The 60,948-nt window shown below is 42.0% G+C and overlaps 2 protein-coding genes across 3 annotated transcripts in view; both read right to left on the bottom strand.

Annotated features, from left to right (window-relative positions):
* Positions 1-2,984: 2,984 nt before the first annotated feature.
* On the bottom strand, positions 2,985-36,640 carry LOC133639632 (calpain-2 catalytic subunit-like). The gene is made up of 21 exons (XM_062033111.1): positions 36,282-36,640; positions 36,067-36,136; positions 11,743-11,861; positions 11,547-11,680; positions 11,313-11,481; positions 11,161-11,244; positions 11,007-11,092; positions 10,881-10,946; positions 10,575-10,735; positions 7,599-7,768; positions 7,519-7,530; positions 7,242-7,453; positions 7,143-7,179; positions 7,014-7,079; positions 6,861-6,918; positions 6,731-6,795; positions 5,593-5,661; positions 5,448-5,526; positions 3,801-3,917; positions 3,157-3,215; positions 2,985-3,085 (listed from the first exon to the last, which is right to left on the bottom strand). The coding sequence occupies exons 1-21, from the start codon at positions 36,516-36,518 to the stop codon at positions 3,062-3,064; spliced, it is 2,094 nt and encodes a 697-aa protein (XP_061889095.1). The 5' UTR covers positions 36,519-36,640; the 3' UTR covers positions 2,985-3,061.
* Positions 36,641-46,963: 10,323 nt separating this feature from the next.
* Positions 46,964-60,948, bottom strand: part of aars2 (alanyl-tRNA synthetase 2, mitochondrial (putative)) — a 30,730-nt gene continuing 16,745 nt past the window's right edge. The window contains exons 10-22 of one of the 2 annotated variants that reach the window (XM_062033103.1): positions 53,084-53,211; positions 52,885-53,020; positions 52,646-52,815; positions 52,470-52,583; positions 52,274-52,414; positions 52,059-52,196; positions 51,886-51,989; positions 51,705-51,813; positions 50,407-50,532; positions 50,238-50,348; positions 47,689-47,772; positions 47,494-47,607; positions 46,965-47,423 (exon numbers count right to left, since the gene is read on the bottom strand). In XM_062033103.1, coding sequence (XP_061889087.1) covers positions 47,190-47,423; positions 47,494-47,607; positions 47,689-47,772; positions 50,238-50,348; positions 50,407-50,532; positions 51,705-51,813; positions 51,886-51,989; positions 52,059-52,196; positions 52,274-52,414; positions 52,470-52,583; positions 52,646-52,815; positions 52,885-53,020; positions 53,084-53,211 — 1,709 coding nt within the window. In that variant the 3' untranslated portion in view covers positions 46,965-47,189. Of the gene's footprint in view, positions 47,424-47,493; positions 47,608-47,688; positions 47,773-50,237; positions 50,349-50,406; positions 50,533-51,704; positions 51,814-51,885; positions 51,990-52,058; positions 52,197-52,273; positions 52,415-52,469; positions 52,584-52,645; positions 52,816-52,884; positions 53,212-60,948 lie in introns of both variants that reach the window. The other variant, XM_062033102.1, reaches the window with a different exon arrangement.

Here is a 60,948-nt window from a genome sequence, read left to right as displayed (position 1 = left end):
CATCAATGATGTTATTTTGAGAGGTGATCATTGAAGTCATCACTGAAGGCCTCACAGTGATATACATATATATCAGTGGCGTGCGGTGCACTTTTTGGCTTCTTGTTAAGTGACTTTTTTTGGGTGGATTCGGTCTTGCACGTGGAGGGTTTGGGTGTGGGCTTTGGTTGGTGTGGCGCTCCCGTCGGGGGGTTCTGCGGCGGGGATGCATTAACCAGCACAAGGAGGCGGGGTTACTGCGAGCCTCACTCAGTGCGTCTTCGCAGCCGTTTCTTCTGCAGCTAAGTTAGCATGTAGCTCGTAGACATGTTAGACACTTCTCCAGCTAAGTTAGCATGTAGCTCGTAGACATGTTAGACACTTCTCCTGCTAAGTTAGCATGTAGCTCGTAGACATGTTAGACACTTCTCCTGCTAAGTTAGGATGTAGCTCGTAGACATGTTAGACACTTCTCCTGCTAAGTTAGCATGTAGCTCGTAGACATGTTAGACACTTCTCCTGCTAAGTTAGCATGTAGCTCGTAGACATGTTAGACACTTCTCCTGCTAAGTTAGCATGTAGCTCGTAGACATGTTAGACACTTCACCTGCTAAGTTAGCATGTAGCTCGTAGACATGTTAGACACTTCTCCTGCTAAGTTAGCATGTAGCTCGTAGACATGTTAGACACTTCTCCTGCTAAGTTAGCATGTAGCTCGTAGACATGTTAGACACTTCTCCTGTTAAGTTAGCATGTAGCTCGTAGACATGTTAGACACTTCGGCAGCTAAGTTAGCATGTAGCTCGTAGACATGTTAGACACTTCTCCTGCTAAGTTAGCATGTAGCTCGTAGACATGTTAGACACTTCTCCTGCTAAGTTAGCATGTAGCTCGTAGACATGTTAGACACTTCTCCAGCTAAGTTAGCATGTAGCTCGTAGACATGTTAGACACTTCTCCTGCTAAGTTAGCATGTAGCTCGTAGACATGTTAGACACTTCTCCTGCTAAGTTAGCATGTAGCTCGTAGACATGTTAGACACTTCTCCTACTAAGTTACCATGTAGCTCGTAGACATGTTAGACACTTCTCCTGCTAAGTTAGCATGTAGCTCGTAGACATGTTTAGACACTTCTCCAGCTAAGTTAGCATGTAGCTCATAGACATGTTAGACACTTCTGCAGCTAAGTTAGCATGTACCTCGTAGACATGTTAGACACTTCTGCAGCTAAGTTAGCATGTAGCTCGTAGACATGTTAGACACGTCTCCTGCTAAGTTAGCATGTAGCTCGTAGACATGTTAGACACTTCTCCAGCTAAGTTAGCATGTAGCTCGTAGACATGTTAAACACTTCTCCTGCTAAGTTAGCATGTAGCTCGTAGACATGTTAGACACTTCTCCTGCTAAGTTAGCATGTAGCTCGTAGACATGTTAGACACTTCTCCTGCTAAGTTAGCATGTAGCTCGTAGACATGTTAGACACTTCTCCTGCTAAGTTAGCATGTAGCTCGTAGACATGTTAGACACTTCTCCAGCTAAGTTAGCATGTAGCTCGTAGACATGTTAGACACTTCTGCAGCTAAGTTAGCATGTAGCTAGTAGACATGTTAAGACACTTCTCCTGCTAAGTTAGCATGTAGCTTGTAGACATGTTAGACACTTCTCCTGCTAAGTTAGCATGTAGCTCGTAGACATGTTAGACACTTCTCCTGCTAAGTTAGCATGTAGCTCGTAGACATGTTAGACACTTCTCCTGCTAAGTTAGCATGTAGCTCGTAGACATGTTAGACACTTCTCCAGCTAAGTTAGCATGTAGCTCGTAGACATGTTAGACACTTCTGCAGCTAAGTTAGCATGTAGCTAGTAGACATGTTAAGACACTTCTCCTGCTAAGTTAGCATGTAGCTCGTAGACATGTTAGACACTTCCCTGACAAATAAAACCCAGACTTAAACTTTTTTTAAAAGACAACATTGGGACTGGAAGCTAGGCGGCTAAGGCGAGCTAACTTGCTAGCTGAGGAGGAATAATGAATGTGAGTCAAACTCCAGGCTAAGAACAGAAAGATGGCAGGAAAGATGATCAGTTTGAAAAGTAATGGATCGACTCACTGCCATTGATCCTTTTAGCAAAGTGTCATTAATGGAATCTTTCTACATCTTCATGCTAACACCTGTGTCACTTTGCTCTCTGAATACACAACCACTCACTTGTTCAAGGCCTGGTTGGCAGCCCAAGTCCTGGTCTTGGTCCCCGTTTGGTCCTGGACTTTGTTCACACTCCACCAAATGAACAGTTAGCACAAGAAATGCACCCGAGTTCCTTTTAGCAAACAAGTTCTTCTCCAAACCGGTGGATGACATCACTCCAAGATGGCCGACAAGTGAGTCGTCGGGGCTAAGCCAGGCTAAATGTTAAAAGGGAGACTTAAATGCTAAAAGGGAGGCTAAATGCTAAAAGGGAGACTTAAATGCTAAAAGGGAGGCTAAATGCTAAAAGGGAGACTTAAATGCTAAAAGCGAGGCTAAACGCTAGAAGCGAGGCAAAACGCTAACGGCAAGGCTAAACGCTAACAGCGAGGCTAAACGCTAAAAACAAGGCTAAATGCTAAAGGCAAGGCTAAATGCTAACAGCGAAGCTAAATGCTAACAGGGAAATTAAAAGCTAAAAGTGAGGCTAAATGCTAAAAGTGAGGCTAAATGCTAACAGGGAAATTAAAAGCTAAAAGTGAGGCTAAATGCAAGGCTAAAAGCAAGGCTAAATGCTAAAAGGTACATTAAAAGCCAAAAGGGAGGCTAAATGCTAAAAGCCAGGCTAAATTCTAAAAGCGAAGCTAAATGCTAAAAGGGAGGCTAAATGCTAAAAGGGAGGCTAAATGCTAAAAGACAGGCTCAATTCTAAAAGCTAAATGCTAAAAGTGAGACTATATGCTAAAAGAGAGGCTAAATGCTAAAAGTGAGACTAAACGCTAACAACGAGGCCAAATGCTAGCAGACATGCTAAGTGTAGTTTGAAATGTATTTTTATTTAAATGGTTGGTGAGAAACAGGAAGTGGAGTCAGGTGACAAACAGGAAGTGGAGTCACAGCATGGAGAAGGTCAACCACTGCAGGAAGACAAAGATCAGGAAGTTGAAACAGGAAGTAGATGAGATGAGACTTGGAAAGAACTTGGTACCTGGTTGAAGTCGAGGTCGATGGAACCGCTCTCGTTAGGATCCAACTTCTTGAAGATCCCTGACAAATAGTAGCAAACACTTTGTTAGCACATGCTAACAAGACAAATAGTAGCAAACACTTTGTTAGCACATGCTAACAAGACAAATAGTAGCAAACACTTTGTTAGCACATGCTAACAAGACAAATAGTAGCAAACACTTTGTTAGCACATGCTAACAAGACAAATACAGCAAACACTTTGTTAGCACATGCTAACAAGACAAATAGTAGCAAACACTTTGTTAGCACATGCTAACAAGACAAATAGTAGCAAACACTTTGTTAGCACATGCTAACAAGACAAATAGTAGCAAACACTTTGTTAGCACATGCTAACAAGACAAATAGTAGCAAACACTTTGTTAGCACATGCTAACAAGACAAATAGTAGCAAACACTTTGTTAGCACATGCTAACAAGACAAATAGTAGCAAACACTTTGTTAGCACATGCTAACAAGACAAATAGTAGCAAACACTTTGTTAGCACATGCTAACAAGACAAATAGTAGCAAACACTTTGTTAGCACATGCTAACAAGACAAATACAGCAAACACTTTGTTAGCACATGCTAACAGCTGCTTGGACTAAGAGCTAGCTTACGGAACATGATCTCCAGACGCATCAAACAGCCCACAAAGTTGTCAAAGTCCAAGGTCAAGTCGGGCTCGGCGTAGCGAGCGACCAGCAGCTGGTAGATAGCGTTGTTGAGCGTGAAACCTGCAGGGGCACACGCTAGCATGTCAACGTTAGCATTGAGCTAAGGTTTGTGTGTGTTGCTAGCTAGCGTTAGCATTGAGCTAAGGTTTGTGTGCATAGCTATGGTTAGTATTGAGCTAAGGTTTGTGTGTGTTGCTAGCGTTAGCACTGAGCTAAGGTTTGTGTGCGTAGCTATGGTTAGCATTGAGCTAATGTTTGTGTGTGTAGCTATGGTTAGCATTGAGCTAATGTTTGTGTGTGTAGCTATGGTTAGCACTGAGCTAAGGTTTGTGTTTGTTGCTAGCATTAGCACTGAGCTAAGGTTTGTGTGCATAGCTAAGGTTAGCACTGAGCTAAGGTTTGTGTGCGTTATTAGCGTTAGCACTGAGCTAAGGTTTGTGTGTGTAGCTATGGTTAGCACTGAGCTAAGGTTTGTGTGCGTCGCTAGTGTTAGCACTGAGCTAAGGTTTGTGTGTGTAGCTGGCGTTAGCACTGAGCTAAGGTTTGTGTGTGTAGCTATGGTTAGCATTGAGCTAATGTTTGTGTGTGTAGCTATGGTTAGCATTGAGCTAATGTTTGTGTGTGTAGCTATGGTTAGCACTGAGCTAAGGTTTGTGTGCGTTGCTAGCATTAGCACTGAGCTAAGGTTTGTGTGTGTAACTATGGTTAGCACTGAGCTAAGGTTTGTGTGCGTCGCTAGCGTTAGCACTGAGCTAAGGTTTGTGTGTGTAGCTATGGTTAGCATTGAGCTAAGGTTTGTGTGTGTAGCTATGGTTAGCATTGAGCTAAGGTTTGGGTGTGTTGCTAGCGTTAGCACTGAGCTAAGGTTTGTATGCGTAGCTATGGTTAGCATTGAGCTAATTTTTGTGTGTGTAGCTATGGTTAGCATTGAGCTAATGTTTGTGTGTGTAGCTATGGTTAGCACTGAGCTAAGGTTTGTGTTTGTTGCTCGCATTAGCACTGAGCTAAGGTTTGTGTGCGTAGCTAAGGTTAGCACTGAGCTAAGGTTTGTGTGCGTTGCTTGCGTTAGCACTGAGCTAAGGTTTGTGTGTGTAGCTATGGTTAGCACTGAGCTAAGGTTTGTGTGCGTCGCTAGCGTTAGCACTGAGCTAAGGTTTGTGTGTGTAGCTGGCGTTAGCACTGAGCTAAGGTTTGTGTGTGTAGCTATGGTTAGCATTGAGCTAATGTTTGTGTGTGTAGCTATGGTTAGCATTGAGCTAATGTTTGTGTGTGTAGCTATGGTTAGCACTGAGCTAAGGTTTGTGTGCGTTGCTAGCGTTAGCACTGAGCTAAGGTTTGTGTGTAGCTATGGTTAGCACTGAGCTAAGGTTTGTATGCGTCGCTAGCGTTAGCACTGAGGTAAGGTTTGTGTGTGTAGCTATGGTTAGCATTGAGCTAAGGTTTGTGTGTGTAGCTATGGTTAGCATTGAGCTAAGGTTTGTGTGTGTAGCTAGCGTTAGCACTGAGCTAAGGTTTGTGTGTGTAGCTATGGTTAGAACTGAGCTAAGGTTTGTGTGTGTAGCTATGGTTAGCATTGAGCTAAGGCTTGACCTGCGTCTTTGAAGGCCACTCTCATTTCAGGCGTGCTCATGGTGCCCGAGTTGTCCACGTCGTTCTTCTTGTAGAGGGACTGTGAGGCGACACAAGGACTCGGTCACATGCAGTAGGGATCAAAGGGTGAAAGGTCATGTCCTACCAGGTAGCGCTGGACTTTCTTCCACAAGGTGGCGAACTCGGACAGACCTAACTTGCCGTTGCCGCTGTCCTGGCGTCGAGTCAAGGAGCGTGTTAGCACTTTGAAAAGCTTTCTACTGTCATCTTCACGCTAACACCTGTGTCACTTTGCTCTCCAAATACACAACCATTCACTTGTTCAACCGTAGTCCTGGTCTTGGTCCCCGTTTGGTCCTGGACTTTGTTCACACTCCACCAAATGAACAGTCAGCACAACAAATGCGCCCAAGTTCCTTTTAGCAAACAACTTCTTCTCCAAACAGGTGAATGACATCACTCCAAGATGGCCGACAAGTGAGACGTCAGGGCTGAGCAAGGCTAAATGCTAAAAGCGAGGCTAAATGCTAAAAGCCAGGCTAAATGCTAAAAGCAAGGCTAAATGCTAAAAGTGAGGCTAAATGCTAAAAGCGAGGCTAAATGCTAAAAGCGAGGCTAAATGCTAAAAGCCAGGCTAGAGGCTAAAAGCGAGGCTAAAGGCTAAAAGCGAGGCTAAATGCTAAAAGCGAGGCTAAAGGCTAAAAGCGAGGCTAAAGGCTAAAAGCCAGGCTAGAGGCTAAAAGCGAGGCTAAAGGCTAAAAGCGAGGCTAAATGCTAAAAGCAAGGCTAAATGCTAAAAGCAAGGCTAAAGGCTAAAAGCGAGGCTAAATGCTAAAAGCGAGGCTAGAGGCTAAAAGCGAGGCTAAATGCTAAAAGCCAGGCTAAATGCTAAAAGCGAGGCTAAATGCTAAAAGCCCGGCTAAATGCTAAAAGCCAGGCTAAATGCTGAAAGCGAGGCTAAATGCTAAAAGCCAGGCTAGAGGCTAAAAGCGAGGCTAAATTCTAAAAGCGAGGCTAAATGCTAAAAGCGAGGCTAAAGGCTAAAAGCAAGGCTAAAGGCTAAAAGCGAGGCTAAATGCTAAAAGCGAGGCTAAATGCTAAAAGCGAGGCTAAATGCTAACATGGAAGCTAAAGGCTAACAGCAAGGCTAAATGCAAAAAGCCAGGCTAAATACTAAAAGGGAGGTTAAATGCTAAAAGCGAGGCTAAAGGCTAAAAGTGAGGCTAAAGGCTAACAGCGAGGCAAAATGCTAGCAGACAAGGCAGCTGCTATGACTTGGATACGTCCATGAGGTTGACCATGACTCGGCAGGTCTCCATGCTGAAGCCGTCCGTCTTGATGTCACTTCCTGTCAGCGGCAGACCACAGCTAGTTTAGCGCCGCGTTAGCGTGGGTGAGCAAAGACGGACTCACGTTTAGCCACGATCTTGTTCATGATGGTCCTCAACTCCGCCGCCGAGATCTCCATGTCCTGCAGTAAATGTGTTAGCATGTGTGCTAACGCTGCTAGCGGCTATTTCCCCTCCCATAACATGTTAGCACAGAGATTAGCGTGATGCTACATACGCCTCCTGCTAGCTTGGCGAAGAGTCCCCGGAACCCGGCATCCACTTCCTGCTCCGACACCATTTCCTGCGGGAATAAGGCTTTGTTAGCATAGCATTGCTAACGCTAACGCTGTGGCGTTTGACTCACGTCGTCCAGATCTGCGCTGACCGGGTCGTCAAAGGGTCTGAACACAGTTAGCACAGTTAGACTTCCTGTGGGACTACGGGGAGGCCGACGCCCACTTACACGGTCTGCGAGCCCTTCTCGGAGAAGACGCGGATGCAGAAGTCGCCGTTGAGGTGCGGCTCGAAGGTGGAGGGCACCACCAGGTACTCGCCAGGTGGCAGCTTGAAGCGGGTGCTGACCTCGCGCAGGTTGATGAAGGTCTCGGACTTGGCGGTCTGAGCGTGCGTCAGGAAGAAGTTCTTGTCCAGGTGCACCTGCTGCTGGCCGTGGAACTGAGGCGGGAAAAGAGCCAGCGATCAGCGTGGGCCGGCCCCTTGACCGTGACCTTTCACCCCACCTGCTTGGGAACCTGCCGGAGAAGAGGGGTGGAATCAGCCTATGACCTTTTATGGTCCTCCCTGAAGAAGCTCCTCCCACCTCGTAGATGGCGAAGCCGATGGTGTGCATGTCCTCGCCTTGTTTGCGGAGCTTCCTGCGGTTCTTCTGGATCAGACCCAGGACCAAACTGCAGCCCGCCTCGCCGTCCTCGGGGTCGTCGTCCTCCTCGTCCAGCTTGACCACGAACTGAGGGTTCATCCAGAACGTATCTGCACACACATCACACTTCAACTACTCCTACCTCACCGTCAATTACAAATATTACCTTGCATAGTTACTATAAATATGTTACCTTGCATAGTTACTGTAAATATGTTACCTTGCATAGTTACTGTAAATATGTTACCTCACAGTTACTGTAAATATGTTACCTTGCATTGTTACTGTAGATACGTTACCTTGCATAGTTACTATAAATATGTTACCTTGCACTTACTGTAAATATGTTACCTCACATAGTTACTATAAATATGTTACCTTGCATTGTTACTGTAGATACGTTACCTTGCATAGTTACTATAAATATGTTACCTTGCATAGTTACTGTAAATATGTTACCCCACATAGTTACTATAAATATGTTACCTTGCATAGTTACTGTAAATATGTTACCTCACATAGTTACTGTAAATATGTTACCTTGCATTGTTACTGTAGATACATCGCCTTGCACAGTTACTATAAAAATGTTACCTTGCATAGTTACTGTAAATATGTTACCTCACATAGTTACTATAAATATGGTACCTTGCATTGTTACTGTAGATACGTTACCTTGCATAGTTACTGTAAATATGTTACCTTGCATAGTTACTGTAAATATGTTACCTTGCATAGTTACTGTAAATATGTTACCTCACATAGTTACTGTAAATATGTTACCTTGCATTGTTACTGTAGATACATTACCTTGCATAGTTACTATAAATATGTTACCTTGCATAGTTACTGTAAATATGTTACCTCACATAGTTACTGTAGATATGTTACCTCGCATAGTTACTGTAAATATGTTACCTTGCATAGTTACTGTAAATATGTTACCTCGCATAGTTACTGTAAATATATGTTACCTTGCATAGTTACTGTAAATATGTTACCTTGCATAGTTACTGTAAATATGTTACCTCGCATAGTTACTGTAAATGTTACCTTGCATGGTTACTGTAAATATGTTACCTCGCATAGTTACTGTAAATATGTTACCTTGCATGGTTACTGTAAATATGTTACCTCGCATAGTTACTGTAAATGTTACCTCGCATAGTTACTTTGAATATGTTACCTTGCATAGTTACTGTAAATATGCTACCTTGCATAGTTACTGTAAATATGTTACCTTGCATAGTTACTGTAAATATGTTACCTCGCATAGTTACTGTAAATGTTACCTTGCATAGTTACTGTAAATATGTTACCTCGCATAGTTACTGTAAATGTTACCTCACATAGTTACTGTAAATATGTTACCTTGCATGGTTACTGTAAATATGTTACCTCGCATAGTTACTGTAAATGTTACCTTGCATAGTTACTGTAAATATATGTTACCTTGCATAGTTACTGTAAATATGTTACCTCGCATAGTTACTGTAAATATGTTACCTTGCATAGTTACTGTAAATATGTTTCCTCGCATAGTTACTGTAAATGTTACCTCACATAGTTACTGTAAATATGTTACCTTGCATAGTTACTGTAAATATATGTTACCTTGCATAGTTACTGTAAATATATGTTACCTCGCATAGTTACTGTAAATATGTTACCTTGCATAGTTACTGTAAATATATGTTACCTCGCATAGTTACTGTAAATGTTACCTTGCATAGTTACTGTAAATATATGTTACCTCGCATAGTTACTGTAAATATGTTACCTTGCATAGTTACTGTAAATATGAGGTAGCATATTAAATATGGTACAATACATCCATCCATCCATCCATTTCTACCGCTTGTCCCTTTTGGGGTCGCTGGAGCCTATCTCAGCTACAATGGGGCGGAAGGCGGGGTACACCCTGGACAAGTCGCCACCTCATCACAGGGCCAACACAGATAGACAGACAACATTCACACACTAGGGACCATCTAGTGTTGCCAATCAACCTATCCCCAGGTGCATGTCTTTGGAGGAGGGAGGGGCCTATCCCCAGGTGCATGTCTTTGGAGGAGGGAGGGGCCTATCCCCAGGTGCATGTCTTTGGAGGTGGGAGGGGCCTATCCCCAGGTGCATGTCTTTGGAGGTGGGTGGGGCCTATCCCCAGGTGCATGTCTTTGGAGGAGGGAGGGGCCTATCCCCAGGTGCATGTCTTTGGAGGAGGGAGGGGCCTATCCCCAGGTGCATGTCTTTGGAGGTGGGAGGGGCCTATCCCCAGGTGCATGTCTTTGGAGGTGGGTGGGGCCTATCCCCAGGTGCATGTCTTTGGAGGTGGGAGGGGCCTATCCCCAGGTGCATGTCTTTGGAGGTGGGTGGGGCCTATCCCCAGGTGCATGTCTTTGGAGGTGGGAGGGGCCTATCCCCAGGTGCATGTCTTTGGAGGAGGGAGGGGCCTATCCCCAGGTGCATGTCTTTGGAGGTGGGTGGGGCCTATCCCCAGGTGCATGTCTTTGGAGGTGGGAGGGGCCTATCCCCAGGTGCATGTCTTTGGAGGTGGGAGGGGCCTATCCCCAGGTGCATGTCTTTGGAGGTGGGAGGGGCCTATCCCCAGGTGCATGTCTTTGGAGGTGGGTGGGGCCTATCCCCAGGTGCATGTCTTTGGAGGTGGGAGGGGCCTATCCCCAGGTGCATGTCTTTGGAGGTGGGAGGAAGCCGGAGTAGAACCCACACAGTCATGGGGAGAACATGCAAACTCCACACAGAAAGATCCAATACATATTTACAGTAAATAAATACGCCCGAATGCAGCTGGGATAGGCTCCAGCACCCCCCGCGCCCCCGAAAGGGACAAATGGATGGATGTATGTTCCAGATGACAAAAGGGCTAGGAAGGTGCTGAACTAAGGAGGCGCTCACAGGGATGGTTCCTGCAGCCGCCAGCAGTGGAACCGCGACGCCAGGCGCCATCGAACTTGTTGACGCTCCAGTGCTTGACCGAGTCGTCCAAGATGGTGTCCGGGGTCAGAGTGCACACCTCGATGCGGGAGTAGTGGCGCAGGAATTCTCTGTAGGACATCCTGTCAATCAAATAGTTAGTGGCGCAGGAATTCTCTGTAGGACATCCTGTCAATCAAATAGTTAGTGGCGCAGGAATTGTCTGTAGGACATCCTGTCAATCAGATGGTTAGCATGCAGCTAGCACAGTTAGCAGCGGGAACCTACCAGAACTCTCCATCCTCGGCGTTGGCGTGAGGACACGGACCCTCCACCGAGTTCCACTCTGGCGAGCTGAAGACAGAGCAGCTAGCACCACGCTAACACTACAGCTGGTGTGTTTGTGTTCAATACCCGTCACTCCAGGCGCCGGTCCACTCCACCTGACCCCACGGGTTCCTCACACGCACCAACTTCTCCCGACCTCCTCTGTAGTTGACCTGTGCACAGAGGTCACACGGAGGTCAGCGCCTCTTTGCGGTCTCACCTGCACCAGGTGACCTCTGACCTCCACGGCCCCCGTCAGCGAGTAGGCGTGGCCTTTGACCAACTTCTGGCGCGTGACCGCCTCCGAGTCGGCGGCGCTGGTGATCTGTGGAGACACGCCCACTGGTGAGGCTCAGGTGTGAGGCGTGCACACCTGCGGGGGAGGAGACTGACGTCGATGGAGCAGCCCAGCAGTGACCCCGCCTCCAAGGCCTTGACCAGGATGTGGAAGAGGTTGCTGGGGGGGCGCTGAAGGTCAAAGTTCTCAGCGATGCCCCCTGTGAAGTCCTCAAAGCCCTCCGTGGTGGAGCCCCCCGACAAGGCCTCGTAGCAGCCGCACACCCTGCACGCACAACATGCTAACTCACATGCTAACTCACATGCTAACTCATGACTGTGCTAGCTTACTTGGCGTAGGCCTTCTCCAGCAGGGCGCTCCAGAACTCCCGCCCCTCAGCCGAGTGGACGAATAGCAGCTCTCCGTCTTTGACTGGCAGCCTGTCGTCAATCACCACGTCCACCCACTCGCCAAACTGCCACAGCTACACACACACACACACAGGTGGGGTGTGGCAGCACAACAGGAAGTAGGACAAGATCTAACCTGGAAGTGGAAGATTCCGGCGTAGTTGTCATCAAAGTCCTGGTCTGAAGGAACAACACGAGCCATCACGAACTCATTCAAGGTCAGCGAGGCGATGGCCGCCAACAGCCAGCAGTCACCTGCACAGTCATGTGACCACACTCATGTCATGTGACCATATTCATGTTATGTGACAATACTCACGTCATGTGACCATATTCATGTTATGTGACAATACTCACGTCATGTGACCATATTCATGTTATGTGACAATACTCACGTCATGTGACCATATTCATGTTATGTGACAATACTCACGTCATGTGACCACACTCATGTCATGTGACCACACTCATGTTATGTGACAATACTCACGTCATGTGACCATACTCATGTCATGTGACCACACTCATGTTATGTGACCACACTCATATAATGTGACAATACTCACATCATGTGACCACACTCGTGTCATGTGACCACACTCATGTTATGTGACAATACTCATGTCATGTGACCACACTCATGTCATGTGACCATACTCATGTCACCTGTACAGTCATGTGACCACACTCATGTCATGTGACCACACTCATATCATGTGACCATACTCATGTCATGTGACCACACTCATGTCATGTGACCATACTCATGTCATGTGACCACACTCATGTCATGTGACCACACTCATGTCATGTGACCACACTCATGTCACCTGTCACCACCTGTGTGTGTGTGTTTAATCATGTCACCTTTACACCAACTAATATCTACATGTTCTAGAAGGTTGATCCCAGGGTGTGTTCCTACTAACATCTACATGTTCTAGAAGGTTGATCCCAGGATGTGTTCCTACTAACATCTACATGTTCTAGAAGGTTGATCCCAGGGTGTGTTCCTACTAACATCTACATGTTCTAGAAGGTTGATCCCAGGGTGTGTTCCTACTAACATCTACATGTTCTAGAAGGTTGATCCCAGGGTGTGTTCCTACTAACATCTACATGTTCTAGAAGGTTGATCCCAGGGTGTGTTCCTACTAACATCTACATGTTCTAGAAGGTTGATCCCAGGGTGTGTTCCTACTAACATCTACACGTTCTAGAAGGTTGATCCCAGGGTGTGTTCCTACTAACATCTACATGTTCTAGAAGGTTGATCCCAGGGTGTGTTCCTACTAACATCTACATGTTCTAGAAGGTTGATCCCAGGGTGTGTTCCTACTAACATCTACACGTTCTAGAAGGTTGATCCCAGGATGTGTTCCCACTAACATCTACATGTTCTAGAAGGTTGATCCCAGGGTGTGTTCCTACTAACATCTACACGTTCTAGAAGGTTGATCCCAGGGTGTGTTCCTACTAACATCTACATGTTCTAGAAGGTTGATCCCAGGGTGTGTTCCTACTAACATCTACACGTTCTAGAAGGTTGATCCCAGGGTGTGTTCCTACTAACATCTACATGTTCTAGAAGGTTGATCCCAGGGTGTGTTCCTACTAACATCTACATGTTCTAGAAGGTTGATCCCAGGGTGTGTTCCTACTAACATCTACACGTTCTAGATTAGAAGGTTGATCCCAGGGTGTGTTCCTACTAACATCTACATGTTCTAGAAGGTTGATCCCAGGGTGTGTTCCTACTAACATCTACATGTTCTAGAAGGTTGATCCCAGGGTGTGTTCCTACTAACATCTACATGTTCTAGAAGGTTGATCCCAGGGTGTGTTCCTACTAACATCTACACGTTCTAGAAGGTTGATCCCAGGGTGTGTTCCTACTAACATCTACATGTTCTAGAAGGTTGATCCCAGGGTGTGTTCCTACTAATATCTACATGTTCTAGAAGGTTGATCCCAGGGTGTGTTCCTACTAACATCTACATGTTCTAGAAGGTAGATCCCAGGGTGTGTTCCTACTAACATCTACATGTTCTAGAAGGTTGATCCCAGGATGTGTTCCTACTAACATCTACATGGTCTAGAAGGTTGATCCCAGGGTGTGTTCCTACTAACATCTACATGTTCTAGAAGGTTGATCCCAGGATGTGTTCCTACTAACATCTACACCTTCTAGAAGGTTGATCCCAGGGTGTGTTCCTACTAACATCTACATGTTCTAGAAGGTTGATCCCAGGGTGTGTTCCTACTAACATCTACACGCTCTAGAAGGTTGATCCCAGGGTGTGTTCCTACTAACATCTACATGTTCTAGAAGGTTGATCCCAGGGTGTGTTCCTACTAACATCTACACCTTCTAGAAGGTTGATCCCAGGGTGTGTTCCTACTAACATCTACATGTTCTAGAAGGTTGATCCCAGGGTGTGTTCCTACTAACATCTACACGTTCTAAAAAGTTGATCCCAGGGTGTGTTCCTACTAACATCTACATGTTCTAGAAGGTTGATCCCAGGGTGTGTTCCTACTAACATCTACATGTTCTAGAAGGTTGATCCCAGGGTGTGTTCCTACTAACATCTACATGTTCTAGAAGGTTGATCCCAGGGTGTGTTCCTACTAACATCTACATGTTCTAGAAGGTTGATCCCAGGGTGTGTTCCTACTAACATCTACATGTTCTAGAAGGTTGATCCCAGGATGTGTTCCTACTAACATCTACATGTTCTAGAAGGTTGATCCCAGGGTGTGTTCCTACTAACATCTACACGTTCTAGAAGGTTGATCCCAGGGTGTGTTCCTACTAACATCTACATGTTCTAGAAGGTTGATCCCAGGGTGTGTTCCTACTAACATCTACATGTTCTAGAAGGTTGATCCCAGGATGTGTTCCTACTAACATCTACATGTTCTAGAAGGTTGATCCCAGGGTGTGTTCCTACTAACATCTACATGTTCTAGAAGGTTGATCCCAGGGTGTGTTCCTACTAACATCTACACGTTCTAGATTAGAAGGTTGATCCCAGGGTGTGTTCTTACTAACATCTACACGTTCTAAAAGGTTGATCCCAGGGTGTGTTCCTACTAACATCTACATGTTCTAGAAGGTTGATCCCAGGGTGTGTTCCTACTAACATCTACATGTTCTAGAAGGTTGATCCCAGGGTGTGTTCCTACTAACATCTACACGTTCTAGAAGGTTGATCCCAGGGTGTGTTCGTAGTAACATCTACACGTTCTAGAAGGTTGATCCCAGGGTGTGTTCCTACTAACATCTACATGTTCTAGAAGGTTGATCACAGGGTGTGTTCCTACTAACATCTACATGTTCTAGAAGGTTGATCCCAGGGTGTGTTCCTACTAACATCTACATGTTCTAGAAGGTTGATCCCAGGGTGTGTTCCTACTAACATCTACATGTTCTAGAAGGTTGATCCCAGGGTGTGTTCCTACTAACATCTACATGTTCTAGAAGGTTGATCACAGGGTGTGTTCCTACTAACATCTACATGTTCTAGAAGGTTGATCCCAGGGTGTGTTCCTACTAACATCTACATGTTCTAGAAGGTTGATCCCAGGATGTGTTCCTACTAACATCTACATGTTCTAGAAGGTTGATCCCAGGGTGTGTTCCTACTAACATCTACACGTTCTAGAAGGTTGATCCCAGGGTGTGTTCCTACTAACATCTACATGTTCTAGAAGGTTGATCCCAGGGTGTGTTCCTACTAACATCTACATGTTCTAGAAGGTTAATCCCAGGATGTGTTCCTACTAACATCTACATGTTCTAGAAGGTTGATCCCAGGGTGTGTTCCTACTAACATCTACATGTTCTAGAAGGTTGATCCCAGGGTGTGTTCCTACTAACATCTACACGTTCTAGATTAGAAGGTTGATCCCAGGGTGTGTTCTTACTAACATCTACACGTTCTAAAAGGTTGATCCCAGGGTGTGTTCCTACTAACATCTACATGTTCTAGAAGGTTGATCCCAGGGTGTGTTCCTACTAACATCTACATGTTCTAGAAGGTTGATCCCAGGGTGTGTTCCTACTAACATCTACACGTTCTAGAAGGTTGATCCCAGGGTGTGTTCGTAGTAACATCTACACGTTCTAGAAGGTTGATCCCAGGGTGTGTTCCTACTAACATCTACATGTTCTAGAAGGTTGATCACAGGGTGTGTTCCTACTAACATCTACATGTTCTAGAAGGTTGATCCCAGGGTGTGTTCCTACTAACATCTACATGTTCTAGAAGGTTGATCCCAGGGTGTGTTCCTACTAACATCTACATGTTCTAGAAGGTTGATCCCAGGGTGTGTTCCTACTAACATCTACATGTTCTAGAAGGTTGATCACAGGGTGTGTTCCTACTAACATCTACATGTTCTAGAAGGTTGATCCCATGGTGTGTTCCTACTAACATCTACACGTTCTAGAAGGTTGATCCCAGGGTGTGTTCCTACTAACATCTACACGTTCTAGAAGGTTGATCCCAGGATGTGTTCCTACTAACATCTACACGTTCTAGAAGGTTGATCCCAGGGTGTGTTCCTACTAACATCTACATGTTCTAGAAGGTTGATCCCAGGGTGTGTTCCTACTAACATCTACATGTTCTAGAAGGTTGATCCCAGGGTGTGTTCCTACTAACATCTACATGTTCTAGAAGGTTGATCCCAGGGTGTGTTCCTACTAACATCTACATGGTCTAGAAGGTTGATCCCAGGGTGTGTTCCTACTAACATCTACATGTTCTAGAAGGTTGATCCCAGGGTGTGTTCCTACTAACATCTACACGTTCTAGAAGGTTGATCCCAGGGTGTGTTCCTACTAACATCTACACGTTCTAGAAGGTTGATCCCAGGGTGTGTTCCTACTAACATCTACATGTTCTAGAAGGTTGATCCCAAGGTGTGTTCCTACTAACATCTACACGTTCTAGAACAGGGGTCTCAAACTCAATTTACCTGGGGGCCACTGGATGCAGAAACTGGGAGGCTGGGCCGCAAGAAAAGATTTCTTTAAAAATTCTAACATGCACTTTTTAATGAATTCCCCTTCTTTGAATGGCTATCCCTTCTTAGCAACATACTTGCCAACCCTCCTGATTTCTCCGGAGACTCACGAATTTCAGTGCCCCTCCCGACAATCTCCCGGGGCGGGGTTTGGTGGTAGCGGGGGTGTATATTGTAGCCTGGAAGAGTTAGGGCTGCAAGGTGTTCTGGGTATTTGTTCTGTTGTTTTTATGTTGTGTTACGGTGCGGATGTTCTCCCGAAATGTGTTTGTCATTCTTGTTTGGTGTGGGTTCACAGTGTGCCGCATATTTGTGACAGTGTTAAAGTTGTTTATACAGCCACCCTCAGTGTGACCTGTGTGGCTGTTGAGCAAGTATGTCTTGCAGTCACTTATGTGTGTGTGCAGAAGCAAAATACAACATGTGACTGGGCCGGCACGCTGTTTGTAGAGGGCACTAAAGGCAGTGCCATCACGGCACGCCCTTAATATTGTTGTTTGGGTGAATACATTCGAGAGAATGGTTGCCCTGAAATTCGGGAGTCTCCCGGAAAAATCGGGAGGGTTGGCAAGTATGACGCTGTCAAGCGCCATTCATATAAAACTCGCGGGCCGCACTAACATTACATTTTCATTATAAGGTGCGGGCCGCAAAATAACGTCTCGCGGGCCGGAGACCCCTGCTTTACACCAATGACTGCCGTAGCATCTCACCCACCACAGCATACTTAAAAAACTCAGATGACACAGCCATTCTCACACTCCTCTCCAACAGTCAATCCATCCTGGACTATCATAACATAGTCAAAGATTTCACAGAGTCATGCACAGCCAGTTATCTAGAAATCAATGTCAATAAAACAGAAGAAATAAGGTTCAACCCCCCCCCCCCCCCACCTCAGCACTCCATCATCATAAACACACAAACAGTTAAAACAGTTGACACTTTTAAATACCTGGGCGTAACCTTGGACAATAAAGTCACCTTTGATCAGCACACCACGGACATTCAAAAAAGAAGTCAACAAAGACTGTCAGCCATCCGAAAACTTAAAGGACTATACGTTGCACCTCATCTCCTGTTATTACTTTACCAAAGCATTGTTCAACCCATCCTTATGTACTGTTCCACATCTCTTTTCACCATGCTTTCTGTAACCAACTCACACGCATTACAAACATAGCAGCTAAAATCATCGGCCTACCCACACCCAACATTTCAGATTTAAACCACAGGTCCATCATTCGACTGGCAAACACGATAGTCCAGGATATCAGTCACCCACTACACCAGGGGTCACCGACGCGGTGCCCGCGGGCACCAGGTAGCCCGTAAGGACCAGATGAGTAGCCCGCTGGCCTGTTCTAAAAATAGCTCAAATAGCAGCACTTACCAGTGAGCTGCCTCTATTTTTTAAATTGTATTTATTTACTAGCAAGCTGGTCTCGCTTTGCTCGACATTTTTAATTCTAAGAGAGACAAAACTCAAATAGAATTTTAAAATCCAAGAAAATATTTTAAAGTCTTGGTCTTCACTTGTTTAAATAAATTCATTAATTTTTTTACTTTGCTTCTTATAACTTTCAGAAAGACAATTTTAGAGAAAAAACACATACACCTTTTTACCTTTTACCTCTTCTTTCCTGACAATTTAAATCAATGCTCAAGTGAAAAAAAAATTTTTATTGTAAAGAATAATAAATAAATTTTAATTTAATTCTTCATTTTAGCTTCTGTTTTTTCGACGAAGAATATTTGTGAAATATTTCTTCAAACTTATTATGATTAAAATTAAAAAAAAATATTCTGGCAAATCTAGAAAATCTGTAGAATCAAATTTAAATCTTACTTCAAAGTCTTTTGAATTTCTTTTCAAATGTTTGTTCTGGAAAATCTAGAAGAAATAATGATTTGTCTCTGTTAGAAATATAGCTTGGTCCAATTTGTTATATATTCTAACAAAGTGTAGATTGGATTTTAACCTATTTAAAACGTGTCATCAAAATACTAAAATTAATCTTAATCAGGAAAAATTACTATTTATGTTCCATAAATTATTTGTTTAATTTTTTCAAAAAGATTCGAATTAGCTAGTTCTTCTCTTCTTTTTTTCGGTTGAATTTTGAATTTTAAAGAGTCGAAATTGAAGATAAACTATGTTTCAAAATTTAATTGTCATTTTTTCGTGTTTTCTCCTCTTTTAAACCGTTCAATTAAGTGTAAATATCATTAATTAGTAATAATAACAGAGTTAAAGGTAAATTGAGCAAATTGGCTATTTCTGGCAATTTATTTAAGTGTGTATCAAACTGGTAGCCTTTCGCATTAATCAGTACCCAAGAAGTAGCTCTTGGTTCCAAAAAGGTTGGTGACCCCTGCACTACACCAATACATAATCCCACTACCATCAGGGCGCAGGTACAGAACCATCAAATTCCGGAGGGCCCGCCTCAGGAAAAGCCTGATCCCTGCAGCTATAGCCGCCCTAAACAGCAGGCCCGAACGACCTGTCTGACAAGCCTGTAAATGTGTTGGTCATGTATGATGTCTTTTTGTTATTTTTGTTTTTGTGATGTGTAATGTCTATTGTTTAAATGTTCGGCAGTGGAAATGAATTTCCCCAACGGGGACCAATAAATCTAAATCTAAATCTAATCACTTCCACCTGGTCCCCATAACAAAGGTGGTTTGTCTGCAGGAGATGTCGGCTAATGAAATACGAAAATAAGCTGTTTAAACCAAAAGGTAAGCACATCTTTCTTATAAATGGAGGTTATTGACTATCATTTGTACAAGAACAATTTGTTCATAACCAAAAGTTTTATCAATGTTGTTTTCACAAAAAGCCTATACTATTTGTATTGTCATCTCAACTTATATATTTTACTACAAAGAGTTAAGGATACATTTTTTTGAGGGCAACACAGAGAACTTTTACCAACAGGTGCATTTAATTAAGAACATCAGCCTTGCTCCAAGAAACCTTTTGAATCACTTTGTGTTGCATTTGCTTTTCATTTGGACTGGTTTATAGTGGAAGTAGCTCTAATTTAATGCTAATTGGTTGTCTATAAAGACTTTTAAGAAGTTATATGTATAGGTATGATGGACATCAGAGATTTAGGATATTTTAAAAACCTCACATTGATTTTGTTTCACACTTTTAGATGAATGACATATATACAGTAGACCACATGGACTTGGACATAAACAGCATAACACCTGATGTCACTGGGACAGAGGAACTCTGCTCAAGTCAGGAAACAATTGACACCGTAGTTGTTTGTGCTCCCCTCAAAAAACATGGAAATAGAGTTTACAACAAAAGACATAATTGCTTGTATTGCAGTAAACCTTATGCCAAGACGGCAAGGCATCTAGAAAGTGCACACAAAAACAGACTGGAAGTAGCCACAGCTCTTAGCTTTCCAACGAGTTCCATGGAGAGAAGGAAACAGCTAGACCAGGGGTCACCAACGCGGTGCCCGCGGGCACCAGGTAGCCCGTAAGGACCAGATGAGTAGCCTGCTGGCCTGTTCTAAAAATAGCTCAAATAGCAGCACTTACCAGTGAGCTGCCTCTATTTTTTACATTTTATTTATTTACTAGCAAGCTGGTCTCGCTTTGCCCGACATTTTTAATTCTAAGAGAGACAAAACTCAAATAGAATTTGAAAATCCAAGAAAATATTTGAAAGACTTGGTCTTCACTTGTTTAAATAAATTCATAATTTTTTTTACTTTGCTTCTTATAACTTTCAGAAAGACAATTTTAGAGAAAAAATACAACCTTAAAATGATTTTAGGATTTTTAAACACATATACCTTTTTACCTTTTAAATTCCTTCCTCTTCTTTCCTGACAATTTAAATCAATGTTCAAGTAAATTTATTTTTTTAATTGTAAAGAATAATAAATACATTTTAATTTAATTCTTCATTTTAGCTTCTGTTTTTTCGACGAAGAATATTTGTGAAATATTTCTTCAAACTTATTATTATTAAAATTCAAAAAAAATATTCTGGCAAATCTAGAAAATCTGTAGAATCAAATTTGAATCTTATTTCAAAGTCTTTTGAATTTCTTTAAAAAATTTTGTTCAGGAAAATCTAGAAGAAATAATGATTTGTCTTTGTTAGAAATATAGCTTGGTCCAATTTGTTATATATTCTAACAAAGTGCAGATTGGATTTTAACCTATTTAAAACATGTCATCAAAATTCTAAAATTAATCTTAATCAGGAAAAATTACTAATGATGTTCCATAAATTATTTTTTTAATTTTTTCAAAAAGATTCGAATTAGCTAGTTTTTCTCTTCTTTTTTTTCGGTTGAATTTTGAATTTTAAAGAGTCGAAATTGAAGATAAACTATGTTTCAAAATTTAATTGTCATTTTTTTCGTGTTTTCTCCTCTTTTAAACCGTTCAATTAAGTGTAAATATCATTAATTATTAATAATAACATAGAGTTAAAGGTAAATTGAGCAAATTGGCTATTTCTGGCAATTTATTTAAGTGTTTTTAAACTGGTAGCCCTTCGCATTAATCAGTACCCAAGAAGTAGCTCTTGGTTTCAAAAAGGTTGGTGACCCCTGAGCTAGACTATATTCGTAATAAAGGGAACTATGCTCACAATGCTGCTATTAGGAGTCAGAAAAGGGTGAACTAGTGCCATTCAAACGACCATCTAAAGAAGCTAAAGGAAATGATTGTATGCACATTGCCAAGGACTGTTTACCAGAAAGGTACTGTGGAGACACATGCCAAGTTGTCGCCTCAAACCTGCATCAGTCACCCGAAAACCGCTACTTCCGGTACAGGCAAGGCTTTTTTTTTATCAGCGACCAAAGTTGCGAACTTTATCGTCGATGTTCTCTAATAAATCCTTTCAGCAAAAATATGGCAATATCGCGAAATGATCAAGTATGACACATAGAATGGATCTGCTATCCCCGTTTGAATAAGAAAATCTCATTTCAGTAGGCCTTTAAGTACAGAGAAACTTGTGGGGTTCTCAAAGACAATAGTTACCTGTTTGCAAGAGCCACAGCGATGTCGCATTTCCGTGGTTCAGACTGCATACGAGACTATGCAAAAGCATGGCATGCAAAGTGTCCTGTGTCACTTATGTCCACCAAACTATGAAAACATGCTGCCACCCTTTCAACTGTGCAAAACATGACAGACACAGAGATGGACCAGCTGGCCAACTTTCTTGGCCATGATATTAGAATCCATCGCAAATTCTATAGACTCCCTGAAAAGACACTGCAGCTGGCAAAAATCAGCAAAGTTTTGATGGCACTCAAGCAAGGTCAGTTATCAGACTTCCATGGCAAGAACTTAGATGAAATCACAATTGGTCCAAATGGTATGTTGTCATCTTTGTTGTTTCCTTTGTCTATCATTTTTTTCCATCCTTTTGTTTAGTTTGAACTCAATTATAAGCTTAACATGGTATGTCTCCCACAGAAAGTGTTGTGGAAACTGAAGAGGAAGATCTTACCAGAGAGGACGAAAACGGTTCATTTCTGGATAATGGTATGTAATGTCAATACTCATTTTTGTGGTTTATTAAATGTATTCGACAGTATTCGCAGTAGTTTTAATGACAAAATATGTCTTAATATTCTGTTATTTAGAATTTTTTCTGAAGTTCCATTTGGTTAGCACTCTAGAAGTGCATGTGGCCTATGGTAAGCATGACACTGAATGTTTATTACCTTGAACCAACAGAAGAGGGGGCCTTTCCAACCACTGAGGAGGAAGAGATCCCACCCCCCAAGAGACTGAAAGGACTTTCAAAAGAAGAGGAGGTATCCTCAGGAGATCGTGCAGTGAGACATTCTTCCAAAGGTAAACTATATACATAAACAGTTTTTTTAGTCAAGTTTTATCGGTCTTTGTTTTCTCACAAATAATGCAAATGCATATGTATGCATTGTTCTCTGTGGGTTATTAACTTAATTTCTTAATTAGGGACCGAATGTCCCTTTGGGACAGAGGACCCTATTGTATTTGTAAGGTTTTATTATTATTATACCGCCGCCTCTTTGAGCTGTAATTTGACCCCCTTAACATGCTTCAAAACTCACCATATTTGACACACACATCAGGACTGGCGAAAATTGCGATCTAATCAAAAAACCTAGCCCCAAAACTCAAAATTGCGCTTTAGCGCCCCCTAGGAAGAAAACACAGACAAAACTGCCTGTAACTTCCAGTAGGAATGTCGTAGAGACATGAAACACAAACCTCCTATGTAGGTCTCACTTAGACCTAGATTTCATACACTGGCATCCTTCAGCAAAAATCAACAGGAAGTTTGCAATTCCCCCGTCAAAACAAAAGTTTTGTAAAAACAGTCACCTTTGCCTCTTTGAACTATAATTTGACCCCCTTAACATGCTTCAAAACTCACCAAACTGGACACACACATCAGGACTGGCAAAAATTGCGATCTAATAAAAAAACCTAGCCCCAAAACTCAAAATTGCGCTCTAGTTAGGGACCGAATGTCCCTTTGGGACAGAGGACCCTATTGTATTTGTAAGGTTTTATTATTATTATACCGCCGCCTCTTTGAGCTGTAATTTGACCCCCTCAACATGCTTCAAAACTCACCATATTTGACAAACACATCAGGACTGACGAAAATTGCGATCTAATCAAAAAACCTAGCCCCAAAACTCAAAATTGCGCTCTAGCGCCACCTAGGAAGAAAACACAGACAAAACTGCCTGTAACTTCCAGTAGGAATGTCGTAGAGACATGAAACAAAAACCTCCTATGTAGGTCTCACTTAGACCTAGATTTCATCCACTGACATCCTTCAGCAAAAATCAACAGGAAGTTTGCAATTCCCCCTTCAAAACAAAAGTTTTGTAAAAACAGTCACCTTTGCCTCTTTGAGCTATAATTTCACCCCCTTAACATGCTTCAAAACTCACCAAACTGGACACACACATCAGGACTGGCAAAAATTGCGATCTAATAAAAAAACCTAGGCCCAAAACTCAAAATTGCGCTCTAGTTAGGGACCGAATGTCCCTTTGGGGCAGAGGACCCTATTGTATTTGTAAGGTTTTATTATTATTATACCGCCGCCTCTTTGAGCTGTAATTTGACCCCCTCAACATGCTTCAAAACTCACCATATTTGACACACACATCAAGACTGGCGAAAATTGCGATCTAATCAAAAAACCTAGCCCCAAAACTCAAAATTGCGCTTTAGCGCCCCCTAGGAAGAAAACACAGACAAAACTGCCTGTAACTTCCAGTAGGAATGTCGTAGAGACATGAAACAAAAACCTCCTATGTAGGTCTCACTTAGACCTAGATTTCATACACTGACATCCTTCAGCAAAAATCAACAGGAAGTTTGCAATTCCCCCGTCAAAACAAAAGTTTTGTAAAAACATTCACCTTTGCCTCTTTGAGCTATAATTTCACCCCCTTAACATGCTTCAAAACTCACCAAACTGGACACACACATCAGGACTGGCAAAAATTGCGATCTAATAAAAAAAAAACCTAGCCCCAAAACTCAAAATTGCGCTCTAGTTAGGGACCGAATCTCCCTTTGGGGCAGAGGACCCTATTGTATTTGTAAGGTTTTATTATTATTATACCGCCGCCTCTTTGAGCTGTAATTTGACCCCCTTAACATGCTTCAAAACTCACCATATTTGACACACACATCAGGACTGGCGAAAATTGCCATATAATCAAAAAACCTAGCCCCAAAACTCAAAATTGCGCTCTAGCGCCCCCTAGGAAGAAAACACAGACAAAACTGCCTGTAACTTCCAGTAGGAATGTCGTAGAGACATGAAACAAAAACCTCCTATGTAGGTCTCACTTAGACCTAGATTTCATCCACTGACATCCTTCAGCAAAAATCAACAGGAAGTTTGCAATTCCCCCTTCAAAACAAAAGTTTTGTAAAAACAGTCACCTTTGCCTCTTTGAGCTATAATTTCACCCCCTTAACATGCTTCAAAACTCACCAAACTGGACACACACATCAGGACTGGCAAAAATTGCGATCTAATAAAAAAACCTAGGCCCAAAACTCAAAATTGCGCTCTAGTTAGGGACCGAATGTCCCTTTGGGGCAGAGGACCCTATTGTATTTGTAAGGTTTTATTATTATTATACCGCCGCCTCTTTGAGCTGTAATTTGACCCCCTCAACATGCTTCAAAACTCACCATATTTGACACACACATCAAGACTGGCGAAAATTGCGATCTAATCAAAAAACCTAGCCCCAAAACTCAAAATTGCGCTTTAGCGCCCCCTAGGAAGAAAACACAGACAAAACTGCCTGTAACTTCCAGTAGGAATGTCGTAGAGACATGAAACAAAAACCTCCTATGTAGGTCTCACTTAGACCTAGATTTCATACACTGACATCCTTCAGCAAAAATCAACAGGAAGTTTGCAATTCCCCCGTCAAAACAAAAGTTTTGTAAAAACATTCACCTTTGCCTCTTTGAGCTATAATTTCACCCCCTTAACATGCTTCAAAACTCACCAAACTGGACACACACATCAGGACTGGCAAAAATTGCGATCTAATAAAAAAAAAACCTAGCCCCAAAACTCAAAATTGCGCTCTAGTTAGGGACCGAATCTCCCTTTGGGGCAGAGGACCCTATTGTATTTGTAAGGTTTTATTATTATTATACCGCCGCCTCTTTGAGCTGTAATTTGACCCCCTTAACATGCTTCAAAACTCACCATATTTGACACACACATCAGGACTGGCGAAAATTGCGATCTAATCAAAAAACCTAGCCCCAAAACTCAAAATTGCGCTTTAGCGCCACCTAGGAAGAAAACACAGACAAAACTGCCTGTAACTTCCAGTAGGAATGTCGTAGAGACATGAAACAAAAACCTCCTATGTAGGTCTCACTTAGACCTAGATTTCATACACTGACATCCTTCAGCAAAAATCAACAGGAAGTTTGCAATTCCCCCGTCAAAACAAAAGTTTTGTAAAAACAGTCACCTTTGCCTCTTTGAGCTATAATTTCACCCCCTTAACATGCTTCAAAACTCACCAAACTGGACACACACATCAGGACTGGCAAAAATTGCGATCTAATAAAAAAAAAAACCTAGCCCCAAAACTCAAAATTGCGCTCTAGTTAGGGACCGAATGTCCCTTTGGGGCAGAGGACCCTATTGTATTTGTAAGGTTTTATTATTATTATACCGCCTCCTCTTTGAGCTGTAATTTGACCCCCTTAACATGCTTCAAAACTCACCATATTTGACACACACATCAGGACTGGCGAAAATTGCGATCTAATCAAAAAACCTAGCCCCAAAACTCAAAATTGCGCTTTAGCGCCACCTAGGAAGAAAACACAGACAAAACTGCCTGTAACTTCCAGTAGGAATGTCGTAGAGACATGAAACAAAAACCTCCTATGTAGGTCTCACTTAGACCTAGATTTCATACACTGACATCCTTCAGCAAAAATCAACAGGAAGTTTGCAATTCCCCCTTCAAAACAAAAGTTTTGTAAAAACAGTCACCTTTGCCTCTTTGAGCTATAATTTCACCCCCTTAACATGCTTCAAAACTCACCAATCTGGACACACACATCAGGACTGGCAAAAATTGCGATCTAATAAAAAAAACTAGCCCCAAAACTCAAAATTGCGCTCTAGTTAGGGACCGAATGTCCCTTTGGGACAGAGGACCCTATTGTATTTGTAAGGTTTTATTATTATTATACCGCCGCCTCTTTGAGCTGTAATTTGACCCCCTTAACATGCTTCAAAACTCACTATATTTGACACACACATCAGGACTGGCGAAAATTGCCATATAATCAAAAAACCTAGCCCCAAAACTCAAAATTGCGCTTTAGCGCCACCTAGGAAGAAAACACAGACAAAACTGCCTGTAACTTCCAGTAGGAATGTCGTAGAGACATGAAACAAAAACCTCCTATGTAGGTCTCACTTAGACCTAGATTTCATACACTGACATCCTTCAGCAAAAATCAACAGGAAGTTTGCAATTCCCCCGTCAAAACAAAAGTTTTGTAAAAACATTCACCTTTGCCTCTTTGAGCTATAATTTCACCCCCTTAACATGCTTCAAAACTCACCAAACTGGACACACACATCAGGACTGGCGAAAATTGCGATCTAATCAAAAAACCTAGCCCCAAAACTCAAAATTGCGCTTTAGCGCCACCTAGGAAGAAAACACAGACAAAACTGCCAGTAACTTCCAGTAGGAATGTCGTAGAGACATGAAACAAAAACCTCCTATGTAGGTCTCACTTAGACCTAGATTTCATACACTGACATCCTTCAGCAAAAATCAACAGGAAGTTTGCAATTCCCCCTTCAAAACAAAAGTTTTGTAAAAACAGTCACCTTTGCCTCTTTGAGCTATAATTTCACCCCCTTAACATGCTTCAAAACTCACCAATCTGGACACACACATCAGGACTGGCAAAAATTGCGATCTAATAAAAAAAACTAGCCCCAAAACTCAAAATTGCGCTCTAGTTAGGGACCGAATGTCCCTTTGGGACAGAGGACCCTATTGTATTTGTAAGGTTTTATTATTATTATACCGCCGCCTCTTTGAGCTGTAATTTGACCCCCTTAACATGCTTCAAAACTCACTATATTTGACACACACATCAGGACTGGCGAAAATTGCGATCTAATCAAAAAACCTAGCCCCAAAACTCAAAATTGCGCTTTAGCGCCACCTAGGAAGAAAACACAGACAAAACTGCCTGTAACTTCCAGTAGGAATGTCGTAGAGACATGAAACAAAAACCTCCTATGTAGGTCTCACTTAGACCTAGATTTCATACACTGACATCCTTCAGCAAAAATCAACAGGAAGTTTGCAATTCCCCCGTCAAAACAAAAGTTTTGTAAAAACATTCACCTTTGCCTCTTTGAGCTATAATTTCACCCCCTTAACATGCTTCAAAACTCACCATATTTGACACACACATCAGGACTGGCGAAAATTGCGATCTAATCAAAAAACCTAGCCCCAAAACTCAAAATTGCGCTTTAGCGCCACCTAGGAAGAAAACACAGACAAAACTGCCTGTAACTTCCAGTAGGAATGTCGTAGAGACATGAAACAAAAACCTCCTATGTAGGTCTCACTTAGACCTAGATTTCATACACTGACATCCTTCAGCAAAAATCAACAGGAAGTTTGCAATTCACCCGTCAAAACAAAAGTTTTGTAAAAACAGTCACCTTTGCCTCTTTGAACTATAATTTGACCCCCTTAACATGCTTCAAAACTCACCAAACTGGACACACACATCAGGACTGGCGAAAATTGCGATCTAATCAAAAAACCTAGCCCCAAAACTCAAAATTGCGCTTTAGCGCCACCTAGGAAGAAAACACAGACAAAACTGCCAGTAACTTCCAGTAGGAATGTCGTAGAGACATGAAACAAAAACCTCCTATGTAGGTCTCACTTAGACCTAGATTTCATACACTGACATCCTTCAGCAAAAATCAACAGGAAGTTTGCAATTCCCCCTTCAAAACAAAAGTTTTGTAAAAACAGTCACCTTTGCCTCTTTGAGCTATAATTTCACCCCCTTAACATGCTTCAAAACTCACCAATCTGGACACACACATCAGGACTGGCAAAAATTGCGATCTAATAAAAAAAACTAGCCCCAAAACTCAAAATTGCGCTCTAGTTAGGGACCGAATGTCCCTTTGGGACAGAGGACCCTATTGTATTTGTAAGGTTTTATTATTATTATACCGCCGCCTCTTTGAGCTGTAATTTGACCCCCTTAACATGCTTCAAAACTCACTATATTTGACACACACATCAGGACTGGCGAAAATTGCGATCTAATCAAAAAACCTAGCCCCAAAACTCAAAATTGCGCTTTAGCGCCACCTAGGAAGAAAACACAGACAAAACTGCCTGTAACTTCCAGTAGGAATGTCGTAGAGACATGAAACAAAAACCTCCTATGTAGGTCTCACTTAGACCTAGATTTCATACACTGACATCCTTCAGCAAAAATCAACAGGAAGTTTGCAATTCACCCGTCAAAACAAAAGTTTTGTAAAAACAGTCACCTTTGCCTCTTTGAACTATAATTTGACCCCCTTAACATGCTTCAAAACTCACCAAACTGGACACACACATCAGGACTGGCGAAAATTGCGATCTAATCAAAAAACCTAGCCCCAAAACTCAAAATTGCGCTTTAGCGCCACCTAGGAAGAAAACACAGACAAAACTGCCAGTAACTTCCAGTAGGAATGTCGTAGAGACATGAAACAAAAACCTCCTATGTAGGTCTCACTTAGACCTAGATTTCATACACTGACATCCTTCAGCAAAAATCAACAGGAAGTTTGCAATTCCCCCTTCAAAACAAAAGTTTTGTAAAAACAGTCACCTTTGCCTCTTTGAGCTATAATTTCACCCCCTTAACATGCTTCAAAACTCACCAATCTGGACACACACATCAGGACTGGCAAAAATTGCGATCTAATAAAAAAAACTAGCCCCAAAACTCAAAATTGCGCTCTAGTTAGGGACCGAATGTCCCTTTGGGACAGAGGACCCTATTGTATTTGTAAGGTTTTATTATTATTATACCGCCGCCTCTTTGAGCTGTAATTTGACCCCCTTAACATGCTTCAAAACTCACTATATTTGACACACACATCAGGACTGGCGAAAATTGCCATATAATCAAAAAACCTAGCCCCAAAACTCAAAATTGCGCTTTAGCGCCACCTAGGAAGAAAACACAGACAAAACTGCCTGTAACTTCCAGTAGGAATGTCGTAGAGACATGAAACAAAAACCTCCTATGTAGGTCTCACTTAGACCTAGATTTCATACACTGACATCCTTCAGCAAAAATCAACAGGAAGTTTGCAATTCCCCCGTCAAAACAAAAGTTTTGTAAAAACATTCACCTTTGCCTCTTTGAGCTATAATTTCACCCCCTTAACATGCTTCAAAACCCACCATATTTGACACACACATCAGGACTGGCGAAAATTGCGATCTAATCAAAAAACCTAGCCCCAAAACTCAAAATTGCGCTTTAGCGCCACCTAGGAAGAAAACACAGACAAAACTGCCTGTAACTTCCAGTAGGAATGTCGTAGAGACATGAAACAAAAACCTCCTATGTAGGTCTCACTTAGACCTAGATTTCATACACTGACATCCTTCAGCAAAAATCAACAGGAAGTTTGCAATTCACCCGTCAAAACAAAAGTTTTGTAAAAACAGTCACCTTTGCCTCTTTGAACTATAATTTGACCCCCTTAACATGCTTCAAAACTCACCAAACTGGACACACACATCAGGACTGGCGAAAATTGCGATCTAATCAAAAAACCTAGCCCCAAAACTCAAAATTGCGCTTTAGCGCCACCTAGGAAGAAAACACAGACAAAACTGCCAGTAACTTCCAGTAGGAATGTCGTAGAGACATGAAACAAAAACCTCCTATGTAGGTCTCACTTAGACCTAGATTTCATACACTGACATCCTTCAGCAAAAATCAACAGGAAGTTTGCAATTCCCCCTTCAAAACAAAAGTTTTGTAAAAACAGTCACCTTTGCCTCTTTGAGCTATAATTTCACCCCCTTAACATGCTTCAAAACTCACCAATCTGGACACACACATCAGGACTGGCAAAAATTGCGATCTAATAAAAAAAACTAGCCCCAAAACTCAAAATTGCGCTCTAGTTAGGGACCGAATGTCCCTTTGGGACAGAGGACCCTATTGTATTTGTAAGGTTTTATTATTATTATACCGCCGCCTCTTTGAGCTGTAATTTGACCCCCTTAACATGCTTCAAAACTCACTATATTTGACACACACATCAGGACTGGCGAAAATTGCGATCTAATCAAAAAACCTAGCCCCAAAACTCAAAATTGCGCTTTAGCGCCACCTAGGAAGAAAACACAGACAAAACTGCCTGTAACTTCCAGTAGGAATGTCGTAGAGACATGAAACAAAAACCTCCTATGTAGGTCTCACTTAGACCTAGATTTCATACACTGACATCCTTCAGCAAAAATCAACAGGAAGTTTGCAATTCACCCGTCAAAACAAAAGTTTTGTAAAAACAGTCACCTTTGCCTCTTTGAACTATAATTTGACCCCCTTAACATGCTTCAAAACTCACCAAACTGGACACACACATCAGGACTGGCGAAAATTGCGATCTAATCAAAAAACCTAGCCCCAAAACTCAAAATTGCGCTTTAGCGCCACCTAGGAAGAAAACACAGACAAAACTGCCAGTAACTTCCAGTAGGAATGTCGTAGAGACATGAAACAAAAACCTCCTATGTAGGTCTCACTTAGACCTAGATTTCATACACTGACATCCTTCAGCAAAAATCAACAGGAAGTTTGCAATTCCCCCTTCAAAACAAAAGTTTTGTAAAAACAGTCACCTTTGCCTCTTTGAGCTATAATTTCACCCCCTTAACATGCTTCAAAACTCACCAATCTGGACACACACATCAGGACTGGCAAAAATTGCGATCTAATAAAAAAAACTAGCCCCAAAACTCAAAATTGCGCTCTAGTTAGGGACCGAATGTCCCTTTGGGACAGAGGACCCTATTGTATTTGTAAGGTTTTATTATTATTATACCGCCGCCTCTTTGAGCTGTAATTTGACCCCCTTAACATGCTTCAAAACTCACTATATTTGACACACACATCAGGACTGGCGAAAATTGCCATATAATCAAAAAACCTAGCCCCAAAACTCAAAATTGCGCTTTAGCGCCACCTAGGAAGAAAACACAGACAAAACTGCCTGTAACTTCCAGTAGGAATGTCGTAGAGACATGAAACAAAAACCTCCTATGTAGGTCTCACTTAGACCTAGATTTCATACACTGACATCCTTCAGCAAAAATCAACAGGAAGTTTGCAATTCCCCCGTCAAAACAAAAGTTTTGTAAAAACATTCACCTTTGCCTCTTTGAGCTATAATTTCACCCCCTTAACATGCTTCAAAACCCACCATATTTGACACACACATCAGGACTGGCGAAAATTGCGATCTAATCAAAAAACCTAGCCCCAAAACTCAAAATTGCGCTTTAGCGCCACCTAGGAAGAAAACACAGACAAAACTGCCTGTAACTTCCAGTAGGAATGTCGTAGAGACATGAAACAAAAACCTCCTATGTAGGTCTCACTTAGACCTAGATTTCATACACTGACATCCTTCAGCAAAAATCAACAGGAAGTTTGCAATTCACCCGTCAAAACAAAAGTTTTGTAAAAACAGTCACCTTTGCCTCTTTGAACTATAATTTGACCCCCTTAACATGCTTCAAAACTCACCAAACTGGACACACACATCAGGACTGGCGAAAATTGCGATCTAATCAAAAAACCTAGCCCCAAAACTCAAAATTGCGCTTTAGCGCCACCTAGGAAGAAAACACAGACAAAACTGCCAGTAACTTCCAGTAGGAATGTCGTAGAGACATGAAACAAAAACCTCCTATGTAGGTCTCACTTAGACCTAGATTTCATACACTGACATCCTTCAGCAAAAATCAACAGGAAGTTTGCAATTCCCCCTTCAAAACAAAAGTTTTGTAAAAACAGTCACCTTTGCCTCTTTGAGCTATAATTTCACCCCCTTAACATGCTTCAAAACTCACCAATCTGGACACACACATCAGGACTGGCAAAAATTGCGATCTAATAAAAAAAACTAGCCCCAAAACTCAAAATTGCGCTCTAGTTAGGGACCGAATGTCCCTTTGGGACAGAGGACCCTATTGTATTTGTAAGGTTTTATTATTATTATACCGCCGCCTCTTTGAGCTGTAATTTGACCCCCTTAACATGCTTCAAAACTCACTATATTTGACACACACATCAGGACTGGCGAAAATTGCCATATAATCAAAAAACCTAACCCCAAAACTCAAAATTGCGCTTTAGCGCCACCTAGGAAGAAAACACAGACAAAACTGCCTGTAACTTCCAGTAGGAATGTCGTAGAGACATGAAACAAAAACCTCCTATGTAGGTCTCACTTAGACCTAGATTTCATACACTGACACCCTTCAGCAAAAATCAAAAGGAAGTTTGCAATTCCCCCCTTCAAAACAAAAGTTTTGTAAAAACAGTCACCTTTGCCTCTTTGAACTATAATTTCACCCCCTTAACATGCTTCAAAACTCACCAAACTGGACACACACATCAGGGCTGGCAAAAATTGCGATCTAATGAAAAAACCCAACCCCAAAACTCAAAATTGCGCTCTAGCGCCCCCTAGGAAGAAAACACAGACAAAACTGCTACTAGGAAGAAAACACAGACAAAACTGCCTGTAACTTCCAGTAGGAATGTCGTAGAGACATGAAACAAAAACCTCTATGTAGGTCTCACTTAGACCAAGATTCATTGACAACCCCCTGCAAAAATCAACAGGAAGTTTGCAATTCCCCCTTCAAAACAAAAGTTTTGTAAAAACCGGTCACCTTTTTTCAAACATTATCTCCTCTGAGCGCGTTTGTCGTGTCGGCTTCAAACTAGCACAGGAGAGAGATTGAACCCTTCTGATTAAAAGTTGAAGAAAGAGTTTTAATTACTGCTCCGGTTTGGATTTTATGTGCCGTCAAAGTCGTTCCCGTCCATCGCTGCTTGCAGCTTTAATTTTCTTTTATTTCTTCTATTTTCATACACATATTTTGTATGGTCACTAGCAGGTAAAGCTGCCCAGAAAAGAAGACCGTGGACACAGAAAGAGGTGAAGGCTGTGGAGAAGCACATGAAGCCATTCCTGCCTGCCTCCCTTCTGGTATTGTACCAGGAAAGAGTGACTGTTTAAAAGGTTTGAGGGCCGAACTGGAACCTCTCCAAAAGCGGGAATGTCAAGCGTTGAAGTTCTATGTGTACGACCGCATTACGGACGACAAAAGGAGATTGCAGCTAAAATAGTAGATTAAGAGATAATCAGCAAGACTGGTTAAGTAGAACAGTTTTTTATGTTCAATGTTGTTCAAAATAAATCCCAGGGTGTGTTCCTACTAACATCTACATGTTCTAGAAGGTTGATCCCAGGGTGTGTTCCTACTAACATCTACATGTTCTAGAAGGTTGATCCCAGGGTGTGTTCCTACTAACATCTACATGTTCTAGAAGGTTGATCCCAGGGTGTGTTCCTACTAACATCTACACGTTCTAGAAGGTTGATCCCAGGGTGTGTTCCTACTAACATCTACATGTTCTAGAAGGTTGATCCCAGGGTGTGTTCCTACTAACATCTACACGTTCTAGAAGGTTGATCCCAGGGTGTGTTCCTACTAACATCTACACGTTCTAGAAGGTTGATCCCAGGGTGTGTTCCTACTAACATCTACACGTTCTAGAAGGTTGATCCCAGGGTGTGTTCCTACTAACATCTACACGTTCTAGAAGGTTGATCCCAGGGTGTGTTCCTACTAACATCTACATGTTCTAGAATGATGTATGAATAAATAGAACTATTTAAAGTAGTATTAAGTATGAAAAAAGGTCTCACTCGGGCTAACATTCCTTCACTATAAAAAAACACTTGAGGCACAAAAATGTTCAAACATGTGAAAACAAAACTGAGTCACGCAACTCTGACTCATTCTCTTCCTGTGGGTGTGTGTGTGTGTGTGTGTGTGTGTGTGTGTGTGTGTGTGTGTGTGTGTGTGAGAGAGAGAGAGAGGGTGTGTCCTCATTGGTCAGACGCAGATTTTCTTCTTTGCAGATTAAAAATTTCTGTTGTCTTCAACATCAAATCTACTTTTACTGTTTTCTTCTATAGTTTCTTTGTAGTTTGAGGACACAATGTCAATGTTTACTTCCTTGTGTGTGTGTGTGTGTGTGTGTGTGTGTGTGTGTGTGTGTGGGAGTGTGTGAAATCATTTCAAGCTAATAGTCTTAGTGGTGTGGGAAGAAGACATGACAGTGGGTAACCCTATGCTAAGCTAATGTATGCTAAAATCAAGTATGCTAAATTAAAGTATGTTAAACTTAAGTTTGCTAAGATAAAGGATGCTAAACTTAAATAAGTATGCTAAGACAAAGGATACAAATTTAAGTATGCTAAGATAAAATATGCTAAAATTAAGTATGCTAAACTTAAGTATGCTGAGATAAAAGATGCTAACATTAAGTATGTTAAACTTAAGTATGCTAAGATAAAGGATGCTAAGCTAAATGATGCTAAAATAAAGGATGCTGAAATTAAATATGCTAAACTTAAGTATGTTAAGATAAAGACGCTAAAATTAAGTATGCTAAGATAAAAGAAGCTCAAATTAAGTATGCTCAAATAAAATATGCTGAAATTAAGTATGCTAAAATAAAAGATGTTAAGATTAAGTATGCGAAACTTAAGTATGCTAAGATAAAGGATAATAAACTTAAGTATGCTAAGATAAAAAATGCTAAACTTAAGTATGCTGAAATTAAATATGCTAAACTTAAGTGTGCTAAAATAAAAGATGTTAAGATTAAGTATGCGAAACTTAAGTATGCTAAGATAAAGGATAATAAACTTAAGTATGCTAAGATAAAATATGCTAAACTTAAGTATGCTGAGATAAAAGATGCTAACATTAAGTATGTTAAAATTAAGTATGCTTAGATAAAGGATGCTAAGCTAAATGATGCTAAAATAAAGGATGCTGAAATTAAATATGCTAAACTCAAGTATGCTAAGATAAAATTGCTAAAATTAAGTATGCTAAGATAAAATAAGCTCAAATTAAGTATGTTAAAATTAAATATGCTGAAATTAGATATGCTAAACTTAAGTAGGCTAAGATAAAAGATGCTAACATTAAGTATGCAAAACTTAAGTATGCTAAGATAAAGGATGCTAGGCTAAATGATGCTGAAATAAAGGATGCTGAAATTAAATATGCTAAACTTAAGTATGTTAAGATAAAGACGCTAAAATTAGGTATGCTAAGATAAAAGAAGCTCAAATTAAGTATGCTAAAATAAAATATGCTGAAATTAAAGATAAAAGATGCTAAAATTAAGCATGCTAAACTTAAGTATGCTGAGATAAAAGATGCTAATATTATGTTAAACTTAAGTATGCTAAGATAAAGGATGCTAAGCTAAATGATGCTAAACTTAAGTATGCTAAGATAATCATCAATCAATCAATCAATAAAGGATGCTAAACTTAAGTATGCCAAGATAAAGGATGCTAAACGTAGGTATGCTAAGATAAAGGATGCTAAACGTAAGTATGCTAAGATAAAGGATGCTAACGCATGCTAGGCTAAGACGAGCTAATTTATGGCACACAAACTGGAATTGAAAGCAACCTTTGACCTCGGCGAGGTGTTCAGGGAGTGTGGGACAGCAGGGAACTCACCTAAGGCACCCTGGCAGATGTCTGTCCTGGAGGCTCCGCCCACAATGAATTGAGGCGAGGACACCAGCTCCTGATTGGACAGAAAAGTAAATAGGTGACGTCATCGGGGTGTTGTTCCTCGGAGGGGTTCCTAATGCTTTGTCCTCCACGTTCTCGCTCTCCAACAACTTCCGCCCTGCTTGGGCCGCGCAGGCGCAGGCGCAGACGCGACGTACCGTGGGTCTCTTCCAGGTGACGCCGCGGGTCTTGAAAGAGTTCCTGCCCAGCTCCTTGAAGCCGAGAGTCTCGGGCTCGGCGGGGAAGGTGGGGTCGCAGAAGAGGCGGCGGCTGCTCACACACTGGGCCCGCAGAGAGGAGAAGTCCTGCTGGAGGTACGGGACCGCCTTGTGGTTGCTGCCGAAGCCCGCCGCCATGGCGCGCTGCTTGGCCAGAGTGGACGCCACTCCCGCCATGTCGAGTCAACTTTATGCTGCTTCTTCTTCAACTTCAACTTTCTGCTGCTGCTTCTTCTTCTTCTTCTTCTTCTGGGCGACACTTTCTGTGACGTCATCAGGGGAAAAAACCCTGCCTCCGCCCGTTCCAAGGGGGCGGGGCCAAGAGCCTTTCCACAAGCACTTCATTGAGTCCGTGAAGAAAAGTTCTCCTCCAATCAATACATTCCACTCTTGGTGACACATTTTCACTACTAAACACTCACATATTTATATCCACGTGATGAGGACACGCCCATGGCTCTGCTCCACTTCGTCACACTTTTTGCTTGGCCAACCTTTTTTTTTTTAACTTTTTCATCGTCCATAAGTAATAACAATATTGTCTTTCTTCTCACTAGGGATGGGCGATACCACACTTTTAGGATTCGATACGATACCGACACTTTTTCTTGCATTTTCATCGATACCGATACCAATAATTTCTTATTGGCAGTTTTTTGTCAGTCAAAAATATTATTACTATTGTTATTATTTGAGACAAATCACAAGACAAATACAGACCATTTATACCACATTTATTATGGTCAATATATAATAAAAGTAAAATTAAAATAAATAACATAAATATGAAAAATATATTAAATATTATATATAATAATAACTATATATTATATATAATAATAATTAAATATTAGGGCTTTCCAATTAACAGTCAAATCCGAACTGCAAGAAGCTGCAGTTATTTTTTAAAGTTTGTGATATAATTAGCAATAAATGAAATATGAAATAGGCTAATGTTTTCGAAATGTAATGTAATGTTGTAACAAATAATATTTCTATTAAAAAGGCTTTACTTTGCATTTTAATTAACGTGGGATTATTTTTTGTATTTAGAAATAATAGTACCAACTTTTTTGGTCATTGGTCTGGGGTGGGGGGGTGGGGGTGGTTGGGGGCGGGGGGGTGGTTGGGGGCGTGGTTATTTACAGCTAGAATTCACCAACTCGAGTACTTCATATATATATATATATATATATATATATATATATATATATATATATATATATATATATATATATATATATATATGAAATACTTGACTTTCAGTTAATTCTAGCTATATATATATATATATATATATATATATATATATATATATATATATATATATATATATATATATATATATATATATATATATTTATTTTATTTACATGAAAGAAATACTTGAATTTCAGTGTTCCGGTGGCTATCCATTAGATGGCAGTATTTTCCTGTGTAACTTCTCCGTTCATGATGAGTATATCATTTCGGCCACCGTGTTCAATGGAGAAGTGCGTTCTACATATTTACAGGCAACATACACCTTCCCCTTCGAACGTCTCCTTGTTGTGTGCGCAGTTGTGCACTCTACTCTCTAAAAGCCCTAGATGTTATGACGTCATTGGGCAGGCAAGCTGTTTATATTGTGGGAAAGCGGACGTAAGAACAGACTGTCCCCACTCAGTCTCAGGTCCGCATTGAGCTGGAGGGGGCGTGGCCTCCAGCTCCGGCTGAATACCGGGAGTTTGTCGGGAGAAAATCTCTGCCGGGAGGTTGTCGGGAGAGGCGCTGAATACCGGGATTCTCCCGCTAAAAACGGGAGGGTTGGCAAGTATGTTATATACATACTTGCCAACCCTGAAACCTCCGATACCGGGGGTTGGGGGGCGTGGTCGGGGGTGGGGCGGGGGGACATGGTTGGGGCGGGGGCGTGGTTAAGAGGGGAGTATATATTTACAGCTAGAATTCACCAACTCAAGTATTTCATATATACGTATTTCATATATATATATATATATATATATATATATATATATATATATATATATATGAAATACTTGACTTTCAGTGAATTCTAGCTATATATATATATATATATATATATATATATATATATATATATATATATATATATATATATTTTATTATACGTATAATTAAAATAAATACTTGAATTTCAGTGTTCCGGAGGCTATCCAGTAGATGTCAGTATTGTCCTGTTTAAGAGTGTCACAACATTGCCGTTTACGGCAGACGAACTGCTTTACGGTAGACTAAACGTGACTGCTGTTGTTGTGTGTTGTTACCGCGCTGGGAGGACGTTAATGAAACCGCCTAACAATAAACCCACAAATCGGACGAACACCATGTTCATCCAGAACTCGATGGAAATATGGAAGACAACCCTAGAGGCCAATTCAAAGCCGATTGCCCAAGTCAACATCAAGTGCGGCATATACCAAGAAGATGCGCTATCACCACTGCTGTTCTGCATAGGCCTAAACCCCGTCAGTCAGATCATTACGAAGAGCGGCTACGGGTACCGATTACGTAGTGGGGCAACAATCAGCCACTTGCTCTACATGGGTGACATCAAGCTGTATGCCAGGAGCGAGCAAGAAAGAGACCCACTGATCCAAACCACCAGGATCTACAGCGATGACATGGGGATGTCATTCGGATTGGACAAGTGTGGCCGGATGGTCTCAAAGAGAGGCAAGATGATCAGGGCTGAGGGGATTGACCAACCAGAGGGAAACATAGGTGATATCCAAGACAGCTACAAGTACCTTGGCATCCCACAGGCTAGTGGGAACCATGAAGAGGCCACAAGGAAGTCAGCCACAGCCAAATACCTCCAGAGAGTAAGGCAGGTCCTGAAAAGTCAGCTGAATGGTAAGAACAAGGTCCGTGCCATCAACATGTACGCACTACCAGTCATCAGATACCCCGCTGATATCACAAGCTGGCCAAAGGAGGAGATAGAAGCCACAGATATCAAGACAAGAAAGCTCCTCACCATGCACGTAGGGGTCCAGCACCCTGAGGCTATACACTAAGCGGAAAGAGGGAGGCCGAGGGCTAGTGAGTGTCAAGGCCACAGTCCAGGATGAAACATCGAACATTTGAGAATACATCGAAACAATGGCCCCGAAGGATGAACAGCTCAGTAAACGTCTCAGGTAGCAGAACCCGGCTGAGAGTGCAGAGGAGGAGGAGCAGACAACCTGGACGGACAAGCCCCTACATGGCATGTACCACCGTCAGATAGAGGAAGTGGCTGATATCAAGAAATCCTACCAGTGGCTGGAAAATGCAGGACTGGCAGACAGCACAGAGGCACTAATCATGGCAGCACAAGAGCCATAGAGGCCAGGATCTACCAGAGTAGATCAGACCCAAGATGCAGACTGTGCAAAGAAGCCCCTGAGACAGTCTGGTACATAGTAGCAGGCTGTAAGATGCTAGCGGGATCAGCGTACAAGGAGAGGCACAACCAAGTGGCTGGGATGATATACAGCAGGGGTCACCAACGCGGTGCCCGCGGGCCCCAGGTAGCCCGTAAGGACCAGATGAGTAGCCCGCTGGCCTGTTCTAAAAATAGCTCAAATAGCAGCACTTACTAGTGAGCTGCCTCTATTTTTTAAATTGTATTTATTTACTAGCAAGCTGGTCTCGCTTTGCTCTACATTTTTAATTCTAAGAGAGACAAAACTCAAATAAAATTTGAAAATCCAAGGAAATATTTTAAAGACTTGACTTGTTTAAATAAATTCATAATTTTTTTTTACTTTGCTTCTTATAACTTTCAGAAAGACAATTTTAGAGAAAAAATACAACCTTAAAAATGATTTTAGGATTTTTAAACACATATACCTTTTTACCTTTTAAATTCCTTCCTCTTCTTTCCTGACAATTTAAATCAATGTTCAAGTAAATTTATTTTTTTTATTGTAAAGAATAATAAATACATTTTAATTTAATTCTTCATTTTAACTTCTGTTTTTTTTGACGAAGAATATTTGTGAAATATTTCTTCAAACTTATTATGATTAAAATTCTAAAAAATTATTCCGGCAAATCTAGAAAATCTGTAGAATCAAATTTAAATCTTATTTCAAAGTCTTTTGAATTTCTTTTAAAATTTTTGTTCTGGAAAATCTAGAAGAAATAATGATTTGTCTTTGTTAGAAATATAGCTTGGTCCAATTTGTTATATATTCTAACAAAGTGTAGATTAGATTTTAACCTATTTAAAACATGTCATCAAAATTCAAAAATGAATCTTAATCAGGAAAAATTAGTAATGATGTTCCATAAATTATTTTTTTAATTTTTTCAAAAAGATTCGAATTAGCTAGTTTTTCTCTTCTTTTTTTCGGTTGAATTTTGAATTTTAAAGAGTCGAAATTGAAGACAAACTATGTTTCAAAATTTAATTGTCATTTTTTTCGTGTTTTCTCCTCTTTTAAACCGTTCAATTAAGTGTAAATATAATTCATTATTAATAATAACATAGAGTTAAAGGTAAATTGAGGAAATTGGCTATTTCTGGCAATTTATTTAAGTGTGTATCAAACTGGTAGCCCTTCGCATTAATCACTACCCAAGAAGTAGCTCTTGCTTTCAAAAGGTTGGTGACCCCTGGTATACAGGAACATCTGCAACCAGTATGGAATAGAGGTACCCAAATCCCAATGGGCCATACCACAGAAGGTGGCTGATAACAACAGGGCCAAGGTTCTGTGGGACTTCAGCTTCCAGACTGACAAACAGCTTCTGGCTAACCAACCAGACGTGGTGGTGGTGAACAGAGAGCAGAAAAGGATGGTGGTGATAGATGTGGCAATCGCAGCTGACGCCAACATCAGGAAGAAGGAACACGAGAAACTTAAGAAGTACCAAGGACTGAAAGAGCAGCTGGAATGGATGTGGAAGGTCAAGGCTAGCGTGGTCCCCGTGGTAGTGGGGGCGCTTGTAGCAGTGACCCCCAAACTGGGAGAGTGGCCCTAACAGATCCCAGGAGCAACATCTGAAGCCTCAGTCCAGAAGAGTGCAGTCCTAGAAACAGCCAAAATACTGCACAGAACCCTCAAACTCCCAGGCCTCTGGAGCCTATCTCAACTACAATCGGGCGGAAGGCGGGGTACACCCTGGACAAGTCACCACCTCATCACAGGGCCAACACAGGTAGACAGACAACATTCACACTCACATTCACACACTAGGGACCATTTAGTGTTGCCAATCAACCTATCCCCAGGTGCATGTCTTTGGAGGTGGGAGGAAGCCGGAGGGAACAGGCTAATTGGGAACAGGTGGGTGCCATGATTGGGTATAAAAGTAGCTTCCATGAAATGCTCAGTCATTCACAAACAAGGACGGGGCGAGGGTCACCACTTTGTCAACAAATGCCTGAGCAAATTGTTGAAGAACAACATTTCTCAACCAGCTATTGCAAGGAATTTAGGGATTTCACCATCTACGCTCCGTAATATCATCAAAAGGTTCAGAGAATCTGGAGAAATCACTGCAGGTAAGCCATGATATTACGCACCTTGGATCCCTCAGGCGGTACTGCATCAAAAAGCCACATCAGTGTGTAAAGGATATCACCACATAGGCTCAGGAACACTTCAGAAAACCACTGTCAGGAACTACAGCTGGTCTCTACATCTGTAAGTGCAAGTTAAAACATTACTATGCAAAGCCAAAGCCATTAATCAACAACACCCAGAAACACTTCGCTGGGCCCGAGCTCATCTAAGATGGACTGATGCAAAGTGGAAAAGTGTTCTGTGGTCTGACGAGTCCACATTTCAAATTGTTTTTGGAAACTGTGGACCAAAGAGGAAAAGAACCATCCGGATTGTTCCAGGCGCAAAGTGTAAAAGGCAGCATGTGTGATGGTATGGGGGTGTATTAGTGCCCAAGACATGGGTAACTTACACATCTGTGAAGGCACCATTATTGCTGAAAGGTACATACAGCTTTTGGAGCAACATATGTTGCCATCCAAGCAACATTATCATGGACGCCCCTGCTTATTTCAGCAAGACAATGCCAAGCCACGTGTTACATCAACGTGGCTTCATAGTAAAAGAGTGCAGGTACTAGACTGGCCTGCCTGTAGTCCAGACATTGAAAATGTGTGGTGCAATATGCAGGCTAAAATATGAGAAGGGAAACTGTTGAACAACTTAAGCTGTACATCAAGCAAGAATGGGAAATAATTCCCCTTCAAAAATGTGTCTCCTCAGTTCCCAAACCTTTACTGAGTGTTGTTAAAAGGAAAGGCCATGTAACACGCGGGTAAAAATGCCTTTTTTCGCAATGTGTTGCTGCCATTCAATCTAAGAAATATAATAAAAATAAGGAAGTTTCTCAGTGTGAACATGAAATATCTTGTCTTTGCAGTCTATTCAATTGAATATAAGTTGAAAAGGATTTGTTGTATTCTCTTTTTATTTACCATTTACACAACCTGACAACTTCACTGCTTTTGGGGTTTGTATATGTATATATATAAAATGTATATGTGTGTATATATATATATATATATAATATATATGTGTGTATGGTGGTGAGGCAAGTAGAAGAGTGATATGTGTGATCTCCAACAAAACATCAGTTTGCTGTGTTTGCTGAAGGAGTGACAACATTCACATGAGGGCACTAAGCTCCGCCCCCTCTGGCAACTGTGCAGGTGTTGTCTTAGTGTTGACAGGATGTAACATCTGACATGCTTTTATTTTGAAAAAACATGTTCTACGTCTTATTAAGACTTTCAAAGTGTCCTGTCAGGTTGTTATGTACACTTTGTGTATTCGTGTACTTTGTGGTGCACATCACATGTCATAAACGTTTGGTTGACTCACCCTCTTCAAACCACTTTGTATGAGAAATTCAAGAGTTGAGGCTACATGTGCATGTAGGAGCCAGTCGTCCCCCCAACAAGAGTTGAGGATACATGTGCATGTAGGAGCCAGTCGGGCCCCCAACAAGAGTTGAGGATACATGTGCATGTAGGAGCCAGTCGGGCCCCCAACAAGAGTTGAGGGTACATGTGCATGTAGGAGCCAGTCGTCCCCCCAACAAGAGTTGAGGATACATGTGCATGTAGGAGCCAGTCGGGCCCCCAACAAGAGTTGAGGATACATGTGCATGTAGGAGCCAGTCGGCCCCCCAACAAGAGTTGAGGGTACATGTGCATGTAGGAGCCAGTCGGCCCCCCAACAAGAGTTGAGGATACATGTGCATGTAGGAGCCAGTCGGGCCCCCAACAAGAGTTGAGGATACATGTGCATGTAGGAGCCAGTCGGCCCCCCAACAAGAGTTGAGGATACATGTGCATGTAGGAGCCAGTCGGCCCCCCAACAAGAGTTGAGGATACATGTGCATGTAGGAGCCAGTCGGCCCCCCAACAAGAGTTGAGGATACATGTGCATGTAGGAGCCAGTCGGCCCCCCAACAAGAGTTGAGGGTACATGTGCATGTAGGAGCCAGTCGGCCCCCCAACAAGAGTTGAGGATACATGTGCATGTAGGAGCCAGTCGGCCCCCCAACAAGAGTTGAGGATACATGTGCATGTAGGAGCCAGTCGGCCCCCCAACAAGAGTTGAGGGTACATGTGCATGTAGGAGCCAGTCGGCCCCTTAAAAAGAGGATGGAGAAAAAGCAGGAGCTAATTGACTGGAATGGCGGACTGGTGCAAAGCACTCTGGGTATTGTTGAGTCTGACCAGTCTTCCTCTCAGGGAATAAAAGTCACTGGTTAATCCCAAATTCTTTCAGATGATGTATATGCTGAGTAAGAAGGACCATCAAGACAGAATATGTTGAGTAAGGAGGACCATCAAGACAGAATAAGTTGAGTAAGAAGGACCATCAAGACAAAATATGTTGAGTAAGAAGGACCATCGAGACAGAATATGTTGAGTAAGAAGGACCATCAAGACAGAATATGTTGAGTAAGAAGGACAATGAAGAGAGATTATGTTGAGTAAGAAGGACCATGAAGACACAATATATTGAGTAAGAAGGACCATCAAGACACAATATTTTAAGTAAGGACAATGAAGACAGAATATGTTGAGTAAGAAGGACCATCAAGACAGAATATGTTGAGTAAGAAGGACCATCAAGACAGAATATGTTGAGTAAGAAGGACCATCAAGACAGAATATGCGTAGTAAGAACGACCATCAAGACAGAATAAGTTGAATAAGAAGGACAATCAAAACAGAATATATTGAGCAAGAAGGACCATCAAGACAGAATATGTTTAGTAAGAAGGACCATTAAGACAGAATATGTTGAGTAAGAAGGACCATCAAGACAGAATATGTTGAATAAGAAGGACAATCAAAACAGAATATATTGAGCAAGAAGGACCATCAAGACAGAATATGTTTAGTAAGAAGGACCACTAAGACAGAATATGTTGAGTAAGAAGGACCATCAAACAGAATATGTTTAGTAAGAAGGACCATCAAGACAGAATATGTTTAGTAAGGACCATCAAGACAGAATATATTGAGCAAGAAGGACCATCAAGACAGAATATGTTTAGTAAGAAGGACCATGAAGACACAATATGTTGAGTAAGAAGGACCATGAAGACAGAATATGTTGAGTAAGAAGGACCATCAAGACAGAATATGTTGAGTAAGGAGGACCATCAAGACAGAATATGTTAAGTAAGAAGGACCATCAAGACAGAATATGTTGAGTAAGAAGGACCATCAAGACAGAATATGTTGAGTAAGAAGGACCATCAAGACAGAATATGTTGAGTAAGAAGGACCATCAAGACAGAATATGTTTAGTAAGAAGGACCATCAAGACAGAATATGTTGAACAAGAAGGACCATCAAGACAGAATATGTTGAGTAAGAAGGACCATCAAAACAGAATATATTGAGCAAGAAGGACCATCAAGACAGAATATGTTTAGTAAGAAGGACCATCAAGACAGAATATGTTGAGTAAGAAGGACCATCAAGACAGAATATGTTGAGTAAGAAGGACCATCAAGACAGAATATGTTGAGTAAGAAGGACCATCAAGACAGAATATATTGAGCAAGAAGGACCATCAAGACAGAATATGTTGAGTAAGAAGGACCATCAAGACAGAATATATTGAGCAAGAAGGACCATCAAGACAGAATATGTTGAGTAAGAAGGACCATCAAGACAGAATATATTGAGCAAGAAGGACCATCAAGACAGAATATGTTGAGTAAGAAGGACCATCAAGACAGAATATGTTGAGTAAGGAGGACCATCAAGACAGAATATATTGAGTAAGAAGGACCATCAAGACAGAATATATTGAGTAAGAAGGACCATCAAGACAGAATAGGAATATTATCACGTTTTACTAAAGCTTAAGAAGACCAGCCCTCACAGTGCGTTAAAAGCAGCACCAAGAAGCGGTCTGAAAATCAAAGGGGAGGAGTCAGTTTATTTAGTATGAAAACAGCCCCGCTCGCCCAGAAAGAAATACAGCCTTATTGTTCTAATACTGATACGGTAAAAAGGGAGTACATCATACTCCCAATACACATTCCAGCGCCTTCAAGGTGAAACAGAGTTTACTAGCGGACATAAGTTACAAGCATAAAATGTACACATGGGAAAATATTAGCTGCTTTAAACATGACTAGGAATAAAGAAAGAAGTGTTATTCTCCACACTACATACATGCATCATCAAGCAGGAATAAAGTGTTATTCTCCACACTACATACATGCATCATCAAGCAGGAATATATAAGTGTTATTCTCCACACTACATACAGGCATCATCAAGCAGGAATAAAGTGTTATTCTCCACACTACATACATGCATCATCAAGCAGGAATAAAGTGTTATTCTCCACACTACATACATGCATCATCAAGCAGGAATAAATAAGTGTTATTCTCCACACTACATACAGGCATCATCAAGCAGGAATAAAGTGTTATTCTCCACACTACATACATGCATCATCAAGCAGGAATAAAGTGTTATTCTCCACACTACATACATGCATCAAGCAGGAATAACGTGTTATTCTCCACACTACATACATGCATCATCAAGCAGGAATAAAGTGTTATTCTCCACACTACATACATGCATCATCAAGCAAGAATAAAGTGTTATTCTCCACACTACATACATGCATCATCAAGCAGGAATAAAGTGTTATTCTCCACACTACATACATGCATCATCAAGCAGGAATAAAGTGTTATTCTCCACACTACATACATGCATCATCAAGCAGGAATAAAGTGTTATTCTCCACACTACATACATGCATCATCAAGCAGGAATAAAGTGTTATTCTCCACACTACATACATGCATCATCAAGCAGGAATAAATAAGTGTTATTCTCCACACTACATACATGCATCATCAAGCAGGAATAAAGTGTTATTCTCCACACTACATACATGCATCATCAAGCAGGAATAAATAAGTGTTATTCTCCACACTACATACATGCATCATCAAGCAGGAATAAAGTGTTATTCTCCACACTACATACATGCATCATCAAGCAGGAATAAAGTGTTATTCTCCACACTACATACATGCATCATCAAGCAGGAATAAAGTGTTATTCTCCACACTACATACATGATCATCAAGCAGGAATAAAGTGTTATTCTCCACACTACATACATGCATCATCAAGCAGGAATAAAGGCAAGATGATGTTAAAAACATTTTATTTCACATTCAGGACTTTTGCATGATAGATTGTCCACTAGGATTGAGATGTGGGCGGGGCTTAAGTCTAATTGAGTTGGACGCCAATTAGATGTCACTTCCTGTCCCTGCGGACGCCGGCCATCAAGGATCCTGATGTCACTTCCTGTCCCTGCGGCCGCCGGCCATCAAGGATCCTGATGTCACTTCCTGTCCCTGCGGCCGCCGGCCATCAAGGATCCTGCGGGCAAACTGCTCCGCCCACCTGACAGCTTGTGTGATGTCGGCGCTACTTCCTGTCCCCCGAGCCACCACAGCGGTGCCCCCGCCCTCGCCGCCCAGCTGACGACACACCGCCACCGCCCAGGCCGAAGCCGAGAGCGCCGCCGAGTCCTGAGGGCAAGACCAGAGCCAATGAGAGTCTTGGAGGCGGGCTGGCCATCCCCAGGTGAGCACAGTTTACCTTTGGCACCTGACAAGCACACAAAACTTTCCCAGAATGCCTTTGGTGTGCCAGCAGCATCACGTGACTTTGAGGGCGGGCCCAGCTCAGCTGATTGACAGTCTTCATCACCACCTGACAGGAAACAGGAAGAACAGCTGCTAATGTTAATGCTAATGGTAACGCTAGCCACCTGTCTGGTGGGGGCGGGCATACCGAAAGAGACTCCGCCTCCACAGAATCCACCAGAAGGTCTTTGTCCTCGTTCTTGTCCAGCACACTCTGAGCCTGCACTGCTGCCTGCAAAGCATCATGGGAAACATCACATCTATACTCCCAATTGGTGCACTCGTCTACTCATTCTAGACTACATCAGTAGTCTAAGTGTACTTACACTTGTCTAATCATTCTTTACTACATCAGTAGTCTAAGTGTACTTACACTTGTCTAATCATTCTTTACTACATCAGTAGTCTAAGTGTACTTACACTTGTGTAGTCTAAGTGTACTTACACTTGTGTAGTCTAAGTGTACTTACACTTGTCTAATCATTCTTTACTACATCAGTAGTCTAAGTGTACTTACACTTGTCTACTCATTCTTGAGTACATCAGTAGTCTAAGTGTACTTACACTTATCTACTCATTCTTTACTACATCAGTAGTCTAAGTGTACTTACACTTGTGTAGTCTAAGTGTACTTACACTTGTGTAGTCTAAGTGTACTTACACTTGTGTAGTCTAAGTGTACTTACATTTGTCTACTCATTCGTTACTACATCAGTAGTCTAAGTGTACTTACACTTTTCTACTCATTTGTAACTGCGTCAGTAGTCTAAGTGTACTTACACTTGTCTACTCATTCTTTACTACATCAGTAGTCTAAGTGTACTTACACTTGTCTACTCGTTAGATACTACATCAGTAATCTAAGTGTACTTACACTTGTGTACTTGTACTTATTCTTTACTACATCAGTAGTCTAAGTGTACTTACACTTGTGTACTTGTACTTATTCTTTACTACATAAGTAGTCTTTACCTACATAAGTGTACTTACACCTGTACTTATTCTTTACTACATAAGTAGTCTAAGTACATAAGTGTACTTATTATTTACTACATAAGTAGTCTTTACCTACATAAGTGTACTTACACCTGTACTTATTCTTTACTACATAAGTAGTCTAAGTACATAAGTGTACTTACACTCGTGTACTTATTATTTACTACATAAGTAGTCTTTACGTATATATAAGTGTACTTACACTTGTGTCCTTAATCTTTACTACATCAGTAGTCTAAGTGTACTTACACTTGTCTACTCGTTCTTGACTACATCAGTAGTCTAAGTGTACTTACACTTGTCTACTCGTTAGTTACTACATCAGTAGTCTAAGTGTACTTACACTCGTGTACTTGTACTTATTCTTTACTACATAAGTAGTCTTTACCTACATAAGTGTACTTACACCTGTACTTATTCTTTACTACATAAGTAGTCTAAGTACATAAGTGTACTTATTATTTACTACATAAGTAGTCTTTACCTACATAAGTGTACTTACACCTGTACTTATTCTTTACTACATATGTAGTCTAAGTACATAAGTGTACTTACACTCGTGTACTTATTTACTACATAAGTAGTCTTTATGTATATATAAGTGTACTTACACTTGTGTCCTTAATCTTTACTACATAAGTAGTCTTTTTGTACATAAGTGTACTTACACTCGTGTACTTGTTCTTATTCTTTACTACATAAGTGGTCTTTACGTACATAAGTGTACTTACACTTGTACTTATTCTTTACTACATAAGTAGTCTTTACGTATAAAAGTGTACTTATACTTGTATTTATTCTTTACTACATAAGTAGTCTTTGCGTACGTAAGTGTAGTTACACATGTACTAAGTGTGGTAGTAAGTGTGCAGTATGTGAAAGTGCAGTACACTGTGCAGTAGTAAGGGTGCAGTGACAAGTATGTGAAAGTGCAGTGCACTGTGTGGAAGTAAGTGTGCAATGACAAGTATGTGAAAGTGCAGTACACTGTGTGGTAGCAAGTGTGCATGATGCAGTGTGTGAAAGTGCAGTACACTGTGTGGTAGTAAGTGTGCATGATGCAGTGTGTGAGTTAAAAGTACACTGTGTGGTAGTAAGTGTGCATGATGCAGTGTGTGAGTTAAAAGTACACTGTGTGGTAGTAAGTGTGCATGATGCAGTGTGTGAGTTAAAAGTACACTCTGTGGTAGTAAATGTGCATGATGCAGTGTGTGAGTTAAAAGTACACTGTGTGGTAGTAAGTGTGCATGATGCCGTGTGTGAGTTAAAAGTACACTGTGTGGTAGTAAGTGTGCATGATGCAGTGAATGAAGGTTCATTACACTGTGTGGTAGTAAGTGTACATGATGCAGTGTATGAAGGTTCATTACACTGTGTGGTAGTAAGTGTGCATGATGCAGTGTATGAAGGTTCATTACACTGTGTGGTAGTAAGTGTGCATGATGCAGTGTGTGAGTTAAAAGTACACTGTGTGGTAGTAAGTGTGCATGATGCAGTGTATGAAGGTTCATTACACTGTGTGGTAGTAAGTGTACATGATGCAGTGTGTGAGTTAAAAGTACACTGTGCTGTAGTAAGTGTGCATGATGCAGTGTGTGAGTTAAAAGTACACTGTGCTGTAGTAAGTGTACATGATGCAGTGTGTGAGTTAAAAGTACACTGTGCTGTAGTAAGTGTGCATGATGCAGTGTGTGAAAGTACCTCTTTGGTCTGGATCTTCCTGACTGCAGTGTTGCTGCTCCTCTGCAGAGTCTTCAGGCGCGCCTGCAGTTCAGCACGCAGCCAGTGGGGGAGGGGCGTGTTGTCCACTGCCTGCAAGACAAAGTGCGGGGTCACACAGGAAGTGTGCTGCAGGAAGGTGGCCACTTACGTCAGAGAGCAGGCCCACTTCCTTGGCCAGACTCTGGGCGGAGTCCAGACAAGAGGAGGCGGAGCTTGTCATTCTGGCTGACAGCGATTCCACATCCTGAAGTAGCGACTGCCCCGCCTCCCGAGCCTGAATGTGACGTGTGCATGATTTATTCTTCTCACTTCATTTATTCAATAATGGCTCACAGTAGCTAGGCTAACATGTACATTCACTCCCAGTCTTTATGCTAAGCTAGGCTAACATGTACATTCACTCCCAGTCTTTATGCTAAGCTAGGCTAACATGTACATTCACTCCCAGTCTTTATGCTAAGCTAGGCTAACATGTACATTCACTCCCAGTCTTTATGCTAGGCTAGGCTATCATTTACCTTCACTCCCAGTCTTTATGCTAATCTAGGCTAACATGTAGATTCACTCCCAGTCTTTATGCTAAGCTAGGCTAACATTTACCTTCACTCCCAGTCTTTATGCTAAGCTAGGCTAACATGTACATTCACTCCCAGTCTTTATGCTAAGCTAGGCTAACATGTACATTCACTCCCAGTCTTTATGCTAAGCTAGGCTAACATGTACATTCACTCCCAGTCTTTATGCTAAGCTAGGCTAACATGTACATTCACTCCCAGTCTTTATGCTAGGCTATCATTTACCTTCACTCCCAGTCTTTATGCTAATCTAGGCTAACATGTACATTCACTCCCAGTCTTTATGCTAAGCTAGGCTAACATTTACCTTCACTCCCAGTCTTTATGCTAAGCTAGGCTAACATGTACCTTCACTCCGTCTTTATGCTAAGCTAGGCTAACATTTACCTTCACTTCCAGTCTTTATGCTAAGCTAGGCTAACATTTACCTTCACTCCCAGTCTTTATGCTAAGCTAGGCTAACATTTACCTTCACTCCCAGTCTTTATGCTAAGCTAGGCTAACATGTACCTTCACTCCCAGTCTTTATGCTAAGCTAGGCTAACATGTACCTTCACTCCGTCTTCATGCTAAGCTAGGCTAACATTTACCTTCACTCCCAGTCTTTATGCTAAGCTAGGCTAACATGTACATTCATTCCCAGTCTTTATGCTAAGCTAGGCTAACATTTACCTTCACTCCCAGTCTTTATGCTAAGCTAGGCTAACATTTACCTTCACTCCCAGTCTTTATGCTAAGCTAGGCTAACATGTACCTTCATTCCCAGTCTTTATGCTAAGCTAGGCTAACATGTACCTTCACTCCCAGTCTTTATGCTAAGCTAGGCTAACATGTACCTTCACTCCCAGTCTTTATGCTAAGCTAGGCTAACCTGTGTTGCGTCACGTCCCGTCACCGCGACAACCCGACTGATTCCTCTGACCAACTGTTTCTCGGACACAATGACGAGGTCTTGGATGGCGGCGGTGTGCAGCAGGTGACTGAGTGCACAGGTAAGGGGCGGAGTCAAGCAGCTGGGCCGAAGCTTTTCAAAATAAAGTGCAGGTTCTTACGTTCCACAGCAGAGTTCCACCGACGTGCGTCTGTCCGTGGGATCTTCCAGCAGCTCAGAGACCGGAACAGACACCGACACCACCCGAACCGGGTCAGGGTACACCTGAAAGACAAAGAGACTGACGGCTTTTATTGTGAAACGAGGGGCCTGAAGACCGTGTGGTGGGGTCACCTCGTCCACCGTCCTGAGACCCGCGATGCTCCTGGCGCTCTGCAGGGCTACTTCCTGGACGTAGACCGGCTGGTTGGCCAGCACCACCTGGTTGACACAATCCTCCACCTGCTGCAGCTGGCCCCTGCTCAGTGAGCCCTGGACAGGAAGTAGCACATTAAGAGCCCTGGACAGGAAGTAGCACATTAAGAGCCCTGGCTGCTGGGCTGGCACACCTTGAAGCTGAAGTCCAGGCGGAGGCGGTCCGCCGACAGGTGGGAGCCTCTCTGCTGGACCGAGGGGCCCAGAACCTTCCTGAGGGCCAGGTTGAGCAGGTGCGTGGCCGTGTGGTTGACCATGCACGCCAAGCGGTGGGCCTGAGGATCCAGGAGGTCAAGCAGAGACATGGAAAGGGGCGTGGCCAAGACTCACCTGGTCCAGGTGGAGGTGCACGCCGTCTCCCGTCTGGAGGGTGTGGGCGGCTGTCACCTGGTGGACCACGTACCCCCCTGCCCGGAACACGGCCTCCACCGAGAACGGCACTTCCTGTCAAGCGGCACATGGTTACCAGTGCGGCGAAGGGGTGATGCAACTTCCTGTCAGCTGACCTGCAGGTCGTCCCGCACCAAGTAGCCCCGGTCGGCCGCCTGCCCCCCCTGCTCGGCGTAGAAGGAGGTCCGATCCAGAATGACGCCGCAGAGCTGGCCCTCCTCCACGTGCGACACCAGCCGCTGGCCGTCATACAGCGCCACAACCGACGCTCGGCATGCTGGGAAGACTGCGGGAGAGGAGAGGCGGGGTCAGCCTGGGACCTGGTGGAGGTGTGGTGGATGCGGGGGGGCGGTACCGTAGCGCTTCTGCTCCAGTCTGTACTGGTACTTGAGGCGCTGGTCCGTGTGAGCCACTCCCAGGCGCTGCAGCTCCGCCAAGGTGGCCACGCCCATCGCCAGGCGAGGGGGGGCGTCGCCGTGCTCCGCTGCCGCCTGACACCACACATGGAGCACGTGGTCAAGTAGAACACCCCGCCAAAGTAAAAGTGTCAGTACCTTTTGGTTCTGTGCCATCAGCAGGTCCAGCTGCTTACGGTCCACCAAGACTCCTCGCTCCTCCAGCATCAAGTCCACCAGATCCAGAGGAAAACCCAGGTCCCTGTGCAGAGACCACGCCACCGCCGCTGACGTGGTGGACACACCTGCTCTTTACACACCTGCTCTTTACACACCTGCTCTTTACACACTTGTACACACCTGCTCTTTACACACCAGTACACACCTGCTCCTTACACACTTGTACACACCTGCTCTTTACACACTTGTACACACCTGCTCTTTACACACTTGTACACACCTGCTCTTTACACACCTGCTCTTTACACACTTGTACACACCTGCTCTTTACACACCTGCTCTTTACACACCAGTACACACCTGCTCTTTACACACTTGTACACACCTGCTCTTTACACACCTGCTCTTTACACACCTGCTCTTTACACACTTGTACACACCTGCTCTTTACACACCTGCTCTTTACACACCAGTACACACCTGCTCTTTACACACCAGTACACACCTGCTCTTTACACACTTGTACACACCTGCTCTTTACACACTTGTACACACCTGCTCTTTACACACTTGTACACACCTGCTCTTTACACACCTGCTCTTTACACACTTGTACACACCTGCTCTTTACACACCTGCTCCTTACACACCAGTACACACCTGCTCTTTACACACCAGTACACACCTGCTCTTTACACACCAGTACACACCTGCTCTTTACACACCAGTACACACCTGCTCTTTACACACTTGTAAACACCTGCTCTTTACACACTTGTACACACCTGCTCTTTACACACTTGTACACACCTGCTCTTTACACACCTGCTCTTTACACACTTGTACACACCTGCTCTTTACACACCTGCTCCTTACACACCAGTACACACCTGCTCTTTACACACCAGTACACACCTGCTCTTTACACACCAGTACACACCTGCTCTTTACACACCAGTACACACCTGCTCTTTACACACTTGTAAACACCTGCTCTTTACACACTTGTACACACCTGCTCTTTACACACCAGTACACACCTGCTCTTTACACACCTGCTCTTTACACACTTGTACACACCTGCTCTTTACACACCTGTACACACCTGCTCTTTACACACCTACTCTTTACACACTTGTACACACCTGCTCTTTACACACTTGTACACACCTGCTCTTTACACACCTGCTCTTTACACGCCTGCTCCTTACACACCAGTACACACCTGCTCTTTACACACCAGTACACACCTGCTCTTTACACACCAGTACACACCTGCTCTTTACACACTTGTACACACCTGCTCTTTACACACTTGTACACACCTGCTCTTTACACACCTGTACACACCTGCTCTTTACACACCTGCTCTTTACACACTTGTACACATATAATAAGTATTTAGATGTACAAAAGCAGTGAAGTTGTCAGGTTGTGTAAATGGTAAATAAAAAGAGAAATCCTTTTCAGCTTATATTCAATTGAATAGACTGCAAAGACAAAATATTTCATGTTCACGCTGAGAAACTTTCTTATTTTTTGGAAAATAATCATGAACTTAGCAACACATTGCAAAAAAAAGGCATTTTTACCAGTGTGTTACATGGCCTTTCCTTTTAACAACACTCAGTAAAGGTTTGGGAACTGAGGAGACATTTTTGAAGTGGAATTCTTTCCCATTCTTGCTTGATGTACAGCTTAAGTTGTTCAACAGTCTCCCTTCTCATATTTTAGCCTTCAAACATTTTCAATGTCTGGACTACAGGCAGGCCAGTCTAGTACCCGCACTCTTTTACTATGAAGCCACGTTGTTGTAACACGTGGCTTGGCATTGTCTTGCTGAAATAAGCAGGGGCGTCCATGATAACGTTGCTTGGATGGCAACATGTGTTGCTCCAGAAGCTGTATGTACCTTTCAGCATTAATGGTGCCTTCACAGATGTGTAAGTTACCCATGTCTTGGCCACTAATACACCCCCATACCATCACACATGCTGCCTTTTACACTTTCACCCTACAACAATCCGGATGGTTCTTTTCCTCTTTGGTCCGGCGGACACGACGTCCACAGTTTACAAAAACAATTTGAAATGTGGACTCGTCAGACCACAGAACACGTTTCCACTTTGTATCAGTCCATCTTAGATGAGCTCGGGCCCAGCGAAGTGTTTCTGGGTGTTGTTGATAAATGGCCTTGGCTTTGCATAGTAGAGTTTTAACTTGCACTTACAGATGTAGCGACCAACTGTAGTTCCTGACAGTGGCTTTCTGAAGTGTTCCTGAGCCCATGAGGTGATATCCTTTACACACTGATGTGGCTTTTTGATGCAGTACCGCCTGAGGGATCCAAGGTGTGTAATATCATGGCTTACCTGCAGTGATTTCTCCAGATTCTCTGAACCCTTTGATGATATTACGGAGTGTAGATGGTGAAATCCCTAAATTCCTTGCAATAGCTGGTTGAGAAATGTTGTTCTTAAACAATTTGCTCAGGCATTTGTTGACAAAGTGGTGACCCTCGCCCCGTCCTTGTTTGTGAATGACTGAGCATTTCATGGAAGCTGCTTTTATACCCAATCATGGCACCGACCTGTTCCCAATTAGCCCGTTCACCTGTGGGATGTTCCAAATAAGTCTTTGATGAGCATTCCTCAACTTTCTCACTCTTTTTTGCCACTTGTGCCAGCTTTTTTGAAACATGTTGCAGGCATCAAATTCCAAATGAGCTAATATTTGCAAAAAATAAGAAAGTTTCTCAGTGTGAACATGAAATATCTTGTCTTTGCAGTCTATTCAATTGAATATAAGCTGAAAAGGATTTGTTGTATTCTCTTTTTATTTACCATTTACACAACTTGACAACTTCACTGCTTTTGCCTTTTGTACATACATATACAGTGTAATGTATAAAGTATATATGAAAAGTATTTAGATATAAATACAAGTTGATTAGATGTATAAAGTATATAATAACATTATTTAGATATAAATAACAGGTATTTAGATATAAATAAGTTAATTAAATGTATGAAGTAAATAATACAATTATTTAGATATAAATAAAAGTTAGATATGTAAAGTATATAATAACAGTATTTAGATATTAAAAGGTATTTAGATGTATAAAGTACCGTATACAATAAAAGTATTTACATATAAATAAGTTAATTAGATGTACAAAGTATATACTAAAAGTATAAGGGTAATAAATCTACCAGTGAAAATCCTCCCTGGAACACACTTGGTGCAAAGCCAAAGAGAAGACCACCTCCCTGCGACAAGGGAGAATGGATATCTGGCAGGACCCAGCGCCCCGATATCTCTGATCTGACCGGCTGGCCTGCGCTACCATCTTCAGCCAGGCATACTGCGTCATCAACTCCACTGCCACGTAGGACACAGCAGCGGACAGCTGAGAAGAGGAGAACTACCAATAAACCTCCCCAGCAAGCAAGTGTCCAACTAAAGAACAGGTTTGCCCCACTGTTGATGGACAATGGATCCCCCTCTGATTGCCTGAATAACCCACCATCACCACGCAGAAGGGTAAGACCTGCTAACTTTACACCACAGAGAAAGCTAACGAGAGCTCCTGAAAATCTGATTGTGGGGGACTTTTCTGTAAAAGATATGAAAAGCAATAATAACACCAAAGTACTCTGCTTTCCGAAGGATATGGTATCTGACATGGAAAAAAGAATCCTGGAAATTGTCGCTGCACACCCAAATGTGAAAAATATCATCCTGCACATTGGTTTTAATGACATTGTAAAACAACAATCAAGAGAGCTGAAAGAGCACTTCAATAAACTCTTTGAAACAGTCAGCGCTGTGAATGCTGACGTTTTTATCAGTGGTCCTCTACCCCCAATCAGGAGAGGAGCTGAGAGATTCAGTAGACTTTACTCGCTGAATGAGTGGCTATCAAGTGCACTTCTTGCTCGTTCAATGCATTTTATTGACAATTTTAGCTTTTTCTGGGACCGCAGGCATCTTTTTAAGGCAGACGGACTTTGCCTGAATAAGATGGGAGTAAAGCTATTCATGAACAACATGTTTCACTTCCTGCATCTTGCATCTATCATCACTGCCAAGGACAAGAGACAAGAGGAGCCACCGAGGAAGGAAGACACAACACAGCCTATCAGGAACGTCGAAGGAGGACCGCCACTGCAAAAGGAGAACGTCGACCATGAGATACACCAGAGCAAAGAGGAGAGGTGTCTATCCTCCTCTACCGCCCCTCCCTCCATTCTGAATGCATGTGAAGATCCCTCCCCCACATCCCCCAAGCCATCCACGTCTCCATCTTTCTCCCTCCCTCAAGTAGACCTTTCTCCCCCCTTCTCCCCCTTGGAGTTCCGGGAGCTACCCCCACTCACGCCCCACCCTACTCAGATTTTTACCCCCCTAGATCATCGCTCACCTCCACCACCCCCTCCACGAAGGCGTGCTCCACAACCCCCCGGCCATACCTCACCTTTCTCACGCCAACCCCTTACACGCCCTCAACGTCCACCTTCAGTAGTTCGTCCCAGCTCTGACGCTGCTCACTCCCCCTCCCCCTTACGGCAAACCCCGCCTCGCCCTGACAGCAGTCCTGAATATTTCTGATACAGAAAAGGGTTCAGCAGTAGACCACATTATCAGCTGGGCCCAAGGTTGCCTACATCAAATCATGGCACCTTCTACATCCCTGTTGTGACTACCAAGAGAGTAAACATTGGGAAACTTAGCCACCCTGCTAACCTAAACAATCTCATTCCTATTATCTCCAAATCAAAGCCAACATCGAAGCCTGTCAATAACACCATCAGGATGGGTCTGCTCAATGTCAGGTCTCTCAATAGTAAATCATTTTTAGTCAATGATTTTATTAGCACTTCTAAACTTGACTTTATGTTTTTAACTGAAACATGGCTGGAACAAAATAACAGTGCAAGCATTCTGATCGAGACAGCACCCCCCAACTATAACTTCATTGATATATGTAGATCGGGGAAAAGAGGTGGAGGGGTTGCTGCTATATTTAAAAACATGTTTCAGGGGAAACAGATGTCACTCGGTGAGTTTACATCATTTGAATACCTGTGTGCTGTGTTGAAATGCTCTCCCAAAATTCTCTTGTTAATTATCTACAGGCCACCTAAATATTCTGCAAATTTTTTTGATGATTTTACTGAACTATTGTCTAGCATCTCCACTGACTTTGACTGCCTGGTTATAACTGGTGATTTTAATTTTCATATTGACGATTTAAATGACAAGGGCGCAAAAGAACTTTTTACTATTTTAGACACATTTGAACTGTCTCAACATGTGAAAGAGGCTACACATTATAAGGGACACACCCTGGACCTGATTATCACAAAAGGTCTCAATGTTTCTGATGTTCTTGTGATTGATCCTTCATTGTCTGATCATTTCTGTGTTTTCTTTAATATTTCTGTAATTCCGGACACACAAACAGAATCAAAGAATGTCAAAAAGCGGTACATAAATGAACATGCTAATGTCCTCTTTAAAAACGCCATCTCCTCACTACCACCTCTAAACCCATGTCATGCTGATGATCTTGTAAGCAACTTTAATTCCAAAATTGTGAATATCATAGATATCATTGCACCTGTTACAGTTAAAACGATTTCTGGCAAGCAAAAGGCACCCTGGAGAAAATCTGCTGCTGTAACAGCCCAGAGAAGAGAGTGCAGGAAGGCTGAACGAATCTGGCGGAATACAAAACTTCATATTCACCATGACATCTATAAAGAGAGCCTCCAGGCCTACAATTTAGTCTTAAAAAGTGCTAGAGAAACATTCTTCTCCAATATCATAAACAGCAACACAAATAAGGCCAAAACCCTATTCACAATCGTTGACAGACTGACTAAACCCCCAACACAAATACCAGCCGAACTCCATTCCACGCAGAAATGCAATGAGTTTGCATTCTTTTATACTGATAAAATTGAAGGCATCAGACGCACCATCAATATCTCAAGTAAAAAAGTTGGATCACCACCCCATTTAGGCAAAAGTAACACAGCAATGATGGCAAGCTTTAATGCCATAGACTCTAAAACTCTAGTGGAAACGGTGACAGCTCTAAAGTCATCCACCTGCTGCCTTGATGTTTTACCTACCAACTTCTTTAAGAATGTTTTTGACTGCCTATCAACAGACATCTTGCAAATAGTTAATAATTCTATTAAATCGGGCAATTTCCCGAAGGCTTTCAAAACTGCAGTCATTAAACCTCTTCTAAAAAAGCAGAGCCTAGATGCCTCTGTTATCAACAACTACAGACCAATTTCAAATCTACCATTCATAAGTAAAATAATTGAGAAAGTTGTCCTCCAACAACTAAATCACTTCTTGGCTTCTACTGGCTGCCACAACAACTTCCAGTCAGGATTTCGACCTCTTCATAGCACAGAGACGGCCCTTCTTAAAGTTATAAATGACATCCGTCTAAACACAGACTCTGGCAAAACTTCAGTATTAATGCTTTTGGACCTCAGTGCTGCATTTGACACTGTCGACCACTCAATACTTTTGGACAGGTTGGAAAACTGGGTGGGGATCTCAGGCACAGTTTTAAGCTGGTTCAAGTCATATCTACAAGATAGGAACTATTTTGTTTCCATTGGTGACTTTGTATCAGAACCAACCAACGTAACGTGTGGAGTCCCCCAAGGTTCAATCTTGGGGCCGACTTTATTTAACATCTATATGCTCCCACTAGGACAAATCATGCAAAATAATAACATTGACCATCATTGCTATGCCGATGACACCCAAATCTATGTAGCGCTATCACCAAATGACTATCGCCCCATAGATCTTCTGTGCCAGTGCATTGAGCAAGTCAAACACTGGATGTGCCAAAATTTCCTACAACTAAATGAAGATAAAACTGAGATAATTGTTTTTGGTGCTAAAAAAGAAAGGTTTAAAGTCATCCAACACCTTCAATCACTGTCCCTGAAAACCTCAAATAAAGCCAGAAATCTTGGGGTTATTTTAGATTCTGATTTACATTTCGACAGTCACATCAAATCAGTAACAAAATCGGCCTACTATCACCTCAAAAATGTAAAAAGACTTAGAGGGCTCATGTCAGCTCAAGACTTAGAAAAACTTGTACATGCCTTTATTACCAGTAGGCTAGACTATTGTAATGGTCTCCTTGCAGGTCTTCCCCAAAAAACTGTCAGGCAGCTACAGCTTGTTCAGAACGCTGCTGCTAGAGTTCTAACAAAGACCAAAAAATGTGAGCACATTACACCAATTCTTAAATCCTTACATTGGCTCCCTGTACATCAGAGAATAGATTTCAAAATCCTCCTGCTCACATATAAATCACTACATGGTCTAGGACCCAAGTATATCACTGATATGCTCCCACTATATACGCCCTCTAGATCACTAAGATCTTCTGAGACCAATCTGTTAGCGGTTCCAAGAGTAAACTCAAATCAAGGGAGATCATCATTCAGTCACTATGCAACACATAGCTGGAATAAACTTCCTGAAGATGTCAGACTCTCCCCAACTCTCACTACTTTTAAAACTAGACTGAAGACTTTTATGTTCACCTTAGCTTTCAGCTAAATCTTTTAATCTTTTAACTTTTAACGTCTGCACTGTTTTTATTTTTATTGTCTGCATTTTAATTTTGCTTTTATTTTCTTTCATTTCACTTTGTTGTCTGTGAAGCACTTTGAGTCTGCCTTGTGTATGAAAAGCGCTATACAAATAAAGTTGCCTTGCCTTGCCTTGCCTTTAGATTTATAAAGTATATAAATAAGTTATTTAGATGTATAAAGAATATAAATAAAAAC

This window comes from Entelurus aequoreus, linkage group LG22 (genome assembly GCF_033978785.1).
Source record: "Entelurus aequoreus isolate RoL-2023_Sb linkage group LG22, RoL_Eaeq_v1.1, whole genome shotgun sequence".
Classification (NCBI taxonomy): Eukaryota; Metazoa; Chordata; class Actinopteri; order Syngnathiformes; family Syngnathidae; genus Entelurus; species Entelurus aequoreus.
This window is presented reverse-complemented; position numbering and strand designations above follow the sequence as displayed.

Bases quoted from the DNA above. Each gene is read 5' to 3' on its own strand.
- LOC133639632 (XM_062033111.1), bottom strand. From the start codon at position 36,518: ATGGCGGGAGTGGCGTCCACTCTGGCCAAGCAGCGCGCCATGGCGGCG. The intron at 11,093-11,160 runs GTCAGAGGTCAC...CTCTGTGCACAG, and splicing joins CGCTGACGGGGGCCGTGGAG to GTCAACTACAGAGGAGGTCG. The intron at 5,527-5,592 runs GTAGGACATGAC...GTCGCCTCACAG, and splicing joins AGAAAGTCCAGCGCTACCTG to TCCCTCTACAAGAAGAACGA.